Source organism: Haliotis rubra, unplaced genomic scaffold (genome assembly GCF_003918875.1).
Source record: "Haliotis rubra isolate DU_JTF1 unplaced genomic scaffold, ASM391887v1 Scf223, whole genome shotgun sequence".
Classification (NCBI taxonomy): Eukaryota; Metazoa; Mollusca; class Gastropoda; order Lepetellida; family Haliotidae; genus Haliotis; species Haliotis rubra.
The window spans coordinates 1,325,296-1,397,384 of record NW_025766259.1 but is presented as its reverse complement, the minus strand read 5'-3'; the positions used below and the strand labels follow the sequence as shown (position 1 = coordinate 1,397,384).

Genomic DNA, 72,089 nt, shown 5'->3' with positions numbered 1-72,089 from the left:
TTATGTAAATTCATATATACAGACTTATTAAACTCTTAATTGTTTACATCATGAATATATTTTGTTACATTTGTATATGGGCCGGTGGCCTTCATGCATAATAAATATCTTTGACTTTGACTTACTGGATTGAATTTTAAAGAATATTTTATTTGGTTTATTCTTATTCTGAGTTTTAGTAGGTGAGGTGAAATGGGGTTTAACGTTGTATTTAAGAATACTTCGCTCATATGACGACGCGTGTGTACGGGTGTGTACAAGCCCAGACTTAAGCTGGTTTTATAATGCTAGCTCGATCACTGAGATATCATTCCGCACTTAAGCATGAATAAACTAGTCAGACACATCATACTGATTCCGAGCCGGTGTCGTCCCACGAGGCCTAAAATTATTCAGTTACGTAGGTACAGTTCATTAGGCTATGTGGGACTTCATGACTCACTGGTTTTATGGGATTACGGTGGATTATTACTTGTGGGATTTATTAGGTGTGAATTTTAGGCCTCGCGGACTGTAACCTCCGAGCCGACCAGTCCTTGTTGTACCTATAACATCTAAAAACTATTTTGATCCATTACATGTTTTAAATTGAATTATGATTTTTTTATTTTCTATCGAAATCGTGGCAGTCTTAATACTTTGCCATGGATACAATTTAAACATGCATGTATTTAGTTCCATAACTTATACGCGGATTGGATTGGCAAACAAGTCTTGTGACTAGACTGACTGACTGAGTTTGGTTTTACGCCGCTTTTAGCAATATTCCAGCAACATCACGGCGGGGAACACCAGAAATGGGCTTCGAACATTGTACCAATGTGGGGATTCGAACCCGGGTCTTCGGCGTGACGAGCCAACGCTTTAACCACTAGGCTACCCCACCGCCCCCTTGTGACTAGATGTCTCCTTGCATGTGTATATGACTGACTAGTGAATTACGTCAGTGAGACTTATTTCCTTACAAACAATCAAGGTAACACATGATTTGCCCTTAATGTGTCACCATACTGTGACACAGAATGTGTTACATGCTGCCATTCAATATAAAACAATATATACTGTGTCGTGGGTTATATATTATCAATGTTATGCGTAACATGTTATACAGCGTAGATTCCATTGGTTGTGGTTTATGCACCACGTGTTACACCATCTAACAGTACATGTTTAAAAATATGATGTATCGTATTGCCAGTGACACATATTCCAGCTCCACGCCGAGGGCTGCAAATGTGGAACCCTGGGCCACATCCACGTGGTTAGCATAATGATCATTGAACATTGATCATTGAAGTCACCCACTATTCCCATATCCACATTAGCTTGTTCTTGTGATAAACGGGACGGAGGGGTAGCCTAGTGGTTAAAGCGTTCGCTTGTCACGCCGAAGACCCGGGTTCGAGTCCTTACATGTGTACAACGCGTGAAACCCATTTCTGGTGTCCCCCGCAGTGATATTGCTAAAAGCGGCGTATAAATAAACTCACTCACTCTAGTGATAAACATGTACGGTTATATGGGCCACTTCACTGGACCGAAGATCCTTTACCAATAACATGGGGCGGTGAGGAAGCCTGGTAAAAGCGTTCGCTTGTCATGCTGAAGGCCAGGGTTCGATTTCCCAGATGGGTACAATGTGTGAAGCCCATTTCTGGTGTCCCCCACCTTGATATTGCTGGACTATGAGAGAGAGAGATTGCTGGACTATGAGAGAGAGAGAGAGAGAGAGAGAGAGAGAGAGAGAGAGAGAGAGAGAGAGAGAGAGAGAGAGATATAGAGAGAGAGAGAGAGAGAGAGAGAGAGAGAGAGAGAGAGAGAGAGAGAGATTTTGTTCTGTACACTGAATGAAAACCCATTCAATATTTAACAGTTTGTTTTTCATTATTTAAACTTAATTAGATGTGTGCTCTTCGTCCCAGTCTGCTGCCACCAGGCTGATGCAATCGGAAACAGCCGTACAGGACAAACTCATACAATGACTGCTCCCTGAATGCTGATGCAATATGCACCTGTTTCCACTTTCAATGACCAGGATGTCAATAGCAGGGGTTCCGACTCGGTTCGCAAACAAAGTACCCCTTAAATTGAACAAGGAAAATGCTGCGCTATTTCCTTCAGATTCTAATAAATGTAACTTTGCTTGTATCTTATATATACAACATATATAAGCTCATCAGTTATAGAAAGCACTGGGTGGAATTTGAAATACTTGACACTTTAAACGTACTTAATGCACCTACTATACCACGCTAAGCAACACGTGTTTTGTGAGGAAGTATGCATTGTTCATTGGCAGTTGGTTTGTTTTTATAACTATTTTTTTACTGATTATTCAAATACATTACCCATTTGAAATAAGTTTTAAATATTTACTTTTTAAAATTAAAATGATTTATTCATAAAAAACCCCGTGTAATTGAATTCACCAAGTGTATGACGTTCACACAAATCACAACGTAACTATACATGTTGTACATTTATCCATTACGAACAATCAATTAAATATATTTAAGGAGACTTCCTATCTCTACCTGTATCCGAAAAGTGCACACCATTAATCATTAATTGAAAGGTCAATAAACGAACCCAGTCAAGCGGCGGGTTATGTGTACATAAATGTTCACCACGAGACTTGACCCACATACTCGTGTCAAATATTTTTAAATAAGTATGAACATGTTAATTCAAAACACAGTATAATTCGTGAAGCATTTTCAAAGTTAATGTTTCATAATTAATACCGTTATATACCTCACGGTGTTTCAGTTTTGAATTGTTTCCATTTTGATACATAAAATATAAACCATTCAAATCTTGACAAGAAGTAACAATGACTTAAATGTGTTTCCTTTATTTGGTACCAGTGTTATTTACTTCCTTTTATCACTACCTGTGTTATTTACTTCCTTTTATCACTACCTGTGTTATTTACTTCCTTTTATCACTACCTGTGTTATTTACATTCTTTCCTCACTACCTGTGTTATTTACTTCCTTTTATTACTACCTGTGTTATTTACTTCCTTTTATCACTACTTGTGTTATTTACTTCCTTTTATCACTACCTGTGTTATTTACATTCTTTCCTCACTACCTGTGTTATTTACATTCTTTCCTCACTACCTGTGTATCTAAATGCTACTTCATAGACACCGATATACCAGAAAATATCTCACGGCACTGCAGTTCCCAGTTCCAGTATATAACACTTGAACCCTTGGTAGTCCGGATGTTATTAATTCATATAATTAGAAAACACGTTTATAAATGACCTTCACAGCTTTTCCTGCTAGTACATCCGTTAAGTGACAAAGGTCACAATGTCAGGCCGATGCATGATCCTTCTGCGTGGACATTTCGTTTGTCTAGTAAACATTTCACAGGTTGACGAGTCCATGTTTGAATAAAACACCGAAAACTCAATTGTATACTGAATAGTTGGAGAAACTGAAAACGTTAAGGCTTAACCATTATCGTCAACACTGCATTTTTCAGATTTTCCCTCAGCTACATTACCATTACGAAGGGATCAGAAACGCTTGTGATGATATGACTGACTGACTGAGTTTAGTTTTACGCCGCTTTTAGCAATATTCCAGCAATATCACGGCGGGGGATACAAGAAGTGATGATATGAAGCTTACAGGAGTTGACAACGTGAGTACGGGCCACATAACCCTATCCTCGTAACTGAGTGTGTTATAAACCTGTTGCACCAAGCATCCAATCACGTTTTGCTCCACACGGTAACCCTAGGTTAGGTAGCCTAGTGGTTAAAGCGTTCGCTCGTCACGCCGAAGACCCGGGTTCGTTTCCCCATATGGGTGCGATGTGTGAAGCCCATATCTGGTGTCCCCCGCTGTGATATTGCTGGAATATTGCTAAAAGCGGCGTAAAACTTTACTCACTATTCCTGAAAAATCGCAAAAAAACAAAGAGAAAGGCAACTGGGTATGATTCACACATTCTCCAACCAAACCCCGGTAAGCACAAGCCTACCGATATCCCCGGAGGATACCATGAAATATTTGAAGAAGTTTGGTATCACGTTTTTATATCACACTATTGTGCACAGCTGTTTCATAACAGGAGACGAAGAGCAAGATCGCCCAACAATATACCCCCTGGGAATCGAACCCTACTCTCCCACCGCATAGTGACTGCTTTTGAGGACACTAGACGACGCTAGCTACAAGACTCGGGGTGCAAAATTCCATTACCTGTACTATCGAAGTACGTGACATAATTGTGTCCTGAAAGATGGGAATTTGAGAACACGACTATCCTAATAATGTGAAGTTAATCCATTAGAGGAAGTGTACTCGAAACGGAAACTACAAGTATGACATATGTGAACTCTCTGGCACATCTCCGTGACGTGACGTCATACTATAAAGGCTCAAGGGACTGGTTACTCGTCCATTGTTTGTTTGTTTGGTGCTCAGCTCATATCAGGAATAGTCCAACCGCATGACGGAAATCCGCGAATAATCGAGTCTTAACCAGACAATCAATGGATTGACATCACGAGCACCGATCTACGCAATTGGGATACGATGACATGTGTCAACCATGCCAGCGAGCCTGACCACCCGATCCCGTTAGTCGCCTCTTACGACAAGCATGGGTTGCTAACAAGATTAATTCCGGATCTTCACGCTGTATTTGAAATTCGACACTACGGTGGTCATTTATTGAAGGGTGGGGTGTAAGATTGGTTTACCGACGGTATTCAGCTGACATTCTCATTTTAAAACATTTTTTCATCGCCCTTCCTCCCTTTATAATAAATCACCAGTCTCTAAATAAAGTCAAAATTTAATATATTATGTCAGAACAGAATTATAATTTTGTCAGGTCCCCGCCTATATGGTTGCGATATATTATAGCGACCGCTGTCTCATTACGACATGACGCCACAATTAATTACTAGTCTCGTACACGAGTCAATCATCTCCCATGCAGTGGCACATGTTGGCTCCCTATTGATTCAACAATGATGGTTCGTGATAGTAGCGTTCGTCATTTCAAACCGACAGGTGTTGTTGTCAATTAAGTAAGTGATATGCACATGAATATATTGCTGCTTTGACTTGGTTTAATCGTCATCTGTGCTAGAGCGGAAAGCCGTGATTGTGAATGTGAGCTGTTTGCGCTCGGGCGATACACAAGGAGGTGGTGGTTGTTTACCTGAAACGTGTTCTACCCAGCTGTTTTAGACACAGCTGGCAGAGGTTAAAATGTGAGTTTAGGCAATACGTTTCCAGATTTGTTGTGTGAAATAATGGGTTTGTTAGTTCGTTTGGCACACTCAGCAATATGCCAGCTATATGATGGCGGTCTGTAAATAATCGAGTATGGACCACACAATCCAGTGATCAACAGCATCGATTTACCAAAATGGGATGCGATGACATGTGTCAACCAAGTCATCGAGTCTGACCACCCGATCCTATTAGTCGATTCTTACGACAAGCATGGGTTACTGAAGATCAATTCTAACCCGGATCTTCACAGGTCACCTGGTGAAGTGAATTCTGAAGGAACGTCGAACACCTAAGTGATTCTGGACAATGCATGGTTTCTTACTGATGACCAATCCTAACCCGGATCTTCATGGGTTCTCTGAACCAGGGACTAGGATCCTGAACAATTGTAATTTGATTAACTTATAAACAATGTTGTCATTTATTATCTACTTATTTGTAAGAATCCAGTCTTCTGTGGTTTCTTTTACTAAGCGGCAAATATACCAAGACGGCTTATCCGATGACGTCAGCTGCCAGCGGGGCTGACCGAATTGTCCAAGGTTAAGCCTGTTTACGTTGCGCCAGCGGGCACTAAGCCAGATCCACAGCATTCCGGACCAAGGCAGTGCTACTCTTCTAATCTCGAAGGGCATCATTCCCAACAATATCACTCAAGGCGTGACTTTTCATCCTCTGTAATTTTCGAATAAATGTGGAATATATTGTTGACAGGTTTGTAAGAATATGAATAATCAACCGCGCGTCAACTATTTGTGTTAATAGTGAAAACGAACACATTGTGTGGTGGTGTTGAATAAATAAACGAGTGAGTGAGTGAGTTTAGTTTCACCCGACACTCAACAATATTCCAGCTATATGGCGGCGGTCTGTAAATAATCGAGTCTGGACCACACAATCCAGTGATTAACAGCATGAGCATCGATCTGCGCAATTGGGAACCGATGACATGTGTCAACCAAGTCAGCAAGCCTGACCACCCGATCCCGTTAGTTCCCTTATACGACAAGCATGGGCTACTGAGATCAATATTCTAACCCGGACCTTCACGGGTCGAATGAATGAATGAATGAATGAATGAATTTATGCATATTTGACGCGTGCGGTTAAACGCCGATATAAAAACAAATATTCAGTTGTCACTTCATCAGCTTATTGTTGAAAATAAGACCAAAGTCAAAATCTCTAATGAGGGTAAGGTGCTTACAGACTAAGGATTATAATCTAGATTCGAACCCAGGTTCAGCGGATCCTGGATACATGAGGAAACTCGGCATATGTTTTTATCTGTTGTGGCCTCCATGTTTTCCTGTGAGATCTCGGTCATAGCGTGTCCACACCGAAGAAAAACGTTCATGAATATTTGAGGAATGCTCTCATAGGCGCGCAATCTACTATTCATAGTAACTAACTCCATTGTTAGCATATATCACACTCGATTCACAACAAAGGCAGTCAAACATGGCCTATCTTGATCGTCTGTATGAAGGCAACTTGTAATACAACGCCACGTCTGTCTACCTGTAATCAACAATCTACAGGTAGAATATATACTAGCCACATAAAGAAACTGTGCATTGTCAAAATATTATCCCAGTTGATAAGTACGATAACAATGTCAAAGGTACATATAAACGTTAATGGAGGGATCATGAGACCATAACAAGTCGGGAGAATTTCAATTGAAAAGTCAATCACAATGACGTCACGAGTCCACAAGCGGGACAGGGGTCAAACGACCATGTCACAAGCTCAATAACGGGTATGTCCACCATCGGCATTGAGAACAGCAGTGCATCGACGACGCATAGAGCCTATCACCCGTGCAAGGAAGGCTTGTGAGATGTCACGCCAGATTCTCTCAAGTTCTGTTGCAAGGTCAAGGACGTTATCTGGCGGATGAGGAAGACGGCGTAGACGTCGAACCATCTCGTCCCAAACATGCTCTATCGGGGAGAGATCCGGTGAATTTGCAGGCAAAGGCAGTAAGTCAACGTTGTGGTGTTGCAAGAAATCCATAGCAACCCTTGCCGTTTGAGGGCGGGCATTGTCCTGTTGGAATGTTAACCCAGGGCCATGACGTTGCAGAAAAGGAATTGCCACAGGTCGAAGAATCTGATCCCTGTAGCCAACACCAGTTAAGTTGCCCTGAACAATCACCAAAGGAGTTCTTTGGTGTGCTGTTATTCCACCCCAAATCATCACGGAACCACCACCAAAGCGATTCCTCTCCAAGACACAGGCCTCTGCATAACGTTCTCTCACGCGTCTATAGGCACGTTGACGTCCATCACTATGGGAAATGTTAAACCTGGACTCATCTGTAAAAATAACATTTCTCCACCAAAACAAGGGTCTGCGGACATGATTTCGGCACCACATTCGGCGAGCTTGTCGATGACGTTGTGTCAGGATAGGCCGTATGGCGGGACGTCGTGGTCTGATCCCGTGATGACGTAAACGTTGTCGAACAGTGTTGGGGTGGATACGGCGAAGTCCTGGGATGGTTCGGGCAGTCATCACTGCAGTCTGAAACCTGTGGCGAAGATGGGTCACCCTTATCCATCTGTCCTGTCTTGGCGTTGTTACACGTGGACATCCAGAACGGGGCCGATCGATGACGTCATTTGTGTTCTGGTAGCGTCTCACCAATGCAGAAATGGTGTTCCGGTGGCAGTGGAAATGTGCAACCACTTGTCGTTGAGACATTCTCCCACGGACCATCCCAATGGCCTCATGACGTTGTGCAGACGTGAGCCTTGGCATGCTATGCGTTTCAATAGCCGTTTAATTTTTTGAACGATCGCAAGGGCAGGGATTGAGCTTTCTAAAGTGACAGTATTGTGTGGCATTCATTTGCTCTGTTTCTCTTTCCCGGAATGCACGTGCAGCAACGTATTGCACGTCTCAAGGACGAACCCACTGACGTCACGGAACGTGGCACGTGCATGCATGTTGGATACATGTCACTAATCTCTGAGTTTAAATCCTTATGTGTCTATACAGGTTTGATAAATTTAGATTTTGTATGCACAGTTTCTTTATGTGCCTAGTATATCTGTCTAGACGCTGTCAGAGGTCGGCGGATCCGCATTGAGTCTTATCATTAGTCGAAGTATGTTTATCACATGTTGCAGTGGGATTATATAGGTAATGATGCGTTATGAAATACAGTACGTTAATCACGAAACGTCGCCTGGTGTCGAATGTTCTAAGGCACAAATAACCCGTGAAGATCCGGGTTAGAACTGATCTTCAGCAAACTATGCTTGTCGTAAGAGGCGATTAACAGGATCGGGTGGTCAGGCTCCTTGACCTGATTGACACATGTCATCGTATCCTAACTGCGTAGATTGATGCTCTTGATGTTGATCACTGGATTGTCTGGTCCAGACTCGATTATTTACAGACCGTATAGCTGGAATATTGCTGAGTGCGGCGTAAACAACAAACACACACACATCTAATACACAAACGACGAACGGACTTTGTTTACCGTATACTAATTAAATAACTGCAACTAGAATAAACCAAGAGGGGCATATCTTTTCTGCGTGTAGTGCCTTATGTACGATGAACAATGACCATGATCTTTTGGATTCTGTAGAAAATCACCTGTATTTTTTAAAATTACCTTAGACGAAATAGAATTACTGAATATCCGTATGTTATGTATCCATATATCCGATGACGTCATTGGAATTGTCCCAATTGTCCAAGACCTGTCAGTAAGACTTTAGTTTTGCAGTGAGATAATGACAGGCAATCATGCACTACGTAAAACAGTACGTCAATCACACTGCACCGCATGGTGCCAACACAGACGACGAAGAGAAGTTGTTTATTCTACAATAAACACAAAACTGTAGCAGAAAATACACCAAGGGGATTTATCCGATGACGTCATTGAGCTGACCGAATTGTCAAAGGTTAAGCCTGTTTACGTGGCGCCAGCAGGGACTAAGCCAGATTCACAGCAGACCAAGGTAGCGTACATCTTCTTATCTTGGAGGGCACCAGCCACAACAATATCGCCAAAGGCGAGGCTCTTCATCCTCTGTAGTTTTTGTCAAAGCAAACGTATTAAAAAACGTACTCTAAATATTAGAGACAAACCAATTGTTTGTTTGATTGCAGGTTGTGGTTGTCAAGATGTTGTAGTGAAATCGTAAATAAATGAAGGAAGGACGGAAGGAAGGAATGATGGATGGATGGATGGATGGATGGATGGATGGATGGATGGATGGATGGATGGATGGATAAATAAATAAATAAATAAATAAATCTTGGGGAAAATGGATTAGGTCTTATAACCTGCTCACAAACTTATGAAATGAATGCTCCCCTAGCACTCTTGGCTGCACGACATGCGTGGTTCCAGTGTTGAATCGAAGAGGTAAGAAGAGATATGTCAGGGGTTCAATCTCTACAATCTGGTCTTCAGCTCACGGGATATGTATGCACTGACGTCGGCTGCCAGATGAGCTGACCGAATTGTCCAAGGTTAAGCCTGTTTACGTCTCTCCATCGGGCACTAAGCCAGATCCACAGCATTCCGGACCAAGGCAGTGCTACTACTCATTCTATGCTTGGAAGGCACACTGTGCGGAAATAGCACAGAAATCGTGGCTGTGGGTGTTATTTTCACACAAAAGGTGATGGTTTCACCCACGTGTTTGGGATCAGAATGGCTGTTTATGTTCTGTGAGAACATCTTGCTGCACATGTGGAATGCATGTTTGGTACGGGCACTCAGTATTCACAGAATAACTAAAACGTTGAAGCCACATTTATGAAGTCGTCTGCAGGCGAAACTGCAGATAAAACGATCTTATTTCTATTTTGTTCTTCAGATAAACCTTCCACGGTGAGACGCGCGCACGTCTGCGTTAAGAGGTCACGTAAGAAGCATCATGTATTTAATAGAAAACGCATTCAATGTTTGTTTCACACGGCCGTTCCATCGCGCATATGCATTAGCTTAGTAAATACAGGACAGCACGTCTATTTAAATCGCACTACATGATAAAAGTAGGTATAAAATATGGACTTTGTCAGGTTACTCCATTCTTGACGAAAGGACTTGACTGCAACTTCTCCTGAGCCCATGGCATCAATTTGGATGTGGACCTCACACGTCCCATGACGTCACTGAAAAGTGTTGACGGAGAGAGAGAGAGAGAGAGAGAGAGAGAGAGAGAGAGAGAGAGAGAGAGAGAGAGAGAGAGAGAGAGAGAGAGAGAGAGAGAGAGAGAGCAAACATTCGGAATACCGGACTGTCTAAATGACACATATATAGTTAAATACTGCAATGGACTGATGGAGAGACAACAATGGACAGGTAAAGAGACATTGCGTTGGACTTATTGATTTGACAACAGGCACGGGCAATTTCAGCTAGATTACAAGAAAAACTGAAATTTCCCATTTCCTGGACGAACCATCACCTGCAAACTGTCCATCATTAATATTTAGAAATAGATCCTCGTAGTCAGTGACCATGACATTGGATTTATGACACTACCATTTCCAATCACATACAAGCCAGACACACTTTGACCATAACTTCAGTGGTTCTTTTGGCATCCAATCTAATCTAGACATCTAATTCACAGTTTCCAAGTTCTATCCTGCAATTTCCTTTCGAGATCACAAATTGCACAAAGCCATTAAGAAGTCTTCAGAGAAAACAGCTTTTTGTGTTCTCATTTTCTACACGAACATCCAAGTCCATAAGTATGAATCCTGACTGGATTTGATTAAGAAGCTCATATCGATCAAGGTGATAATTCAGGTGATTAGTTAATATCCTCTTCCCCAGCTAACACAAAACGTTTCTAAAACGTTTTATAGTGGTTTCTCAGGGAAATGTTTCATGAAAACGTTTTTTAAACGTTATTTTGAAACGGTATGAAAACGTTTCGAGTAACGTTATTAAAACGTTGTGAAGAAACAAAATCCAAACTTCTACACACCAACGTTTTAGAAACGTTATTGAAACATTGGCGAAGGTTTTCCTAATGTTTGATTAAAACCAAATCACAACGTTATAAAATCGTTAGTGAAACATTTTGAAGTTACATTTTCCTGATAAGAATGTCTCCGTGCATTGCAGGAATGTACATTAACTTGAAAATAATGGTTATGAAATTACACCTGTACAAAAATATTTGTGAGAAAACTTAAAAACTGTTGTGAATATTTTGTCAAGTGGAATAGTATGTCATGTGTTTCATTACCTAGTCTATCAATTATTTTTGTACTATACTATTTACTATACATCCAACATTGCATTGTAAATATAATCCCCGTTAAGTTCAGCCTTCTCTGCGTGGACGACTTGCTATGCCTTGTATCGGTGTCAACTCTCAGGAATGTTCCCAGATACTTTATCAGGTCAGAGCAGGAACCCGTGCATTCAAAGTCGGACTACATAGCAGGCGGGAAGTTCTATCACATTGTTGGATGTAGAAGATTGTACATTTTACTCTTGTGACAAGACGACAGTTTTCTAAAAGGAGGTATGTATAATTCACATTATTGTTCTTCAGTCAAATTCTATATCTTGCTTTGCGAACGTTCATTCTTTATTTGTAACTGTACGTATTCCTATGTTGTTTTCGCAACATATGTGTGATAGAAATTACTTGTGGCAAAAACTCTTTGTGACGTAGTATTAGAATGTGTGTTTACTACATGGGCATCAATGTTCACAAGATCAAAAATCAATAGTACAAGCAAAATGAGATAGCCTGTTTAGATAGGTTTGCAGTGGTAAATTAATAAATGCACATTCATATCCAAACTATGTCACAGTGTATTTGAGTTTGCAAAAAATGCAATGTACAGTGCACGGTGTTATCAATTAAATTACAAAGAAACGTCGACTATTAACGTAACTATAATATTACCATTTATTAAATGACCAAAGTGTAGACATGTTTTCAAATATAGGAATTTTGTCTGTTTTTTCCGACACAGATTTGGTCACGTAGACACTCTTGCTTATCAGCGATGTACAGGAAATGGGGTGATAATATTACATTCGAGTCGGTGACTCCAGTTCGTTATTTTATAGCATAAACAATACGTCACTTCCCTAACAACCAGACCATGATTCTTTACAACATATGTCACCCCCTCATAAGTAAATCATACTATGCGACTTGATGAAGAGATGAAGATGCGTCACTAATAATAACGGATGACATGATTAACAAATTTACTTACGTGTATGTATTTATTGGACGTGATTCAAAACACTTAGAGTTGGTAAACTAGCTTTGCGACGATATCAGAAGATGATATCGTTTCTGATATCTCTACAATCGCAAGAAGGTTCAACCCAAAGGTTTCTGAAACGTTTTGGAAACCCCATTGAAAAACGTTTGCAAAACGTTTTTAGAAGGTTTCTAATGTTTCTCGCCAATGTTTCGTCAAAACGTTTTTAAAACGTAAAAAAAACTCCTCAAAATTAGGTTTTAAAAATGTTTTTTTGAACGTTTTTAAAACCATGCGGAAACGTTTTTGAAACGTTTCTGTGTTAGCTGGGTCATTACTCTCCATAAATAGTGAGTGAGTATGGTTTTACGCTGCTTTTAGCGATATTCCAGCAATATCATGGCGGGGGACACCAGAAATGGGCTTCACATATTGTGTCATGCAGGGAATCGAACCCAGGTCTTCAGCGCGACGAGCAGACGCTTCAACCATTAGACTAGCCCATCGCCCCATGATCTCATGACTACCCCTGAAATAGGATGGGTACTGAATAACAGCTAGAGCGGCAAAAAGCTTTCTGTGTTTTCATTTTCCAGACGAACATCCAAGTCCATATCTCTAAGTATCCTCGCTGAATTTGATTAAAAAGCTGATTTCGATCACGGTGGTAGTTCAGGGCCCCGATTCACAAAGCTATCGTAGCGCTACGACTGTCGTACCCCCTATACCGTAACATAGACCTGCGACAGTCATAGTGCTACGATAGCTTTGTGAAACGGGTCCCAGGCGATTAGTTAATATTATCTCCATTACTAATACTTTACATGAATAGGATCGGTATTGAATAACAGCTAGAGCGGCAAATATCGGTCCGTGATATCAGTGTCTTGACAAACATCCAATTTTATCAAATGTTATTTCAGGTCAACATAAGTAACTATGACAACAAAGTTATTGGTTACGCAAACGTGACGTCATTCAGACCTGGCTGCAAACGTTTGGATATCATCGACTTGTTACGAAATCAGGCTAACTCTCTGCAAATTCAGGATATGTAATGGATTTCTTAAAGAAAATATAATGCATAGCGTCATCTATCTTTTTATTCCATACCCAAATGTTTGAATTAACAAAATTGAAATGCAAATGACCACTGGGCACAATGCGCGAAAATGGAGGCAATGTGGTGCGAGAGGTCCCACAAAAGACTGAAATGATCAAATATGGTAAAACAAGCCAATATTTGACTCTATGTATTCTACAGAATAATGAGGACAGTTTTATGGATATACAACTTCTTTATTCTGTACAGGCGACGTTTCGACAAAGATTCTAATGTCGTTGTCAAGCAAGTGGTGACAACGTTGTTGACAGCGGCATAGGAATCTATGTCGAAACGTCGCCTCTACAGAATAAAGAAGTTGTATATAAATAAAATTATCCTTATTCTTCATCTCCTCAACTTCTAAAATGCCAATCAAAGAAGTATGTATTCTACAGTCTGTTCCCTTATTAATAACACAGTCGACATAAACCCAAACTATAGATAAATATGGAACCCTTAACTAAACAATACCCTACCTGCAGAGCGAGTGAACCACACATCTCGTTTTGCGAACAGCAAGCGGTCAGTCGCTTAAACACTAGCTAGGCTCGTCAGAGTTAAGTCCCTTATTTGAGACAAAAAGATGCGTCCGTCAAATCTTCAATGTATGTCGCCTTAACCACTCAACAGAGGTTGAATAAGGTCTGCATTAATGTTATAGATTGTTTTGTTTGTTTGTTATTTAAAGCCACACTCTGCAATATTCCAGCTATATGGCGGCGGTCTGTAACTATTCAAAGCTAGAGCAGAAAATCCAGAGACCAACATCATGAGCATTGAGCTGGGATACGACTGACTGACTGAGTTTGGTTTTACGCCGCTTTTAGCAATATTCCAGGAACATCACGGCGGGGGACACCAGAAATGGGCTTCACACATTGTACCCATGTGGGGAATCGAACCCGGGTCTCCGGCGTGACGAGCCAACGCTTTAACCACTAGGCTACCCCACCGCCCTCGGGATACGATGACACTGACCAAGCTAGTCATCAATGTCATAGAAGTCGTATTCGATTAGTGGTATGTTACGAGCATGTATACTGTGAAGACATAGCGGGGTGTTTGTAGAGCGCATATAGAATTCTGCAGTTTCTACAACCAGGAAGCATATGGTTGTAGTTTGTCAATTTCTTTTTTCATTTTTGTAACGTGATCGAGACGACAAATATGCTAATATGACGTTCGAGTTTAATATGTGAAGGGAGCATTCAGCAATATAGCAGAATAATTTCAACCCCTCAATATTTTCATAATCATGTTTATAACACGTAAAATCTTAGCATAAACAACGAGTGAGGAACGGATCTTCAGCAACCCATGCTTGTCTGAAGAGGCGACTAACGGGATCGGGTGGTCAGGCTCGCTGACTTGGTTGACACATGCCATCATATCCAAACCTTTTAAATATATAGAGGATATTTTGTTAATGTTGTCAAATAACATGTATATTTCATCGAGTGGTCTGACAAAGTTGAAATGTTCACGAGTGGCTATTTATTATATGTTGATCATTGTGTATAAATGATCGAGACATCGAGTAAGTCTGCATTTTATTACGCAACCCAACTACAGTTTAACCCTTGAGTTCCAGGCAAAAGTGATATTCTACTCAGTGAAATAACATGTTATTCTACTCAGTGAAAATACCAGTTTTATTTTCACCAATATTTACAGTATTTCACACTGAAATATATAATAAATTGTCTGGTTTCGACTTGAATATTTACAGACCGACGTCATATAGCTAAAATATTGCCAAGTACCGTGTTAATCAATAAACAAACAAACAAAATCGTAGCCTTACGACGTCTCCGTAAAATCTCCGGAAAACATTCCTTTCGCCTGTTTAATGCAATTTGATTTCAGATGACCAAAGTAGTTTAAATTGTCATATATCCCGATTCTTCTTCAAGGTAAATGTTTAAAGATCACTTAATATGTATCAACACAGGACACATCCATGAACAACCTGGTGACCAGTCATTGTATTGGCTGAAGCCGATTGGCTGACCAACTAACGTCAGAGCCCCCGTCAACAACAAAACACGTGTATATTTAATAACAGAAGAAAAATATACCGAGATGTTCAGAAAACATATCTCTCAATTGATTTTATCACGTCTTTGAAACTCTGTTAAAGATCCCGTACGCTATCGATGGGTGGTTGGTTGGTTGTTTAACGCCGCACTCAGCAATATTCCAGCTATATTATGGTGGTGATCTGTAAATAATCCAGTCTGGACCAGACAGTTCAATGATCATCATTATGAGCACCGTCCTACGAAATTGGGATACGATGGCATGTGTCAACCAAGTCAGCGAGCCTGACCACCCGATCCCGTCAGTCACCTTTTACGACAAACATGGGTTACTGAAGATCAGTTCTAACCCAGATCTTCACGGATCTGTCTTCAACGATATATCGAAAGTATTAACTGTACCGAGGCAAAAAATACGTATGTATGGCTATATCTTTTTAAGATTTTGTTTCAAACCGTAGTCACTAATACTGGCGACGGGGTAGCCTAGTGGTTAAAGCGTTCGCTCGTCTCGCCGAAGACTCTTGTTCGATGCCCCACATGGGTGCAATTCGTGAAACCCCTTTCAGGTGTCCCCCGCCGAGATATTGCGTAAAACTCAACTCACCCACTCATTATTACAGATATTACAGGAGGGCCTCGATAATAGAATATCGACCAAATATCGGTAATTTATAAAAGCGCGAGGACCGCCTCCGTGGTGTAGTGGTGAGAGCGTCCACCCGGAGAGCGGAAGGTCGCAGGTACGATCCCCGGCCGCGTCATACCAAAGGGCGTTAAGATATGGTACTTGTTGGTCCCTGCCTGGCGCTGGCATTAATAGGTACAACAAGGACTGGTCGGCTCAGAGTCAGTATAATGTGTCTGAGTGGGGTATTCATGCTTAACTACGGCATGGTATCTCAGTGGGCAAGCACTATAAAACCAGCTAAGTCTTGGCTAGTAAAAGCAGCCACACATACACACGCATGCACAACGTCATATGAGCGAAATATTGTTAAGTGCGACCTTAAATTTTTGTTATGCGGTAAAAAACAGTAAATTTCTCCGCTTTTTATCGCGCACCGATAAAAGCACTGTGCTACGAATTTTTACGGAAAGTGTGAGCGAAGAAAATACAGCCTGATATCTGAACGACATTAGTGTATATGAATTGGGTTTATGTGCTTATGCATAACGTTATACGCTCAACATAAAAATGACTCGCAATAAATGTCAAAAATGGATTTTCTTCTATGACGTCAAACAACGACAGAGAGGTCATACACGTATAAATGATAAGGGGGCATAACTCTGTTATGCTTAACACTAGGTCAATGTAACTCAGATTCCATGGAGAGAATTTGTTGTGGATACGGACGCTATATTTTCGTTATTTTTTGTTTATGGTGAACCAAACTATTCCAATTCAAAGTTCCCCAATGTGAGCGTACATACACTTTGGTAGTTTCACAATTTATAAGAAAAGATGACAACGTACTATATGTGAAAGCAAGTAATAGCGATTTGGATGGCCCTTTCCGATATGTAAGTTTTTTTTAGTTCTTAGATTCCTATATTCTCCTGTTTGTGAAGATGTATTTTGACTAATTTTGCATCGTTATTACCAGAGTACTAGCCATATCTTCAAATGTAATGAAATTGCTGAAAATAATACATTTTAGTTAACGTCATTGCTTGTTTTATGCATTTTGCGACGTCGGAAAAAGACGACATTGGTATGCTGATTAGGATATATCTCACCTAATTTCCATTAATTGTATAAAAGGTCTCGACTTCTATGTCAGAATTTAACACTCTTCAGATAAAACATAAAATGACTGATTTTTCCATTTAAATAGTGTCCTGAATATATCAACAATTAGACGGTTTGACTGTGTATCTTATTGTGAGCAACACGCGCACCTGTTTGGCATCAATTCAACGTAAATGAAAAGTAATATTTCACAACACCCGAATATTTTGTTTAGGATAAGACTTTTCTTTGTTTATGATGACGTAGCTATTTCTCTTCATAAGTATGCAATTAAGATGCACAAAGATAGCTTTTTATATATGGAACTATATATTAGAATATGGATGTAAGATTTGTCCAAATTAAGACATGACATGGTTTATATATTTTTAAACAATTTTCTTAATATAAATATAGTTAGAGTTTGATATCCTGTCGTCACAATATGTTTTAATCGAATATGAATTGATTACATTATCGAAAACAACGAAAGTGAATCAAAACGTTTCCGACAAACGCGCACCTTGCCAATCAATATACATCATTGTTTTGTCTATAAGAAGACACAAAAATATGCAATGAACAAGACAATTCCTTTAAATATATGTGCATATACATTTCATAACATATATAAATCATTTTCATTAATAGTATTATCAGTTTTACTTATAAGGTTGAATTAAATCGCTGTTGATTAACCTGTTCATATTAAACTGCAATAGTTAGTCCCAATGCATTGAATATTGTACATCATAGGAACTAAAGTAGTTGCAGTTATGGTTACGTTTGATCTTCTTACACTTGTGTATTGGTTTAGAATATGGTGTACTGCACTAAATGTGTCAATTTCTTATGTAAATAGTATTCAAAAATCAAACACTTTCAAAGAATAAAACACCGTAAATCCTATATGCACGTATGATTTGATACTGAACAAGGTTAAATCTAGATACTGAAGTCAGTTTCATGAAAAAAGTATCTGAACTATACGCAAAATATACATCATAATACTGACAGTGTAATCGGAAGGATTGGGCGATTGTGTTTACTCTTGTTACTCTTACCAAATATGTACAACAATGTTGACATATGACATCACTACCGTTGACCGATTTCTTACAAAATGGCGGCTTTGCTGACAAAGGTACACAGGATTTTGCGAGGACCCTTCCATTGATTCAGGGATCATTTGTACATAAATATGAGATAAATTATAAGTAAGAGAAGAAGCCAGAAATGCAGATAATTACCGTTGTCGTTCTGCGTGATTTTGCGCGCGCGCTATTAATCTGAATCAACATACACCAGCTATACCGATACTGCTATGGGTTTCAAATTGATAATTTACACCTGGAAATATTGCTTCTCGATATTGCTTTTGTATGGGGTGATAAATTTAGAGAAACCTTGTTGGCAAAATATAGTTATAGCCGTGAGTGTGGACAGCGAATCATCACTCGGCCTCAGACGACTGCCCGCAACAAAATATCACCAATTTTACAAGCCACGACTGCACGAGATCAGACGGTCAGGCTCGCCGACTTGGTTGACACATGTAATCCATAGGTCGATCCAGAGCACGCCCCCGTCCTGAAAGTTTATTAAATGACCATTGAAACTCTGGTGAAAATGAAGTCTGCACACCTCCTTTGCTCAATAGTGTGCACCCTCCCTTTCTCAAAAGCTGTATCCGGCCCTGTTATCGTATCCCAATAGATGGATGCTCATGCTGTTGATCACTGGATTATCTGGTCCGGACTCGATTATTTACAGACCGACGTCCTATAGTTAGAATATTGCTGAGTGCGGCGTTAACAGCAAACAAAGCAAAACTGATGACAATCATCCCTACAGGTTTGTGAAACGCTAGTAAAATACCAAATATGGCTTGTAATGAAACATTGAAGCGACGGCTTCAGAGATGGTACCATTTGAATTGTAATGGCACGAGTGACTGCAGGTGCAGTTAAACTGTTATGCAAAGTTTTCACGACCTCTGGAACGTTGTTGTTTGTTATAGACTATCAGTGGCGTCGTGTCTTTGTCCTCAGACAGCGTTATATATAGTAACAGATCGTGCTTACATAAACTCCGTCGAACTTAATGCCCTACACCACAGACTTTACGTAAGAATCCTGTGCGTTTATATAACGTACACGTCGTGTCATCTTCATAAAGTCATTATGAAAACAGACCTTCAGAGTTACACGATACCCCCGTGCACGTGGATACGATGACACATCCATATAAGGTCACGTCAGGTTAATCATAATCGGTTAATCAAAGCTTCTGAATTTTCGTTATGAGTGAGTTAGCCTTTCTATGTAAATGTGATTGTGAAGGCATGCACAAACGAAGTAAAACGGAAAATTCACAATGTAGATAAATAAGGCTGCACACACACACACACACACATATGCACTCGCGTACGCACGCACGCACGCACGCACGCACGCATACGCACACACACACATGCAGTATCTCGAAAACAAGCTGAAACAACAAATTCCGAAAATAGATACATAAGACGCACAACGCGCCCCCAAACGCGTCCGAAAAAAAAAACCATCCCCCGGAATATCATCTGTTTCAAGACTGACACTTTTGTTTGCAAGTGACATAGCCGTGATCAACAAACTGAAACACCATTTACTGACTCAGGTGGTTTCAAAATTGTATAGCCCACCTATGCAGCAGATGTTCTAAATAGCTCATTGGCCTAAACGTGACTGACGAAGACAAAAGATGGTTTGCATTCGGATCATGCTGCGCGCCGGGCCGATATATCGCACAAGGTGTTAAACTGTTGTCGACTATCCTCTCCTGCAGTTTAGTGAGTTACAGGTGCTTGATGTTTACCATTTTGGTGAAACCAACGTGCATGCTGAGAAAAACAGCTTAATATTCTAGGCGGAAGGGCATTCGAACCCAAAAGGTTTCTCGTACCGCTCCCTTATTTAAAACGATGCATGGACATGTGTGCTTTCATTTGAATACTGATTACTTACCACTTTGAAATGAAAATGCACTAAATTAACATTGCTAAGAAGTGAAGAGTCATTGAATAATCTCTAGAAAACTTCAAAACAATGACCAAATATCACCAATAATGGCAATTAATTATCCACGTCTGAGTCAGCGGACCTATCGACCAGCGTGCCTTGACAACAATATAGAATGAGCTCCGAGCAAAAATGGACGCTGTTTGACCTTGAACTCTCCATGTAACCCGGGGTCGTGAACTCCGGCTGACCCTGTTTACCCAGAGAGTCGGTGACACCCTCGTAATATGCCGCTAGATCTTATATAAATAATATAAACAAATCCGTTTTGTATATTTTTTTTAAAATCCTGCAGGTAAATGTAAACATCTTTGTGACAAGGCAACAACAGATAACACATTCATTGAAAATGGAAAAACTCACTGTCGTGCCGTACGGATTATATACTGGGTGTAATTAATGAAGGGTCAAACTATTGGTAACACTATTTCTTAAAAGTTGCAAAATCTTCGTTTTTGTTTGAAATATATACAACTGAATGTTTTACATTCTGTTGCAAATGGCACAATTTTTATTCAAATTGTCAATATGGAAATCCGCCTACTACTTAACGTCAATGATTTGCACGTGCAAGTCGCTCTGTCCATCGAAAGTGGAGGACAATACACATGCATTGATGCTTTTTCGCTGTCGTTCACTGTTCAGATACCTGTTTGAAATCGCAGCTTAAAATGAGTTTTTGACACTTGCTGAAAGGGGTCAGGCTATAGACCTTTTGGAATCTGGTGAAACTCAGCGGCACGCTGCTGTACGCTTTATTGTGAGTCAGAGTGCTATTGGTAGACTGCGGCAGAGATTTCAGGCCAATGGGTCCATGGAATACTATTATACACGTCGACCAGGTCGCCCCAGAGTCACAACAGACCGAGATGATAGGTACATTATTAACACTGCGTTACTTAACAGATTCCTTAACGTAGCAGATATTCAGACAGAACACTTCATTGTCAACAATGTAAGGACATCCAGGAAGTACCGTTCGTCGACGTTTAAGGGCAGCCGGACTCCGCTGAAGGCGACCTGCAGTTCGTCCACCAGGCGCGTTTGAGATGGAGTAGACATCATGGTCGCTAGAATCAACGTCAATGGTCTCGTATGCTCGTCACAGATGAAAGCAAATTCAATTTTTCCGTCCATGATAGTCGGCAGAGGATTTATCTTGGCAATGGAGAGCGAATCACAGATGCAACTGTGGCCACGCATAACCGATTTGGCGGGGGTCGGTCAGGGTTTGGGCAGGGATAACTGGACGTACTCCACTGCACGTGGTCGACGGTAATCTTGCCGGACAGCGTTATCGGGACGAGATTCTGGCTCCTATAGCAGTACCATTCCAGCATAGCTTTTATGGTCGTCCCTCCTCACTGCACGACGACAACGCTAGGCTTCATAGGGCCAGGATTGTCACAAATTCTTTAGGCAGCAGGGTGTAGAGCGGGCGGAGTGGCCAGCATGCTCGCCAGACCTCAACCCAATTGAGCATGCCTGGGATGAACTCGGCCGACATGTGTACACACCCAGCACAAGTGGATCTCACAGGACTCCGCAGAGCTCTAGTAGAGGAATGGAATGCGATTCCGCAAGCTTTCTTTATGAACTTGATAAGGAGCATGGGATCAATATTCGAGTGTCTTGGGCGCGAGGAGGGTACACAAGATATTAAATGAGCGAGTGCTTCATGTTTGTCATTTTCATTTTGGTAGGTTGGTCTATACAACTGATGTTTGCTAGTGCTGTTTGAACGTTTTGTCTGTATGTCACGATGGGCCACGTTTGTCAACACATTTAACATTATGATGGCACTCTTAGTTCTATTATTTCTGAGAAACTTTATATGTGCTAAATATCATTTGACCCTTTATTTATGACGCCTAGTATAATTACGGTTTTGGAAGATCTTGAATATGGAATGCAATTTAGAAAATTGTCAAATGCTGGCGATTAGGTGCCTGACTCTGAGAGCTGTGGTTCGAATCTCAGACATTTCCCAGCCCCCCAAAGTACTATAAACTTTCAGAGTGAGTGAGTTCAGTTTTACGACTTTTTTCGCAATATTCCAGCAATATCACGGAGGGACATCAGAAATGGTCTTCACACATTTCACCCATCCAGAGAATCGAACCCATGTCCTTCGGTGTGATGGGCGAACGCTTTAACGACTAGACCACCCAACCACCCCCTAATAAACTTTCAGAAATGTCCATAGCACTGTGCTTGACGTTCATACATCTACGTTGCCACTACATCGAAGTCTCACGTTTTACAACGTCACCTGAATCACAGGAGGGAATAACATTACGATTTACCAGGCAAAATCCGAAAACTTATTGTATTCATAAATACATTTTTTAGAATCATTGAGTCATATTACCAAGTTATTGACATGTTCATAGTCGACCATGGAACGTAGCCAGACCCGGAGCCGGAGCCGGGGCCGGATTAGAACCTTGAACCCAATAATCCCAGAAGCCATGCACAATAAGTTAAACCGTCGGTGCTCTCCTGACTTACCCATCTGGGATGTCTCATGCACGGTATGGACGTGGGTACCCGTTTCTAAAAGAAGTTGTGAAAGCCGTATAGTGGTTCAAAGACAAAGATGGCAATGTAATTGCCTCCCTTAGATGGACCAGGATCCTCCGTACCGGCATGCCCCGACATAAACATGCGACATAGTGCGTTAAAACCCGAATAATTCACACACTTTTGTTGAATGAACACATACTGAACCACCTCAACGAACGAGAGGCTCTCATCTAGGCTTTTGCTGGAACATATTCAGTCCGGAATTTTTCTGAAGTTACATGGTGATGATAGTGGGTGATAGAAATTGTTTTTCGGCGCCTTTTCCACGGGGACAACTATACACATTGAAAAATGTATAGCAACGCCCCATATTGTTCTAGTATTAATGGGGGGGTGGGGTAGCCTAATGGTTAAAGCGTTGGCTCGTCACGCCGAAGACCCGGGTTCGAATGCCCACATGGGCACAATGCGTGAAGCCCATTTCTGGTGTCCCCGTCGTAATGTTGCTGAAATATTGCTAAAAGCGGCGTAAAACCAAACTCAGTCAGGGAGTCAGTCTAGTATTAATGTGTTAGCATTAAGCACAACAAAGGAACTTATCTAAAACTCAATTTAAATAGCTATCTGGATAAGTGGACCTTCAAGGAATAATGATACTGTAGAAGCAGACGTGGCAAGAAACTGGCGGTAACAAGTGCGGGCATTTTCAAGATTCTAGCAATCCATAACAACTGACGGAATCACAATTGTGATGGGGCGCAGTGGGCGATCCAAGGCGCCAGGAAAGTACCTGGGTACTTCGTAAGGATGGGAAAGCCACATTAACTTGATGCGCCTAAATGGCTGCAAGGGTTGTATGATCCCCTCGGAGTTGAGATCGAAAATACGATGTGCCGTTGAGATTGACATCCAACGGTCGATGGGAAAACAAAGCGCCTTTGAGCAGCTGAGCTGGGTATTGGCGCCATACAAATATTAGTATGTTTGATGTAACAACCGAGTCAATATTTGCTGCAATCTCCGCCAGATGCAAAAACATTCCTGACCCAACACCACAATGAAGCCCCGCCAAACGGTACTTGCTCCAACATATTCCGGTGTGCATATGCAGTGTTTCTGCGGCCCCAAAAATGAGTTCGGCCCTCAGTCACGAACAAAGGAATTGACTTTAGTCAGACCACATTCGTAACTACTCGCCTCTTTCCGTGACCTACAAGAAGACTCGTACCTGTATAGTACGCCGTTATTGCCAAAAATCGTTGCAAGCCAGTCAAATAAAATGTGAAATAAATCAAATAGTTTCTTTGCGATTATCGATTTTCTTTATTATTTCCGTGATTATAAATTTATCTTGTTACTGATATTTGTTAACGACATAAGACTTTCGTGTTGTATTATAAATTAATTGGCGTTTTCTGTGAGTAGCCATGTTTGGAAATTCAGAGTTATATTTCCTTGGAAATAATCCTTGACTATTGTTATCTCCGTGCCCGATTGCGCTTAGACAAGGCCCAGTCGTGAACATGGCCACGAGAGGGGTACAAGTCGCCATCCGGCTTGCGGGAATGACACGAGTAGTTACGAAAGGCCGGAGCAGTGGGCCCTTCCCAATGACCTCAGATTCCAGTGACACCAACCTATTCGTGCTGCTTTGTGCTCTTTGAACAATAACTGCCTCCATACCCAGCCGATTTTAGACAATTTCGGACTGTTCGTTTTCGTTCTGTTGGACAACATCACTTGTTGCTTTAATAGCGCTCAGTGGTATGTCAGTACGTTTCTCCATACAATAAAACAGAACTAATATGATATGAATGGCTATATGGGGTTTAAAAATCACAAGTGTTGCGATACTTTTTTCCATGTGTATATATTGACTCACTCATATGGTAAACTGAACTCGATACGACAGCTGGACTGAATGCCAAGCCTCGAGGCTGAACCACACCCTGCATGCTGTGATCTGCTATTTGCGACAATACTTGTTACGTAAACTAAGTTAACAAGAATACTATTGTGAAACACAACATCGTGAAAATAGATACGTGAGTTATTTTTATGCGGAAACGAATCTATGGTGGCTCATTCGGACCATCGCTTTATCGCCCTGAAGAAATCTAGGCGATATCGCGACAGAGCGATAGTACGACACGATATTGCGATATGGCGACACGATATAGCGATATTGCGATATAACCAAAAACGAAATAGCGATATCACTACACGAAATGACGATAACAAGATACGATATAGCGATAACGCAACTTGAAATGGCATATACGCGTAAGTGTAAAGGTGTTAATTCGGCCTTATAATTCGGATAAATAAGCGATTAGTGAACGGAATGAGATGAACCAGATGGGCACTTGATGCCTGGCATAGATATATATAAAGGATATGTAGGAATCATATCACCAGAACGACACGTTACGTAACGGACTTTTTCATCGCCATAATAGCAATGCGTCGCGAACGATTTCACCGGGCTACGAAATCAGCCAGTTCATTCGCGTGAAATGGCGATAACACACAGCGAAAATGAAAGCGAGCCGGTTCCCAATCACCGCGTTGACAAGCGTGACCATTAATCTTTGATGTTACGTAATAGTTGGCGATATTGCGATATGATGGTCCTTGGTTCGCCACGATCTTAACGTACATTACCAAAAATACAGGCCTATCGCAAAATGCCTGACAACGTCCAAAACGCAATTATAGCGATAACGCAACTTGAAATGGCAACAACTCGACACGACATTGCCATAATAGGACACGAAATGGCGATAATACGACACGAAATGGCGATAATACGACACGAAATGGCGATAAAAAGACGCGACATTGCGATATGGCGATAACGCGAAAAGGCGATATTGCGATATGGCGACGCGAAATGGCGATACAGCGACATTGCGATATGGCGATATGTAGAAAAGCGGGTAAGTTAATTCATTCTTAGCATTCGACAATAAGATGGCGGGAAGTATGTGAGATAAAGATGCACTTGATGCCTGGCATAGATATATAAAGGGATATGTAGTGAATCATATCACTATAAACGAAATTGTTATGCAACCTCTCTTTTTTTCAGGGCGATAAAGCAATGGCCCGAATGAGCCACCGTACGAATCAGTTGAAATGAGTCATATGTAGATGATCGATACAAACAAAGTGACAGTCGAAAGGTAGTTTGCTCCCACCCCACCTGGGTGGTTGTATTTGTACAAGTGTTGTGACCTAGACACCTTGATGTTACGTAATCGTTACATTTCATAATGGTCCTGTTTCACATTGATCTAAGAGTTATGTAAGGACATTAAATATGTGATAATATGGTAATACAGTTGCTTCCCTTTTGCGACATACCATGTTATTCGTGCAACAGCGTGCTTGACATTAAACATCTGATGATGTTGTTGATTGATTGCTTGTCGTTTCTGTTTGATATTGGAGGCACATATAACGATATCAAATATTTGATGACACTTTTGTATGTATGGTGGCTCATTCGGGCCATCGCTTTATCGCCCTGAAGAAATCTAAGCGATATCGCGACAAAGCGATAGTACGACACGATATTGCGATATGGCGACACGATATAGCGATATTGCGATACAGCCAAAAACGAAATAGCGATATCACTACACGACATGGCGAAAACAAGACACGATATAGCGATAACGCAACACGAAATGGCAACAACTCGAAACAACATTGCGATAACACGAGACGACATGGCGATAATACGACACGAAATGGCGATAACACGACACGAAATGGCGATAAAACCACGCGACATTGCGATATGGCGATAACGCGAACAGGCGATATTGCGATATGGTGACGCGATATGGCGATATGGCGATACAGCGACATTGCGATATGGCGATATGTAGAAAAGCGGGTAAGTTCATTCATTCTTAGGATTTAGTAATAAGATAGCGGAAAGTATGTGAGATAAAGATGCACTTGATGCCTGGCATAGATATATAAAGGGATATGTAGTGAATCATATCAACATAAACGAAATTCTTATGCAACCTCTCTGGTTAAATCACCAGTTTCGCAACCCATATTTGATAATCAATAACTGGATCAAACAAGGAATTGTTCATATTAAAGACATTTTCATTGACCAAGAATTACTCTCATTTGCAGAACTTAAAACAAAAATTGATATTAAGGGCACAGTGCTTGACCTAAATCGTGTCATCATCAGTATTCCCCCAAAATGGAAAAAAGTCGTTCAAACTGCTGGACACCCAAACATAACAAAGGTATCGATAAGTTCCCCTTGGAATGATCTTATTAAACCTACTAAAGGATCTAGATCATTGAACGATAGTCCCATATCTAAATCCAATTTTTCAAACGTATGCGACCATATTTGTGCAATATAGACTTACCATTAAAGACACAAAGCTTTTGTATTTTTTTTATATGCAAATTTATTCATAGAGTTATTTATACAAAACGAGAGTTATTTAAAATGAAACTAGTTGATAATGACATATGTGCATCATATGGCGTAAGTGAGAATATTTATCATGTATACATGTATATTGAATGTCCAACCATTAAATTATTCTGGAAAGAATTCACCAATTGTGTCCTGCACAGAACATTTGTACTCAAGATAGCTCAAGATATACTATTTTGTGCCAATAGCGACCCCTTGCTCAACCACATGATCATACTAGCCAAGCGCCACATTTGTGTCATGAATATCAAGGGTGTGAAACCAAGTTTCACCACATATAAAGGGTTATATGTATATGACATTGAGAAATATATTGCTAGAAATAATTTCAATATGAATTTATTTGAGAGAAAATGGCTTATACTCCAAGATGTTCTGTGATTATGACAATGAAATAGTTCTACTCAAGTGTATCTGCGTTTGTTCCAGTTTTACACATTTATTTCCAAGTGAAATTGAAACAAAGTGACATGCCATTTCTTATATTATATCATTACAAAACTATGTCCACGGATTGTTTCATACAAAGTGTATCCAAGTGAAGTGAATAGAAAACATGTGAAAAAATGTATGTGAGATAAACGCATTCGTAAAACCGTCCATTCTACTGAAATAGCTCATCCAAAAGCACAATGAGAGATGAAATATTCCAAACTGTGATACTTGTCCATGTCAAGATAATGATAATTCTGTAGGCTATAAGAGAAAGGAAAATATCATTATAAACGAAAACTTGTAGAATATGTTTCTTCTTCTATCTATAAATAAGTAAATAATACATTGCACACCAAAATAATTTCAGTAGGTACAGTGGAAGCTGTATAATACGACACTCACTGGGACCGGGGAAATGTCGGATTGTACAGCGTGTCGGACAATTCGATGCCTCCTTGCTTGAATACTTTCAAACAGTACCATACATTGTAACTGGCTTCATGAAATTAATGCTTAATAGCTATTTTCTTTGTAAATAAAGGGGGAAAAAACAAATTTTGTATTTACATACACATGTATGCCATTGGTATGTATTCTCTTCAGTACAATGTACATACATGTACATACCATGCTGACTACCCAATCACGATCATATTCATATTTTCATGAAAAAGTCCTCCATTGTAGCCATTGACAGGTTGATTGGCTATTTTAGTCTAATATGGGGAGAGGATGTCGGATTGTACAGCATGATAGTGTCATTGTGACCAGAAAATGGTGTCGGAATTCGGAATGTACAGATGTCAGATAATTCAATATTAAAATGATGATAATATAGAAGAACGCTGCCGGGACCCAAAAATATGTCGGAATACACAGATTGCCGGATAGTTCAGATGTCGGATTATACAGAGACCACTGTATAGTAAATCAATCTCAGAGTTTTTGACAATTATCGTTGGCAATTTGGCGGGATGTAGGTTTTAAAGGGGAGTATAGATACGTTTTATATTCCTGAGTTAAGTTACCCGTGAAGGACCGGGATAGAATTGATCTTCAGTAACCCAATCTTGTCTTAAGAGGCGACTAACGGGATCGGGTGGTCAGACTCGCTGGCTTGGGTGACACATGTCATCGGTTCCCAATTGCGCAGATCGATGCTCATGCTGTTGATCACTGGATTGTCTGGTCCAGACTCGATTATTTACAGACCGCCGCCATGTAGCTGGAATAGTGCTGAGTGCAGCGTAAAACAAAACTCACTCACTAAGTTAAGTAACAGTAGTATATCTAAATCTTTACAGTGCAGTTTGACCATTATTATCATGGCCATCAGCAAAGCCATGTGTTGTGGACGAGGTGCTGGATACTGCGGACTGACCATACATGTACTGTACACACGATACAAGGATGCCTGCAAGTGAGAATATATGTAGAATTCTGGTTTTCAACGGGACCGGACCCTCATACAACGGCAAGGCAGGTGGACTGATGATCCCCTCTGATATGCTATCTGTGCGTTGCTGTACTATCATGTAATTGTATATTTGACTCCGAATAAAGTGTTGTGGACCCGCTGAGGAACTTCTGTGTTTAAGGAGACTGATAGCCCAACAAAACAGCCCGGGATACAATATTACACATGATTGGATTAAAGTATTTGATTTCAAAGTAGGTCCAATTCATTTATTTTCATCAGCTTTATGGAGGCAAGAGCATTATGATTTTACTTGAAAGATACATGTACTGTCATCTATTATATCAGTTCAGACTGCACTTACTGCAATTTTGAAATATATACCCCTGAAGTATTAGGCGCGTTCGCAGCACATGAACCTGCGACCCACTGCGTTTTATATGTGCATTCTAGTATGATCGCCTGTTTGAACTAAAAGTTGTAAATTTGCCTTTAGTTTCAGGTGGTGCTTAATTAACGCTCCTATGTATATTAAGTTACAACACGTATACGCGCTACAGATGTTGATAAGCCGTTTGTCATGGGCCTTAAAAGACATGTACATCCCAAGACGGCAAGGCAGTTTACCCAATTCTAGAAAAAGCTGAATAGTACACTTTATATTAAAAAAGCAGAACCTTATCTTTTACATGTAAAGAATAACACTTTCTCGATTTGGTTGTAGCTCATACGATGGTTTTAAAGATAAGACAATGATAAATTTGTACAATAACAAACTTTTACTTCGTGTTGTATGTATTAAGATTGAATAAAATCAGCCAAATGATATGCTAGTAATGACCATTTAAAGAAAACCGGTAAATAAGTCAAACATTTTTACATTTAGTGTAATTTTTTCTACACTTATGGATGGAACAATGATTCCATTCGCCGATGTTGTTCCATTGTGCTTTAATTCGTGGTGATATGACGCCGAAGTTGAACAGCTGCTTTAAGAGATCCAGTCTTAAATAATAATAACCACTCCACCTTTTGGTGCTTCGTCGATCATGTTTGTTTCTTTCTGTATGTATTATTCGGTTGTTGCTGCATTTTGATGATTCTGACGATGAGTTACACAATAGCACCATATTCATGATATGCATGCATAGAAGATTACTATTGCATAAAATCCATTTGCATACACCGAATATTATCATTACGTGAAATCCCTAGAAAGTGTTTGCTTTCTCACTTAAACTAATACGATACTAATTCAAATACAACATGGACGCATCACACACACATACACATACGCACATACCACATACACACAAACTCATATAAAGATGAATATATCGCTTTATCGCCATATCGCAGTATCGCTGTTTCGCCATGTCGCGTAACCATTTCGCATTATCGCAATTTCGCTTTATCGCAGTATCGCTATATCGTCATATCGTTATGTCGCACTATCGCCTTGTCGCCTGTTTATATCGCATTATCGCCGTATCGCTATGTCGCAATATCGCCGTTTCGCCATTTCGTGTCGTATTATCGCCATTTCGTGTCGTGTTATCGCCATTTCGTGTCGTGTTATCGCAATGTCGTGTCGAGTTATCGCCATGTCGTGTCTTGCTATCGCCATATCGTGTCTTGCTATCGCCATGTCGTATCGTGTTATCGCTATTTCGTTTTTGGGCTGTATCGCAATATCGCTATATCGTGTCGCCATATCGCAATGTCGTGTCCTACTATCGCTTTGTCTCTATATCGCCTAGATTTTTCAGGGCGATAAAGCGATGGCCCGAATGAGCCACCATATGTATGATATGACATGGCACATCTTTTGTTTTGAATGCAGCAGCTTTCCAGCTGAGGGCGAGCAAGTAACGATGGTTTTACAAAGCCATTACGTGAAATATATACATAATTCATAGCTATATTCAAAGGCAACACCCCCTATTGTCCCGAGATGCTACAACTAGGTGTCTAAACCTATAAATACAAATATATTTTTAATTCAATCAGTAATCGACCAAATATATTTGTTTCTTAAGGCCTGGAGTGAAATGTATATTTTTCGGTTCACATTAAACATTGCAGTTTATTTAAAGTGCGACTCGACATCTTAACCGTTATCTGTATCAATAGAATTATCCACTCGTGTTTAAAGAATTTATAAGGTATGGCTGTTACGTTTTAAATGTGTGACGTGCTTTCTTGTTATATATATTTTGTAAATGATAACTCACGTTCTTCCTTACTCCCACTGACTGAAGGTTATAACGACTCCATATTGTACGGAAGGGACAAGCTGTTTTAGCGAGTTGGGTTTAATGCCACTTTTAACAGTATTCCAGTCATACGTCACCTCCATATGGAAGGGGGGCGGTGGGGTAGCCTAGTGGTTAAAGCGTTGGCTCGTCACGCCGAAGACCCGGGTTCGATTCCCACATGGGTACAATGTGTGAAGCCCATTTCTGGTGTCCCCCGCCGTGATGTTGCCGGAATATTGCTAAAAGCGGCGCAAAACCAAACCAGTCAGTCAGTCAGTCCATATGGAAGGAAAGCCTAAAGTGACGTAGGTCTCACACGTTTACCTCTCTGGTGAAACATACATGTTGGTTGGTTGGTTGGTTGGTTGGTTAACGCTGCCGGTTTTTGCACGCAGCAGTTTTCCAGTTATATGGCGGCGGTCTGTTTATAATCGAGTCTGGACCACACAATCCAGAGATCAACATCAAGAGCATCGATTTAGGCAGTTGTGATACGATGACATGTGTCTACCATGTCAGAGAGCCTGGCCACCCGATCCATTAGTCACCTCATACAGTGATCCCATTGTTGTTTACTTTGCATATTGAACCTATTTCACAATGTAATTTATAATTGAAAGGAAGTTGTTTAGTCAGCTGAGTAACTATTAAACGCCAGTTGCTTACGGAATGGTGTTCAATGATAACAGCAACGGCATTGTTTGAAAGGGCTGCGCAATATAACCGGTTTACCGGTATTTACCGGTTCAGACATGAAAACGATACGTATTGCGATACGCTGATCGAAAACCGGTATTTTGACTTGCATTCGGAAAACTTCGTAACACTCGGAAATCTTCGGATATTTCCTTTTTTCATTTGTGCCAAATATTATTCACATTTTTATTTTTAATAATGAATAAAAGTTGTTATTAAAGCTTAATCAAGCATAGAGATTTTGCTGTGTATTTGCTCTATAAATCAAGCATTACCTCGATTATAAGTAGGTTTTACTTCACGCAATATATTGCAATACATATCGCAATACATGCTTTTGCATCGCAATATATCGCAATATGAAAGTTCTCTGCAATACCGACCCCTATTGTTTGAAGCAAAGCTATTCTACTTTAAGGCCTCATATTAATGAACACATCACGCCAACATTACATTACACTGCATAAGCTGCCAATCAGACAAAGAATCGTATTCAAGGTGTTGGTCTTTGTGCACAAGGCTCTTCACAACCAAGCTCCAGAATACCTGACTGAACTAGTGTCATGGTATCAGCCATCACCAACTCTGAGATCAGCGTCTGCAAACCACGCAGCACTGTCCTGTACACGCAGAACGAGTTATGGCGAATGAGCCTTTGCCAAAGCAGGTCCTCTGTTATGGAGCCAACTACCTGAAAATTTTTCCATTCAACAAAGAACTAAAAACAGTTCTCTTCAACAGAACATTTGACCAACCGCCTTAGAGCAAACCTTGGATTCAGGCGCTGTACAAATTTTAACAATATTATTATTATAATGTATGCCCAGTCTGCCATAATGCAGTCAGATGGGATTTCTATCGATGTAACGACAAAATACCACGAGGCAATCAAAATGTTTTCAGTTCAGGAAAACAATACTCAACGAAGGTATGAGCTAATTGATCCCGACATTGTCCTCGCTGAAACATTCCTCGATATATATCTCCAAAGTTGCCTCGTTTAACGCCCATATAATACTATCCACATCGTCAGTCAGAAAAGAGTACGTTCCTGATTTCCCTGCCTTTCCTGGTGTTTGACAGTTATCCCAGTAACTGTCGCAGACACCCGGTGGTCAATACTGGCGCGTTTTCCGTGCGACAAGGACTGACAATGCAATGTTTTTCTGAAAGCTCTGAAAATAGTACATAACGGACCTTATATATTAGAACAGAACAGAACAGAACAGAATAGAATAATACTTTAATGCCTTTTCAGGAATATGTGTTACATCAGCAGAGCTACTGACACATCAGAGACATACAATTTATACATAACATATTTAAATAAATTCATTGATTTAAATATATCTTCACATTTGTTTAAAAGAGATATGGTACTTGGAATAAAGGATGTACGGGCTCTCTTAGTTTTCACAATTGGAACTTTGTAGCGACGGCCTGAAGGGAGGAGGTTGTATTCCGAATTTAAGTAGTGAGTTGGGTCAGATATAATTTTGACAGCTTGGATCACGATTTGCCGCTCATATATTGATGGTAAACATTCAAATATGATTTTACTTACAGTGTTAACAATTCTGTCTATCTTAGATCTGAGATCAACTGAGAGAGACCCGTACCATCAATGCAAGGAAAATGTTAAAATACTCTGAATAAATGCTGCATAAAATGATGACATCACAGATGGGTTAACATTAAAAGATCTCAGTTTACGCATGAGATGAAGACAAAGCTGACAATTGTTGTATAGGGCTTCAACGTTAGAGTTCAAGTTCAGCTTAGAGTCAATGAAGGTTCCCAGATACTTATACTCCGACACTGTCTCAACACATTCACCGTTGATTATCACTGGAAGCATTCCCGTGGACTTACTCCGAAAGTCAATTATCAGTTCCTTTGTTTTTGTGACATTTAAGAGTAAGTGGTTTTCTGCACACCAAGTCGTGAAATGATTAATGTCCTCCTGAGACAGTTCTTCAGAATCAGTGTCGTTCAGTTTGCCGACAATTGCTGCATCATCTGCGAACATTACAGTTGAACAGGTTGAATTAGAACTTGCACAATCATTAGTGTAGAGGGTGAAAAGAACAGGAGATATTACACAGCCTTGTGGTGCACCAGTGTTGGTGGTCCGTTTACTCGATACAGCAACGTTAACTTTCACGTACTGCTGTCTGTCCACCAAAAATGTTTTCGATCCACTTGATGAGGAATGAGCTATCGCCCATGTCTAACAGTTTCTTTATCATGATATGTGGCTGGATGGTGTTGAACGCAGATAAAAAGTCAACGAAGAGGATCCTGATGTATGACTTAGGTGTCTCTAGATGTTTATAGACATTATTAAGGAGTAACAGTGTGGCCTCAACAATTCCTCTCCTTGACCTGTAGGCGAACTGAAGAGGGTCCAGTATGTCGGCAACTTCCTGTCGGAGATGTCCAAGCGAGATGTGTTCCGGCGACTTCATTGCTATAGATGTGAGAGCAACTGGCCTGTAGTCGTTGAGTTCTTTAGGTTGTGTCTTTTTAGGAACTGGTACAATCGCTGATGTTTTCCAGACCGAAGGAATAACATGTGTATCCACTGAGAATTGAAACAATCTAGTGAAAACTGTACACAGTTGAATTCTGCACTATTACATATCTATATATCAATGAGCCCAACGGATACGTTTTGTATGCGTTGGCTATATCCTGCCGAGAAACCTACCCGTCATATGATAACTTAGTCTTATGTAAATATCGGATGTTTTTCACTTCTTTTGAGTCAGAGGAGTGACAGATTATCTTTAGTCTTATGTAAATATCGGATGTTCTTTCACTTCTTTTGAGGCAGAGGAGTGACAGATTATCTTTAGTTTTATGTAGGCGACCCGGTGGGGGGTAGCCTAGTGGTTAAAGCGTTGGCTCGTCACGCCGAAGACCCGGATTCGATTCCCCACATGGGTACAATGTGTTAAGCCCATTTCTGGTGTCCCCTGCCGTGATATTGCTGGAATATTGCTAAAAGCGGCGTAAAACTAAACTCAGTCAGTCAGTCCAGATCTCGGGGCATTTACATATATGAAAACACCAAGGACTAATAAATTCTAAACAATGTATTAATATAGAAAACAGCTTCTTTATTAAACACGCACAACATTTCAGGTCTATAATTACCGTTATACAATCAGCGAATATGTAAATGAAATTAAAACCAGCATCTATTCTCTATTTCATAGTTTGATTCCGTTGGTTTCATCATGGAGCCGGGGATATTATGGGAAAACATATCCCAGAGATTGCTAACTATTCCAGCTATATGATCCAATGACAGTCATGAGCATCTTTCTACACGTTTGGGACCAGCGTGATCACCCGAAGTCCGTTTTTATATTGTATTGTCTTCGTAAATAAAATAGTTTTACATGTTCATGCTAGTTTTAGACGCCATCTGTGATACTCTACTTATTTTACAGTCCTTCGATGACTGATTATTTAGCAACTTTAATTTATTGTTTATGTAAAACATTTCTCGTCACTATATGGCTGAAATATTGCCGAGGTGACGTTAAATTCTAACTCACTCACTCACTCACTCACCCGAAGTCTTTAGTCGCCGCTTCCGACGATCGTGACTGCTAAAGACTAATTTTAACCCTTGTCTTAACGGGTCTCTAACGCAGACACTACCCCATATTTAAACGTTATTGGGACAGAGTATATACAGACATCTGTTCAAGATGAAGAAGTTGTAAAGGAACGGCTATGAATATGAACGTAATCTCACTAAACGTTTAGTATAGGACATGACTTGTTGGTTTGTTGTTTAACACCGCACTCAGCAATATTCAAGCTATATGACGGCGGTCTGTACACAATCGAGTCTGGACCAGACTATCCAGTGATCAATAGCATGATCATCGTTCTACGCAATTGGGATCGATGACGTGTGTGAACCAAGTCAGCGAGCCTGACCACTCGACCCTGTTAGTCGCCTCTGACGGACAAGCATAATGTTGAGTGTATTAATGCAAGTCCCACAGACACTGGGAGTGGCACTGATTTGTTTCTCGAAGATATATATTTCCACAGATTTTATATTGTATCTTTCCAGTGACATTTGCCATCCACACTGAGAGGCCAGGATATCAGTTTGGCGAGCACCTGTATATTTTGTGTTGTGTAAACGAACTACATTCAGACATCATTTTGTATGACTCGATTTTTATTTCATCGACATGTAAACTTAATGTATGCTTTCTTTCGTTCGTCAGTATATGTCCAGTATATCACACTGACACTATGACACAAGCGAAAGCTATGTCATAGAGTCTTTGAACGGCATTTAGAAGTGATGCACACAAAGGCGAGAATTTATGGATGTCAACTTCTTCATTTGAGGAACACGGCGTGGATTGTCTGGTCCAGACTCGGATTATTTACAGACCGCCCCTTTTTTGAAAGTTCTAATATTGCTGAGTGCGGCGTTAAACTACAAACCAACCAACCAAGCAGCCAACCAACCAACAACCAACCAACCAACATGTATGTTTCCCCAATGAGGTAAACGTGTGAGACCGACATCACTTTAGGCTTTCCCTCCATATGGACGTGATTTGACTGGAATACTGTTAAAAGTGGCATAAAACCCAACAAGCTTAAACATCGTGTACAATATGGAGTCGTTATAACCATCAGTTAGTGGGAGTAAAGAAGAACGTGAGTTATTATTTACAATATATATAACAAGAAAGCACATCACAAATTTAAAACGTAACAGCCATACCTAATAAATTCTTTAGTGAGTGAGTGAGTTTTACACCGCACTCAGCAATATTCCAGCCATTATGCGGTCTGTAAATAATTAAGTCTGGACCAGACAATCCAGGGATCAACAGCATGAACATCGATTTTCGCAATTGGGAACCGATGACATGTGTCAACCAAGTCAGCGAGCCTGACCACCCGATCCCGTTAGTCGCCTCTTACGACAAGCATGGGTAACTGAAGATCAATTCTAACCCTGATCTTCACGGGTTTATAAATTCTTTAAAAACGAGTGGATAATTCGATTGATACAGATAAGGGTTAAAATGTCAAGTCGCACTTTAAAGCTTGTCTCCAAATAAAACTGCAATGTTAAATGTCAACAGAAAAATAAACATTTCACTCCATGCCTTAAGAAACAAATATATTTGGTTAAATACTAACTGAAATTAAAATATATTTGTATTTATAAGTTTAGATAATAAAAGGAAAACTTTAGAAAGCCTAGTTGTGCTATCTCGGGACAATAGGGGTTGTTGCCTTAGAATATAGTTTTAACTGTGTCTATAAAATTTAGTTCACCTAATTGCTTTGTAAAACCACGTTTCGAGCACGCCGTTCAAGGTGAACGCACAGTGCATGACCCAACTATCTGCGTCCTTTACTTAATTCAGCGGTACATAAACTACTCTTTGAATAAGGTTTCCATGTCTTTGGGCGTGATAAATGAATGTTAAGATGAATCAACTTGAGACGTGTTCAGATCATGGCAACCAGTGCTACGAGTATATGCTGATACAGAGGGAGCGTATATATTTAACACCAACCCTTGCTTATGTAACGCGGCTGTCGATGTAGGTCGTCGCCACCAGGTCAGTTATGTAACTTCAAAACAACACGTGCATACCATTTCACGTGATGCCTACTAAGAACCTTATTGCATGGCAATTGAGTATATGGTGCAGTGTTATCCTTTGCTTAAGAGTTGTGATGATCATTAAATGAAGTATAAATCATTAGTATATGTATCCACATACCGCGTGGCCTATACACGTGACCAGGTAGAGTTGACGAACGGCTGGTCTGCGAATACGGGACACGCTTACTCTCGTTACTGCCGGTAGTTATCACATTTAAGTAAATTCTTCAAGGTCACATGCAACCCAAAAATCAAGCATAATTAAAACACAATTATCACTTATTCATGACATATAATATACATTGCTGATTATGAAAATACATATAAACAAAATTATAAACGTACAATCGCAAATCAAAAGTGCAATATTGTGTACTTGGGTTTACTTCCCTCGAAACGAAGCACCCGGGATACCGAACCCAGTCAGAGCGGGGTTGTGTGCGCTCAAGTGTAACGGCTGGTTCATTTACCGATGCCCTCACGGCTCATTGTTAGTGTGTATATAGAGATATGGAACACGTTTTTATGGATAACAACTTCTTTATTTCGTGAGTGCGACGTTTCGATACAGATTCTTGTATCGTTGTCAAACAAGAGTGATACATGAAGTGGAGGAGCTGCATATATATACTGTATATAACAATGAAACAACATACATTGTAATTAACAAGGGAAACAACATGATTGCCATAATTGGTTAAGCAGTAAGCTGATGAAGCCAGTGAGTACACAAAGGATAGTGAATGGAAGCCAGAGACCAACTCCAGACCTCCGTGTACAGAAAACCTACCCATACGGATCAAGACACGGTACAGTGACTGAAGAAATCATTGAGTGAGTGAGTTTAGTTTTACGCCGCACTCAGCAATATAGTTATATGGCGGCTGTCTGTAAATAATCGGGTCTGGACCAGGCAATCCACAGATCAACAGCATGAACATCAATCTAGGCAATTGGGATACGATGACATGTGTCAACCAAGTCAGCGAGCCTGACCACCCGATCCCGTTAGTTGCCTCTTAAGACAAGCATGGGTTGCTGAAGATCAATTCGAACCCGGATCTTCACGGGTCGAAGAAATCATTGAAGTATGGACAGAAACAATAACTATACACTGACTAAACAATCTGAAGCAATGACTGAGTCGATCACAATGCAATGAGTTACACAATGACTAAAGTGATCACAAGTCAATCAATGAAGCAATGATGGAACCGATGTCAAGTCAATGAAGTGACCCCAATGACTGGACAAATCGTAAAAAATAGTGACTGTGGGTGGACTTGACTTCATCAATAGCTGAATATAGACTGAATCGATCCCAAAGGAATGACTGAAGCTAGGTGCAATCAATGATTGAAACAATGACTGGGGAAGGACTGAAGCAATAACTGAATCGATGACATAGGAATGACTGATTCGATGACAAAACAATGACTGAATCAATTACAAGGAATGACTGAATCAATGACAAAGCAATTACTGAAGCTGGGTGCAATCAATGATTGAAACAATGACTGGAGAAGGACTGAAGCAATAACTGAATCGACGACCAGGAATGACTGAATCAATGACAAGGAATGACTGAATCGATAACAAAGCAATGACTGAATCGATGACAAGGCAATGACTGAATCAAAGACAAGGAATGACTGAATCGATAACAAAGCAATGACTGAATCGATGACAAGGACTGAATGACTGAATCGATGACTGAATCGATGACAAGGAATGACTGAATCAATGACAAGGAATGACTGAATCGATAACAAAGCAATGACTGAATCGATGACAAGGCAATGACTGAATCAAAGACAAGGAATGACTGAATCGATAACAAAGCAATGACTGAATCGATGACAAGGCAATGACTGAATCAAAGACAAGGAATGACTGAATCGATAACAAAGCAATGACTGAATCGATGACAAGGCAATGACTGAGTCGATGACAAAACACCTCTTACCAAAAGAAATGTAACCGATAACAAAGCAATGACTGAATCGACAGTAAAGCATGACCGAAGCAATATCAAAGCCATGCCAGAATATGGACCGTAGCAGGAACCGAAGCAAAGACTGGAGCAACTGCCGTAACAACGACTGGAGCAATGGCAGATAAGGATGATTTCCATTTAAAAGCAGTTTAAGGCTGGGTATCTCTTAGTCAGTAACATCTAAATTCGAATGGAAACTCTCGCCCTCGCGTGACCTTAAATATCACTATAAAAATATATATCTGTCATCCTGGTGACAATAAGTGAGATGCAGAAATAAAAATCTATTACCTCTTATGGACGCGTGGACACGACAGCGGCACAATATAGAAAACAATTCAAACCGGTAATTACAAAAGGTATATGCGTCTATGTTCAATTTAAGGCTGGGTTGGGCGAGCTAGTGTCTCTTAGTCAATAACATTTAAATTCAAACACGAAAACACTCGCCAAGACTGCATGTTCTAAAATTACACTGTAAAGTATATACTACCCATCAAAAGTTTAGACTCATTTAAAACACTCATTATATGTTATGTATATATATATGGTCACATCGAAGATTAATTTCTCCACTAACTGGGGGGGAACCAACTCCAAACTTTATGCAGATGAATTGCACGTGGATCATGCATCAAATTGCTAAAAAGCATGTGCAAATATCGTGCATGTGAACAGCTGCGTTTTGGTGTAAAGTTTTGTTAAGAATTCGCCAATTTTCACTGATTTTTATCATTTATTAATCTCATGACAATAATCTTTACAGTATGGAATATTTAGCAAAATTAAGTTTAGAACAGTTGCCCGAAGTAAGTGGCTATATTTACTCTAGTGAGTCTAAACTTTTGATGGGAAGTATATATACAACACCCTGTATATATTTAAGATCCTGGCGACAATAAGTGTGATGAAGAAATAGAAATCTACCATTTCTTATAGACGTGTGAACAACGGCACAATATAAAAAGAATTCGAAGAGGTAAATAGAAAAGTTCAATGCGTGTATGTTCAAAAGCTGCTTTCGCACTTTCACACCGAGAATGAGAAAGAATTGACGCAGATGTCTTCAGCTGCAGTGATCTGCACCACGACCTTAAGTACCTGCATATAGTTAAACTGTAGGCATATCTCGCTACCATGTTATATGTAATACTGAATTGAATTGTAACATTGAATTGTACTGAGTGAGTGAGTGTAGTTTTACGCCGCTGTTAGCAATATTGTAGCATCATTATATCCAGATACACGAGAACGGGCTAAACACTCTGTACCCATATGAGGAATCGAACCCGGGACGCCAGTGCGGACCAGACAATCAAGTCTGGACCAGACTGATTGACTGACTGAGTTTGGTTTTACGCCGCTTTTAGCAATATTCCAGCAACATCACGGCGGAGGACACCAGAAATGGGCTTCACACATTGTGTCCATGTGGGGATTCGACCCATGTGGGGAGTCTTCGGCGTGACGAACCAACGCTTTAACCATTAGGCTACCCCAGCGCCCACCAGACAATCCAGTGGTCGACAGTATGAGTATCGACAAGCATGGGTTGCTGAAGACCAATTCTAACCCGGCTTTTCACTTGTCAGTCTAACGTTCGCGCGTCTTCCAAAAGTTACAGCTATGTAGCTTAATTCTGATGTACCTCTTGGAATAACAAATTGCAACAATTTCACGCAATATCCACATGTCTAAATCCTAACAACATAAACGCCACTGCCAGACATTGACCAGTCTCGATCATCCTCCAATACAAACACACTGGTCGTGATGGTGAATGTTATATCATTGTATCGCTGACGGTGACACCAGGTGTTCGCGGGTACTCAAGTCCTGCTTGGACACGTGGGGAACACGTGGGCACCAACCCTCGTATATCTGTTACGAATGCTTGATTCACGAGTCAGTTGTCACAACACAGCAAATTTTATCGTATATATGAAGTTGACAGCTTAACATTCCTGGATGAGTATTTAAAACCTACATGAATATTTCATTGTACATGCGTGAATCATGCTGTAATGACGTGCAGGTAAAGTTAGCTGAAACGGAGCTTAATGTTGGGTTCACGTGTTTGTGTGCGTGAGTGTGTTTTGTCTCATCGATCGATGCGTGCGTGCGTGTGTACGTGCGTGTGTGCGTATCATTCCTTGTATTAGTCCGGACTTATGCCGGTTTTATAGTGCCTGCTCACTGAGACACCATTGCACTTTTCAGCATGGCAGTGTTAGCCCTTCAGAATTGGCTTATATATTTTTGACAATTTTAAGCAATTTTCAGGGATGTACTCCCGGTGGAGATCACGGGCACTCTGCTGATCTGCGCCAAGAGGTCAGGAGGTACCAAACCAAGGGTACCGGGAACAATGAGGAGCCTGACGACAGTGTACTTGGGATGCAAGCGAGACCTTTCAAAGGCGAGGTCCGCATATTTAGCATGTTTTTCCTGAATCTTGCCAGTCGCGTTGCTGTCAAAAGGGACAGAAAATTCAATGATGTAAATACATTCATTGGCTTTATCAAAAAGGACAAGATCAGGTTTGTTGGCTGGAATTCTTCTTCGGCTGCATATGGGCCTATGTCAAAGAGGTTTAATATCATTATTTTCCATGACGCCCTGGCCATGTTCAGGGTCGTACCATGGATGGACCTCGGAGTCATAGCCACAAGCATGGCGGAGACGGTAGTAGAAACAACGAGCCATGCCATCATGTCGTTCAAGATATGCAGTTTAGCCCGAGGAAGGGCATCCACTGACAAGGTGTTGGACAGTCTCTGTAAATTCATTGCAAAGTCGACATTTCATATTGATATTTTGTTTAAGAATCACATTTTGGCGATTTTGAGTGGAGCATGACTGGTCCTGGGCAGCATAAAGCAAGCCCTCAGTTTCACATTTAAAGACCAGCCGACTTAAGCCCAGTCTAAGTAAGCTTAGGCTCAGTATTATTCGTTACACTGCTATACTGAATAATACTGAACCTACCTGTACTTAGACTGACTTCATCCAGGCGAAGGAGTCGGTTGGATTACTGCTCTGTTCCACATACTGCATGTACACACAATGCAATGGCTTCTCAGAATTTGTATCCTTAATGACTGACTCTGGGAGGACTTGTTGAATAACTTCACCTAGTTTACTCCCATCACTACCGTCCAGCAGTACATTGCAATAAAACAAAATCAACCGCAAATTTCAGATTCTGTCCAACAACCTTGGCACGCTTAAAATAGCTGTGAAATTCCTTGCTTTCATCTTGAGTCTTGACATGCATTCCCAGAGGACAATCCGATTAATATATATGTGCAAAAGTACACACTAAAATTCCATCATGAAGAGCCTCCTCGTTAATCAAACCCCGACCTCCAGAATTGATTGGCATATATAACCGATTAAGAGAGGAGCGAGGGTGGTGGGCTCTGTTAAAACAATACAAATATACTATTTTTCTTTCAAAAACGTCATCTTTGTGTGATTGTAAACAGCTTCAGCGCCAAAACGCGGCAATTTTAACTTTTTCCCTTGTTTTAGAAGCGTTTGAAGAAATATTCGCCAAAACGTCACCAAGAAAACATGCAAAGCAAAATGCACGTGCAAGTAAGCGGAAAAGCATGCGGTATCGATCACTATAAAAGGCAAACGTTGTGTTGAATTTTGTCATTCATTTTTGCCTGGAAAGAGGAAATCATCATGCCACGACTGAGTGCCGCCAATCGAAACATCGCCATAGGCCGCCTTGAAACTGGGGAGTCCCGACATTTCAACGTTCATCAGAACACCATATCTCTCCTTTGGGATCGTTTCCTGCAGACCAATTCCGCCCAACATCGCCCGAAAAGCGGCTGTCCAAGAGTTACCATCCAAGCCGAGGACCGCTACATCTGGGCTGCTCACTTGCGTCACCGTCTTGCCACAGCCGCCGAGACTGCACAACGCATCCCTGGTTTGAGAAGAATATCCTACCAAACTGTCAGGAATTGATTGCGTGAAGTGGGGATTCGACCAAGAAGGCCAGTTGTCGCCCCTGTTTTGAGAGACTTCCATCGGCGCAATCGCTTGCGGTGGTGTCGTAGAGTCCGGAACTTAGAAACTGGAGGCGAGTCTGGCTCAGTGATGAATCACGATTTCTTCTTCACCGGCGAGATGGAAGACAGCGTGTTTACCGTCGGAGAAATGAACGTTTTGCCCCTAATTGCATTCGACAGGTCGACAGATTCGGTGGAGACAGTGTCATGGTGTGGGGTGCGATATCCAGCACACAAAGATCTGAATTAGTGGTGGTTCAGGGGAATTGGACAGCAAATCGGTACATCAACGACGTCCTTGCACGTCACATGCTTCCGATTATGGACCGACAGAGGGAGTTGTTCCAGCATGACAACGCTACTTCACATACAGCACGCGTCACGGTCCGCTACCTTGCCAATTCTAACGTCAATGTCTTGCCATGGCCTTCCCGATCACCAGATCTAAACCCGATAGAACACCTATGGGATGAACTCGATCGACGTGTACGTCAACGTCAAAACACGCATCAGACACTTCCTGGCCATCAACTGGCCATCCTTCCTACAAGACTGACTTCGTCGACTTATCCAGTCTGTGCCGAGACGGTGCCGAGCAGTAATTGCTGCCAATGGTGGCCATACAAAGTACTGACTTTGACGCCATCTTGTGGACTCAAGTAAACAGAAACACAACGATAAAGGCTGCTGTGTTGGCGAACTCTTTGTCTGTAGACGTGTGAATTTTCACCTTTTTACCACTGAAATTACATGAACTAATTGCTCTTGAACTAAAGCAAAAATTCTTCTAAAAATGGCTTATGCGTTTCTTGTTCATGATTGTTACTAAAAGGTTGGACAAGCCCTCAATACATTATACAGCTTTGCAACTTTTTCGGACTTACACGTAAAAAATTGGCTTGCTACGCGTCTGGATACTCGGAGCAGATGAATGAATTGCATTTAATAAATAGAAGTGAGTGGGTATGGTTCACGCAGCCTTTAGCAATATTCCATCAATAGAACGATGGGGACACGAGAAATGGGCTTCACACATTTTACCCATGAGGGGAATCGAACCGGATCTTTTGCTTGGAGAGCGAACGCTTAAAACATTCCAGGCTACCCCACCGCCCAATTTAATAAAAAAGATTTCTTTTACAGTGACCTTATGGGATTGCATTATGACAGAGTAAATGACTGAGGTGAGTGAGTGAGTGAGTGAGTGAGGTGAGTGGAGGAGTGAGTGAGTGGAGTGAGTGAGTGAGTGAGTGAGTGAGTGGTGAGTATACTGTATAGTACAACATCGGAGCAGTCTGTATAGTACAAATGATCCAGTCTGGACCAAATAAATCAGTCACTAAATATACGCATGAATATAGAACATATACAACTAAGAATGTGAATAGAAAACACGTACAAAGAACCTGGGTATACTCAACACGTGAATATATACTGTGCATGCAAAAAAGGAGAACACATATAGAAAACCTGGGGATGGTGAGGAGATGAATACGTAACTAATACATAGACATGAGAGTGAGTGAGTGAGTGAGTGGGTGGATGGGTGTTTGAGTGTGTGAGTGAGTGATTGAGTTTAGTTTTACGCCGCACTCAGCAATATTCCAGCTTTATGGCGGCGGTCTGTAAATAATGGAGCCTGGACCACACAATCCAGTGATCAACAGCATGAGCATCGATCTGCGCAATTGGGAACCGATGACATGTGTCAACCAAGGCAGTGAGCCTGACCACCCGATACCGTTAGTCGCCTCTTACGAAAGAATGGGTTACTGAACTTCACGGGTCATAGACATGAGAATACAAAATACTGAGACACAACACGTGAATAAAGAACACATACAAACAAGCACACGATAAACGCGAAACGTATGTTGAGACACGAAAATAAAGAACGCATAAACACAGAAAATGGGGTTATGGATGAACCAGTCGTCTCAGGGCGCCGCAAGCAGATCTGAGTTGCCTCCCTTGCCTCCCAACACCACGACGAGTCCCCCTTCCATATAAGACTAACACGTCCTGATATAACAGGACTACATTTCACAGTTGTTAAACCCACTCTCTCTCTTAGGACACTAAGACACAAATTCAACACAAATACCATCACAGTAATACAAGACCAGTGATAAGATATAGATACCCCGAATGAGCGTAACGATTACTGAAACATACAAGTTGTACCGCCGTCATACAAATAGTCACCTATATTTCACTAAGCCCGCGGCCGCTATTATATAAATGGTTATTTTGATCACGTAAGCATAATGTACTCCAGCCCTAAGGTCGATTATTGTTGAGATAGGCGGCAGTTAGTGTACTCGCGTATGTACCGGATCAGGTTATATGTTTTCTTAGTTCTAGGGCAGATAGGTTATGGAGGTACAGGGGTGAGAAAGTGTAACTGGAGCAAACATGTGCAGTACAGTCTCGGTTTGTCAATAAGATATGTCCAAGTGAGTTGACAATAAAGAGATTACAAGCAGTAAGTTTATTTTCAAACACTTAGTAATAAGATTAATGAAAATTATTCTTCTAATCAGGAAATGCAAGTTAATTAATTAACTAAATACATGGAGAGGCTAGTTGGAGTATAGATGAACATAAATAGAAATTCGAGTGTAGAGTACTTGTTTGCAATATGAGAGATGTTTAGACAATTCCTAACAGACTACGTTCAGGAAGGATCAAGCCAGTGAGGAACTACTGCAAAACATCCCCCACTTCGTCTTTGTTTTTATTTTGTGGTAACACCCCTGTTATGTTTGAAATGAATTGGTCCACATGCCTACTTCGTCTAACGAGCAAAGTCACTCAAGCCTGACTATGCCTGGGTCGTCTTATTGCTAGTGTTTACCTGTTTTAAAATTAGACAAACAGGTTGATACCTAAACGACAGCTGGCGTCTCTGACATAATACTATCCCCAGGCTGTTCAACATTGATCCACACTGAATGAAATATAATCAAGTTGAAAAAAATATTGATAAATTCAGCTACATACTGTGATGTTTACATGTTAGTGTGCAATGTGATGTGGTTGGTTGGTTTGTTGTTTAAAGCAGCACTTACTAATATTCCAGCTATATGGCGGCGGTCTGTCAGTGGTGGAGTCTGGACCTGACAAGCCAGTGATCAACAGCACGACTATCAATCTATCGATGTGATGTGGAGTTAAATTGGCGAGTTGTTTAACTGTTGTCCGTCGTGGCATACTGGTATAAGCTGGTTAATCCTGTTATTGACATTATAGCTTATTCAGGAGAATGGTATAAAATGGGAACACGCCCATGACAGTTACACAGACAGCAGATACTTGTGTCAAGGCGTCCAGGGAGACGTAATTGTTCCTTTAAGCCGACACTCCAAGCTATATAGTTGGAAAACTGTTAAAAACGGTGCTCAACTCATTTCACTCATACAAGAAAGTTTTCAGAATTATTATTACCATTACTTCTAAAATTATTATTATTATTATTACTTCTAAAATGCCCCTCAAAGAATTAATTTTTACCATTACTTCTAATATTATTATTACTTCTAAAATGGCTCTCAAAGAAAGTTTTCAGAATTAGTATTACCATTACTTCTAAAATTATTATTATTATCATTTCTAAAATGGCTCTCAAAGAAAGTTTTCAGAATTAATTTTTACCTTTACTATAAAATTATTATTATTATTACTTCTAAAATGGCTCTCAAAGAAAGTTTACAGAAGTTCTTAAGTCTGGTCTGCGCATCGTAAGTACACTGTCTCCCAAACGAATGCTTACACCTATATATAATTGTGACAAGAAATGACACACAAAAAAACGGATTGTGGATTGTTATGTATCAATCTTTTGGACCTTAGTTTCTGCGTATATTGTGTTTTAAAGGCCGGTGTTCAAACCTATACACAGATGGGGTGTTGCCCTCTTGCCTTGTCAAAGCTGTCTTTTGATGCAAAGCAATACAGTATTCAAGTACATTCCATGAAATATCACAAAATAGACTTACCTGTTAATGATGAAATTAAGCCATAGTGTAAAGAAGTATGTTATGAAGACCCACGGTAAAATGTATGGATGCAGACAGCCTACAAAACATACATTTTGAAAATATATTTCTCTTTTTTAAATCAAGATTTGAATTTCCCACTGTATCAGTCAGGTGGCCAGAGGAGGTGCGTTTCCATAGAAACAAGCCTGTGAGTGGGTTAAAAGTTTCATTCAGGGTTTCATATTTCAGGCAGGCTGGGAAAATGACTCCCTCCCCACACCCCTGACCCCATGCTGTGCAGGGTTAGGGCTGTACACTTATGTGATGTTGACATCACCATGTTGAAGACTTTATTTTCAGAAAATAGGTTGTCGGACATATACTGTAAGGCTTTAATTTATTCTAGTAGTAAATTCCAAGGTTAACCTTTGACATCGCCAGGCTCCTGCTAGGCACCCATAGCCGTTACAGTTCGTCACTCATGGGCAGGTAACATCTTAACATCTAAACTGCTGAGGAGTAGCCAATGGGAGACTAACTGGTAACCCAAGGGGTTTTTTTTAAGTTTGCATCCCGGCCTTTAAGTGTGTGTGTGTTTTTAAAAATATATGTAGTCATATATTGTTGGTAACGCTAAAGTGTGTACATTGCACGGCAGTAAATAATTTTTTCTGAGATGCTAACACTATTAGCCATTCCCTTTGTTGTTTTCTTTTGTGAAACCTTAGGAGAATTTTTTGCAACTTATGGGCAACCTAAATGGTTTGTTTATTTTTTAACATATTTTATTCCGTGTGACAAGTTGGGGGTAAATTATATGCAAGGAAAACTATGAAAGCGTATTAGTGTCACAATCGTAAACAAAAAATCTTCTATGTAGAAGATACTTACTTGTATTTAAAAGATACGTACATATACGTAAAAGATACTTATACCTAATACTTATGATTACATATAGGTATAAGATACATGTACTTACTTGTACGTTGAGATACTAACATCTACGTAAAGGATACTTACATCTAATACTTATAATTATATATAGATATAAGATACATGTACTTACTTGTACGTTGAGATACTTACATCTACGTAGAAGATACTTACATCTACGTAGAAGATACTTACATCTAATACTTATAATTACATATAGGTAAAGGATACATGTACTTACTTGTACGTTGAGATACTTACATCTACGTAGAAGATACTTACATCTACGTAGAAGATACTTACATCTAATACTTATAATTACATATAGGTAAAGGATACATGTACTTACTTGTACGTTGAGATACTTACATCTACGTAGAAGATACTTACATCTACGTAGAAGATACTTACATCTAATGCTTATAATTACATATAGGTATAAGATACATGTAGTTACATGTACGTTGAGATACTTACATCTACGTAGAAGATACTTACATCTACGGAGAAGACACTTACTTCTAATACTTATTCGTATATATAAGATACTTACATCTAAGTGGATTATACGTTCATGTTCAAATATATAATCGTAAACCAGACTGTGAAAGTAGCATCTGTAAGTATCATGTATGTAGTTGTGAGTACATAATGGCAATAGTCGGATCCAGTGGTGTCCTGTCACTTAACCAGATTCTGTCAAAACAGGTCTCTCACATAGCCAGAGTGGGATCTGGCTGGCCAGGGTTAGTGTTTTGATAACGTATGTCCAGATGAGCCATATAGTCTGTATCAACAAAATGCTCAATTAGCGAGATTGTTACACAATGGCATATTCTACACACCTTCCATAACATGTACAAACTGCCAATTATATTTGTATTTACGAAAGGAACTGAGGACTTGTTTATGAGAAAGTAAACGCATGAGACGCCATGGCTGCCACTTATATCTTCGGTTCCTTTCTCTTCTCTTGAGGTGGAGTGACATTGCTGGCTGAAAATAGTCGTTGAGACAACACAGCCAGCCTTTGGCGGTCATCGTCAAGATCAAACTGAATCTACGTCAACAGTAGGTAGCACGAGGCCTCCACGTGCGAGAGCTATTTCATAATCATACTTTTGTCGAAATCTGTGTTACTTGGTTGCTTCAATCATTTAAGTGTGTTTAGACTGCAGTGTAATTGTGACCTAATGGTGGCAGCAGAACAGCGTGATGATTACGGTATGTGAAGTAAGAATAGCAATAACATCAGTTTAACGACAACGCCTTGTCTTTGAAATGTCTCATAGAATAGCCGGTCTCACAGTCCCTGAACCACATTATTTTCCCTACTGCCCAGCCCTCTCTGCAATGCGAATGACCGAAATGAAGCAAATCTAAATTTTCTTAGGTTCCTCTGAATCCCCCATCTCATTGGGGCTAGTTTTCAATTTAAATGGGTTTATTTGTTACTATCAAAAAAATATATCCTTTTACATAGTGTTAAGACCCCGTCAGTGACAGCATATACATCGATGCCCCTTGAGCTCCCCATCGATCATCGGGCTCCCAATTGATCTCGGTGCCCTCGGTTTGGTACTTCCAGACCGCTTAATGCAAGTCAGGCGTGTGCCTGGGTTCTCCGCCGGTAGCCCTTCTTGGCGTGTTCAACTGGGCAGTGCTTCCTGGCAGATATGGGAGATGTCTAGGGCTGCGTGTGAAGAGGTCAAAGGCGATGAACGCATTACACTCTTCAAAAAAGAAAAGCATAAGCCAAGACTTTACAGCGTTAGTTTAAGAGCAATTATTTCATGTAATTTCAACGGAAAAGGTGAAAATTCACACGTGTATAGACAAAGAGTTCGCCAACACAACAGCGGCCTTTATGTGTGTTTCTGTTTACTCGAGTCCACAAGATGGCGTCAAAGTCAGTACTTTGTATAGCTGCCACTGGCAGCACTTTCTGCTCGGCACCGTCTCGGCACAGACTGGATAATTCGACGAAGTCGCTCTTGCGGAATTCTTCCCCACTCTTCCTGCAATGCGATGGCCCGTTGTGGAAGTTTTGACGTTGACGTACACGTCGATCGAGTTCTTCCCATAGGTGTTCTATCGAGTTTAGATATGGTGGTCGGGAAAGTTATGGCAAAACATTGACGTTAGAATTGGCAAGGTAGCGAATCGTGACGCGTACTGTATGTGCAGTAGCGTTGTCATGCAGGAGCAACTCCCTCTGTCGGTCCATAACCGGAAGTATGTGACGTGGAAGGACTTCGTTGACGTACCGATTTGCTATCACATTTCCCTGCACCATCACTAAATCCGATCTTTGTTTGCTATATATCTCACCCCACACCAGGACACCACCTCCACCAAATCTGTCGACCTGCCGAATGCTATTAGGGGCAAAACGTTAATTTCTCCGACGGTAAATACGCTGTCTTCACCACTGAACCAGACTCGCCTCCAATGTCCAAGCGGGTGCCGCTCTACGACACCACCGCACGAGATTGCGCCAATGGAAGTCTCTCAAAACAGGGTTGACAACTGGTCTTCTTGGTCGAATCCCCACTTCACGCAATCGATTCCTGACAGTTTGGTCGGAAATTCTTCTCAAACCAGGGATGCGTTGTGCAGTCTCCACGGCTGTGGCAAGACGATAACTCAAGTGAGGAGCCCGGATGTAGCGGTCCTGGGCTTGGGTGGTAGCTCTTGGACGGCCGCTTCTCTGGCGATCTAAGGCGGAATTGGTCTGCAGGAAACGATAATAAAGGCGAGATATGGTTCTCTGATATTCGTTGAAATGTCGGGCAACTGCAGACTGCGACTCCCCAGCTTCAATGGCGATGTTTCGATTGGCGGCACTCAGTCGTGGCATGATGATTTCCTCTTCTCAGGCAAAAACAAATGACAAAATTAAACACAATGTTGGCCTTTTCATAATGATCGATACCGCATGCTTTCGCTTACTTGCGCGTGCATTTTACTTTGCATGATTTGTTGGTGACGTTTTGGTTAACGTTTCTAAAACGCTTCTAAAACAACGGAAAAAGTTAAAATTGCCGTGTTATGGCGCTGAAGCTGTTTACAATCACACCAAGATGACGTTTTGGAAATAAATATTATATTTGTATTATATTGGCTTCAGCTACATGAGCCCAATATTCTCAAAATCACCTGTGCGTTTTTTCTTTGAAGAGTATACATGCTTAACAAGCCTGATCACCCGAACCCCCTTTGCTGTATTCATCTATTTAAATCTGTACAGCAAAACACACCTATGAGGATAATAATAGGAATAATGATGATGCTGACAATCACAACGCTAATAGCGTCCGTATCTTTGTATAGCATTTCTAATTATCCGCATTACCGTTTGCACTTTCCGATGTCAGGGCTATGCATGAATGTCGTTGTGTAACGTGTACGGAGGGTCTAATCGATTTATGCCTACGTCAGTAGGAGTATAGTGAACTTGACATTGACCGTTGTGACAAGAATACTCTTGATCTACGTTCATAACGCAAGGGGAGTTTCGCAATGATTCTGAAAGGATTCTCGCCTGCAGGTGTCTTGAAGGTTGCCACGGGGCGGACAGTCATTGACGTGCCTATTAGTCGCATGAGTAGTAGAAACGTGGGCATCAACGTTAACACTGACATTTTGTTAGATAGAAGTCGCGGGTTTCAAGAAGTGGAGAACTACCATGAGGTGAGGGGTGGCTTTTGTGATAGGGAGGATGGGAAGAGGAAATGGGAGAGGAAGAGAGGAAGGAGGAAGAGGATGGGGGAGAGGGGAGAGGGAGGGGGTAGGAAAGAGGAAGGAGAGAAATAGGGAGAGGAAAGGAAGAGGAGAGGAAGGAGGGAAGAGGGAAGGGGAGAGAGAGGGAAGGGAGAGAGGGGAGGGAGGGAAGGGGAAGAGAGGAAAGGGGAGAGAGAGGGGAAGGGAGAGATGGTAAGGGAAGAGGAGAGAGAGGGAAGGGAGAGGAGGATGGGAGAGAGGGAAGGAGAGATGGTAAGGGATGAGAGAGAGAGGAAAGGGAGAGATGGTAGGGATGGGAGAGAGGGAAGGGGAGAGATGGTAGGGATGAGAGAGAGGGGAAGGGGAGGAGGGAAAGGGATGAGAGAGGAGAGAAGGGAGAGGTAAGGGATGAGGGAGAGGGAAGGAGAGATGGTAAGGGAGAGAGAGGGAAGGGAAGAGATGGTAGAGGGAAGGAGAGAGAGGGGAAGGGAGAGATGGGAAGGGATGAAGGAGAGAGGGAAGGGGAGATGGTAGGGAGAGAGAGAGGGAAGGGAGAGATGGTAAGGGAGAGAGAGAGGGAGGGGAGAGGGAAGGGAGAGAGGGAAGGGAGGAGAGAAGGGGAGAGGAGACAGAGGAGGAGATGGAGAGATGGTAAGGGAAGGGAGAGATGGTAAGGGAGAGGGAGGAGGGAGATAGAGGAAAGGGAGAGAGAGGGAAGGGGAGAGATTGTAAGGGAAGAGGGACAGAAGGAAATGGAGAGATGGTAAGGGAAGGGGAGAGATGGTAAGGGAAGAGGGAGAGAGGGAAGGTAGAGATGGTAAGGGAAGAGGGAGAGAGGGAAGGGAGAGAGAGAGGGAAAGGGAGAGAGTGAAGGGGAGAGATGGTAAGGGAAGAGGGAGAGAGAAAGGGAGAGAGGAAAAGACAGAGATAGGGAGAGAATAGAGGAGTGAGGGGGAGGGGAGTGAGGGAAGGGTACAGTGAGAGAGGGGAGGGAGAGGGAGGGGGAAAGACAGAGATAGGGAGAGAATAGAGGAGGAGGGGAAGGGAGTGAGAGAAGGGTACAGTGAGAGAGGGAGGGGGAAGAGGGAGGGAAAGACAGACATAGGGAGAGAATAGAGGAGTGAGGGGGAAGGGGAGAGAGAGGGGCTCTGAAAGCCAGAGCGGTGGGGGAGGGGAGAGGGAAGGAGAGACGGGAAAAGGTTGAGTGAGGGAAAGTGAAAGGGAGAGAGGGATAGGGAAAGAGGAAAGGGAAGGGGTTATTGTATCTCCCAGTCTTCATTTTCACTACATCTTCTAAATACCACCTGCCCATACAATCAGTATACATAGTCGGTTTTCAAACATGTTTTCAAAGCCTAACACGTATTCCAAATCATTCTGACCTGATATCTACCAGATAAAAGACGCCTACAATCTTTAAAAGAACTGCAGGCAATAAATGATCCCCGAACTACTTTAAACACGCCATGACATTAAGAACGTAGATCGAGAGTATTTCTGCCACAACGGTCAATGTCAAGTTCACTGTACTCCTACTGATGTGGGCATAAATCGATGACACCCTCTGTACATGTTACACAACGACAGTCATGCTTAACCCTTACATCGGTAAGAGCGACTTGTTCTAAATCCAAGGTGACACTTCCCCTACCATGTAAATCTCCATCCCTTCACAGCGTGCTATCCACCACAAGAAATATTTGCTTCCCTATGCTCAGGTGTTTTTTTTTATTGTCGCAGTATGAATCATGATAAGAATTTCGTCGTTTTCAAAATTACGGGGGCGCGGTTAACTCAGTCTTCTACATTGCGGTACAGAGTTGCGTCCCTTGTGTACACCAGAAACCTACGAATCCGTTCGTAGCTACTCGCCTGTTTCCGTGACCTACAAGACTCGTACATGTATAGTACGCCATGATTGCCAGGAATCGTGCCAAACCAATCAAATCGCGTGTAGTAAAGCGTGAAATGAGGTCAAATAGTTTCTTTGCGATTATCGATTTTTATTATTATATCCGGGGTTATAAAATTATCTTCTGACTGATATTTGTTAACGACAAAGAAAACTTACTTAAAGTGACTTTCGTGTTATATTATAAATCAATTGGCGTTTTCTCGGGGTAGCTATGTTTGGAAATTCAGAGTTATCTTTCCTTGGAAATAGTCCTCGACTGTATTTATCTCCGTGCCCGTTTGTGCTTAGACAAGGCCCAGTCGTGAACATGGTCACGAGAGGGGTACGAGTCGCCATCCGGCTTGCGGGAATGACACGAGTAGTTACGAATGCTACGAATCTAGGTTCACATGTGGATACGGTTTCACCAAAGGGATAAAACATTTAATATCTGCATCACTTCGGACATACCTCGTGACGTAACTGGAACACTGTACCACGTGACTTTGACGCCAACTCACTCACTCACTCACTCCCAACACATCATTCGAGTATTTCTTTGTATTAATATTTCAGATTATGAATAACCTCGCAAGACAGTCTTTCCCAGATAGCATTCGGACGTTGGCCCAACATTGGCAATGTTGGCAAAACCATTGTTACCTTCGGCCAACGTCTGAATGCTATCTGGGTTTAACCCAACCCACGCAATAACTCGGAATTACCGCTCTGGCAAAATTCGAACACTGGAATTTGGTCAAGCCAATTTAAACTTCAGGTATATCAATGCTCTGATATTGTCAGACAGCCGATTCTCCTCAAGTAATTCACCCACCTGATCTATGAATCAAATGTAAGGCTTCTGCTACACGTGTTCCTGTATAAGCCTTACATTGGAGATGTGTCATAAGGTTTCGTTCAGTCGTAAATCATAGATCGTAAAGGTCACAAAATAACTCAAAGGCATTTGTACGGGTTCACTAACTCTAACCCAGATGTTTGCAAAGGCATGTGATCTCAGCGCTAGCAGATGTCGATCACTTTTACTTCACTTAACTGCACCGTTGGGTTAGCAAATTACAGCGCCATGTGATTGATTACACAATAGCTGAGGTTGTTGGTGGTTGGGTGGTTGGGATCCTCCCATCCAAGCGTGATAATCCCCTAAAACAACAGATGTTGAGTCAAACTAGACACCCATGCACTTGAGACTAGTGTTGGGAATTGGTTAAAATCTCACAATTGATAATTGGTTCATTACAACCGATCAATCATCAGATGATTTGTTCTTTCAAATTTGTGGGGGCCAGGGGGATTTGTCATCGTCTGATGACTTGTTTTGAAAACCCATTGCCTGAGAACCAATTCATTTATTTTATTTTATTTTTTCGCCTAATGACATCTAAAATGAACTGTGCATTAGCTCAGTTGCTGAACCTAAATGACCACTCTATGTTTGTAGGCATGAATCTGGGGAGGTTGTGTTTGAAATATCTGTTATTCTTTGGAGTCAAAATGCATATATAGCCTACGAATAGGCACCCGGGACTGACCAATTGGTGTCCACCCATGACATGTCTGCTTAAAGGACATATACTTTGGCTAATATGCATGGTATCTTTGTATTAGACTTGCACAAGTCTCTAAGGTAATAATAAATAGTTTAAATGATAATTTCTATAACAATATAAATGTTCCTCTAAGAGACGGAACCTTAGTGTACTGTCCGCCAATCTAGACTTGCTTCTTTAAAGGTTAGAATTACAATACACCAACGGGCCTAGCATTCAGTACAGCCTTGGAGCAAGGCTATCTTTGTATCTATTACTATATATGTGTTTGAAGCTAACCTCGCCTTTTGGGTTTGATCTTTCAGGAAGACAAAGAATTGGACAACCCAGAATCAACACTGCAGCTGTTGAAGTTATTGGAGACAAAAATTAAGATCGTGTCAAAATCGAAGAAAGCATTGCCAGATTTAATTACACGAATGGATGTAAGTTAACTATCTGCAACAAGCTTTTGTCATTGCCTGAAGAATTGTTGTAGTGTATATATTCAGTCAAAGATTATTTGTAAAAGTTATTTCAGAGAACTGAATGTGTTCATTTAATGTATTTATATCTGCCATGTGGTATTTCTACTCATACATTCAACTTTCCTTCATTTGAATTTCAGGTGAAGGATGCTGACTTGTCCTCAGGAAGGAACGAAGCACCCAGACTGGTGCTAATAAATGGCACTAACACAAGCATCGCCAGCGCCTACATTGTAGGAGACAACATACAGATGAAGGTCAGCAACAATGTACAGGAGGCAATGCTGACACTCATGTTTTCCTACTACGCTTGGGATCTAAGTTATCCAAAACGTTTTCAACTACTTGGACTACTCCAAACTTATGTTCTTGGAGACGGTACACCTTTATTCAAGGGATCAAACTACCAGAAGTTTGTGAAAGAACTGGAGGATAGTTTAAGTCAGTAAACACTTTCCAGTGACAATTACCAGTACCAACTGGCACCAGACATGAACAATAAGTCCAGTTTTTATTGTGTTTACAGTATTTTGCTAATATTTTACAACTTGAAATGATTAAAAAAATTCAGTTTACAGTGATCTTCATTTTATTTCAGTGCATTATGTTTGCAAAGAAAATTTCCTGCACAGAACCGATACATAATGGGTTAAGTTAATGTCTTGCTAAAGACCATAGGGAGGGGGGTTCTGCATCATTGTTTGGGTAGATCTCATAATTTTGTAAATATGTTTTCTTAAAACTATTTAAAGAAAGATTGATTTCCATTTCTGACTTTGATGCGGGTTGGACCTAATCTCAGTATGCTGATTTTATTGTTTGAATTAGAATTTTGGGACCAACTCCATTTGGATTGTTTCTGCATTCTCCAAACAAAGTTTAGCTTTTCCCTATTCATTGGTATTTGTGTTTTATAGTAATTGGTGACAGAATTCTGACCTTTTTAAAATTAACACTACAGCAAGAGATTTGGAAAGTTTGTGCTTGTATTTTGAACATCCATCATTGTTTTCTAGGAAGGCTTCTTTGAGTTTTTTATTTGATAATTTTATCAAAGGGGTTAACCAGACCAAATTAATTATTTGTACTGTATACACTCAGTGAATTCTTTTAACACTGGGTATGCATATACAGCCTCTAAACATTTCACTGTTTTCCATAGCCTATATATCAAGTTTTGTAAAACTAGAAATAAAATTGGTCTTCATGAACTTAATGCTCTCGCATTTTCAGGTGATAATCAGGATTGTTGGGAAGTATATGTTTATTTGGGTACAACTACGTACTGATATGCTAAACACAATGCTAAACACAATCCTAAACGCGTATCTTGTCCGTTTTTTTTTACATGTTTAGGTAGCTAAACATGTTCAGATCCTAAACACCATTTTTACAGTGTTGAGCATGATTTTTTACAAATAGTATATCAAATGATGATATCCAATACGAACTAGCCAAAAGTCTGCAAAGTATGTTCCACAAAAAATCCTTTCAAGAAAACAGTAAATAATTTTAATGCATTAATTTTAACTAACTAGTTTTATTTTTCTATGTACTATCTCTCCATGCATGTGATGTGATGTGATATGTATGTGTGTATGTATGTGTGTATGTATGTGTGTATGTATGTGTGTATGTATGTGTGTGTGTGTGTATGGATGGATGGATGGATGGATGGATGTATGTGTGTGTGTGTGTGTGTGTGTGTGTGTGTGTGTGTGTGTGTTGTTTGTGTTTATGTATGTATGTAAGTGTCTATGTATGCATATGTCTATGTATGTATTTAGGTATGTATACGTCTATGTATGGTATATTAATATTTAAGTGATAGGTCTAATTTGTTTAAGTATTCGACAACACACTATATGTATTCAAATAGATGTAACTGATGTTAATGGCATTTGTAAGTTGATTTTCAGTGTACAATTTTTTATTGTGTATCCCAGATGAAGACGTTGTTGTGTTCAATTTTTAACATCCTCATGGTAGGGGTTAAAATTTTATGGATATAATTTCACAGGTAACTTACTGCCCCAACACCGTGGCTGGCCCAGCTAATCCTAATCCTTAATAGATAAGATTAATGAAGGGGAATAAACGGGAATAACCCGTTTGTTGTTTAACGCCGATTTCCTGGCTTAGAATACCCCGACCTACATTTCAGCCTATTGTGTTATTAGAAACGTGGTATGTTTGTCAAAGGTGGTGTTTCGGAGGGTGTGTGTGTGTGTTTGATTTGTATCATCAAGTAGTAGATTCAGGTGTTTATTACAACCGTTGTAAGATTTCGGTGACGTCAGTTTGTCCCACATATGCCGCTGTTACAGTTTCTGATCAAGGTCAGTTGTGAAGTACGTATAAGTCAACAGTCTCGTCATCACTTTCAGCGGTGACAGGCCGGGAAAGCCACATTTAAAAAATGACTATTGCCGGGAAGGCCACATTTCAATTACATGGCTGTAGCCGGTAAAGCCACATTTCCAATAGGTTAATTAATTAATGGATTACCGTAACCGGTAAAAGAGTGCCCCCATGTATTGTATTGTTACAACCAGACACGAATAATCTTTCCTACTCACAAGCGTGGTGTTTAGAAGAAGAAGATAATAATTTATTTTTGGACTTGAACAAATGTGTTCCTCGTCCCCAAAACACATGGTGTACAGGCCTGTAAAGGGCATATGATATATTTACACCCAATTTATGGTCGTTTAGTCGTTCATGTGATTAGAAAGATGACAGCCAATGTTTCTTAAGTATCAGAAAACCCATAAAAAGAGGGATATATAACATCGTCTGACATAATGTGGTGTTATACTATATATCACAACAAACATATATAAAATACGCGGAACAAAATATAGTGTAATGTGTATTTTCCAAAACACAAAATACACAGAACTTTAATGTAAATTAAACCTATATTCACTTTTTGTGTACAAAATAATCAATACCCTGAAACATAAAAAAGAATCACAAGTCAACATAAAATCGAACTAAACTAAACACAATAAAATCAACAAAGATATAACATGATACTATAATCCTATAAATTTGAATGCATAACATAGGGTATAATTCACATTTAGTTCTATAACAAAATAATTATTTAAAAAACAACGACACTTTATTGATAGTTTGAGTCATATATGATGATATACGTGTAAATACCCGAGTCAAGTTTGGCGTAAGTCATGTATACGATCCGCATCAATGCCCACAGGTATTTCACATCCTTGCTCCTTTCCGCCTCAGTGAACGCTTAGAGATTTGGCTGTCCTCGATGGACTCACCGATATATACAGTTTTTTTATCACAGATCCTCGTGCTAAAACGTGTACTTTCGAAAAATGAATTTTCGTACGTGTCTGCGTCTCTATGGAACAATGTGTTAGAAAATCTTAAATCTGCTCTCACTATTTCCTCTGTAAAGATCCGGGTCAGAATTGATCTTCAGTAACCCATGCTTTGTCGTAAGAGCTGACGAACGGGATCAGGTGGTCAGGCTCGCTGACTTGGTTAACACATGTCTCCGTATCCCCGTTGCGTAGATCGATGCTCATGATGTTGATCACTGGCTTGTCTGGTTCAGACTCGATTTTTTACAGACCGTCGCCATATAACTGAAATATTGCTGAGTGCGGCGTAAAACTAAACTCACTTACTCCGCTGTAAAGTCTCAGCCTAACACACTTGTTACAACATGGATGCTGAAGTGCACAAAACACACACATATATATTTTCTGCGCTATTATCATTATTTATAGATTATAATAAATGAAGGCAGCAAAGAGGGTTCGGGTGATCCTGTCACGGTCTGGCTGGTTAGACCCAGGACTCTTGCCCCTTTTACACCCAGCCCAGACACGATTGGGATTTCTCCCAGAAAGCGCTGCTAATAACATTTCGGAGAATATGGAGATTGACCAGTATGACAGCCTTCGGAATTGCCGAAGAGTGTCAGAAGGTGCTGTAGATCACTGGTTTGTCTGGTCCAGACTCAATTATTTACAGACCACCTCCATATAGCTGGAATATTGCTGAGTGCGGCGTTAAACAACAAACCAACCAGAAGGGGTTCTCCAGCGGTAAGAGATCAGGAGGTAACAAACCATGGACACCGAGAACAATGGGGAGCCTGACGACAATGTAATTGGGATACAAGTGAGACTTTTACTTGTGTTGTTGTCATACAGATGTTATACAGGTTAAATATAGTATGCAGCAGAGAGGGTTCGGGTGATCCTGGCACAGTCAGGCTGGTAAAGCTCATTATCAGCTCAACGCCCTCGCCCCCTCTACACGCAGCCCAGACAGCGAATGGGACTTCTCCCATGGAATGCTGCCAAGTCGAACCCACCAAGAACTTTCCGGAGAATATGTAGACTCCCCAACACTGCAGCCTTCTGCATTACCCAGAGTATCAGAAGGGCTGTGCTCCCGATGGAGAACCCGGGCACTCTCCTGATCTGCGCCAAGAGATCAGGAGGTACCAAGCCAAGAGCACCGAGAACAATGGGGAGCTTGACGACAATGTACTTGGGATGTAGAGGTGTGACGATACAGAAATTTCAGGATACGATACGATTTGCGATATCTTGGAACGATACGATTAGATTCGAGGCATATCACGATATGCTATCTTTAGTTATTGTCTTTCAAACTGTATATTTTGGTAGCAAGTAACTGTGTAAATTTTGACCTAACCGCCAATTTCTGGTGAAAATTAATAATTTTCAGGTCAACGATACATATCACGATACGAAAAAAGTATCGATATATTTATCGTCGGATAAAGTATCACGATTATAGATACTACGATGTATCGTCACAGCTTTTGGGATGCAAGCGAAACATCTCAAAGGCGAGGTCCGCATATTTAGAATGCTTTTCCTGAATCTTGCCAATCACGTTGCTTTCAAAAGGGACAGAAAATGCAATGATATAAATAATTTCATTGGCTTTATCAAAAAGAACAAGATCAGGTTTGTTGGCTGGAATTCTTCTGAGGCTGTATAGAGGCCTATTCCAAAGAAGCTTAACAGCATCATTTTCCATGACGCCCTAGACATGTTCAGGGTCGTACCATGGATGGACCTCAGAGTCAAACCACAGGCATGGCGAAGACGATAGTAGAAGCAACGAGCCATGCGATCATGTCGTTTATAATATGCTGTTTGTGCCAAAGAAGGGCATCCACTGACAAGGTGTTGGACAGTCTCTGTAAATTCATAGCGCAATCGACATTTTATGTGAATATTTTCTTTTAGAATCACATTTAGGCGATTGCGAGTGGGAAGTGCCTGGTCTTGGGCAGCAAAATGAAAGCTCTCAGTTTCACATTTAAGACCAGCCGACTTCATCCAGACGAAGGAGTCGATTGGATTACTGTTCTGTTCCACACACTGCATGTACACACGATGCAATGGCTTCTCAGAAATATTCTCCATAAATGACCGACTCTGGCCAGACTTGGTGAAAGACTTCACCAGGTTTACTCCCATGGCTGTACCGTCCAGTAGTACATTGCCATCAACAAAATCAACCTCAAATTTCAGGTTCTGTCCAACAACTTTGGCACGCTTAAAATAGCTATAGAATTCCTTGCTTTCATCATGAGTCTTGACATGCATCACCAGAGGATCGTCCGATAAATACAAGTAAATGTGTGCAAAAGTACACAATAATATTCTATCATGAAGAGCCTCCAAGATAAATCAAATCCCGACCTCCAGAATTGATTGGCATATATAAACGATATCAAGAGAGAAACGAGGGTGGTGGGCTCTGTTATCAGACGTGATCCTTCTGGTCAGGTGGTCAAGACACTGGATGTCTTGTTTCGTAGAATCAACAACTCCAAAGGAATAGGAGAGGACTGGCACATCAAAAGTATCGGTGGCTTTGACCTTGTTTCGAGCATTTAGCTCTGAGCTCCAAATGTTCTTTAAGCGAGCTTTATACTCAACCCGAAGTTTGTTTATAATTATTACTTCACATACCGTAATCATCAAGCAGTTCTGCAACACGATGCTTCCACCATTAGGTCACAATTATACTGCAGTCTAAACACACTTAAATGTTTCAAGTAAACAAGTAATACAGATTTTTCAACAAAAGTATGATTATGAAATAGTTCTCGCACGTGGAGGCCTCGTGCTACCTAATGTTGACGTTGCTTCAGTTTGATCTTGACGTTGACCGCCAAAGGTAGTGTTGTCTCAACGACTACTGATTGATATAATTAATGAGTGAGTGAGTTGAGTTTTACGCCGCTTTTAGCAATATTCCAGTAATATCACGGCGGTGGACACCAGAAATGGGCTTCATACATTGTACCCATGTGGGGCATCGAACACGGGTCTTTAGCATGACGAGCGAACGCTTTAACCACTAGGCCACCCCACCGTCCGATATAATCAATGTTCATAGCGTTATTTCAAGTCATGTCAACATAAAATGTGTCCTTACAACTGTACCATAGATAAGCCATGGCACTGACAGCTGGGACCATCATATGACGCATTGGTGCCTGTGTAAAAGTATACCCTATCGCTGAAACAAATCGAACGCGCAATTTGCAATTACTGAATATTCCATTTACTGTGTACAGTATGGCGTTCGTCCCAGCGATCTCTCTCACGGGTTCGCTGTCCTAGGTCTGTGTATATCGAGAGTGTCAACTGTGCCTCGAGGTCATGTCCTTGTTATAGGACACTGGCAAGTGGGAAAATAGGCGTTCGATCAGCGTTCGATACTATTGTTTGTGCTAGTTTCTTTGTCTGTATACAGACACAACGTATTACAGAATCGAATCTATAACATAGTATACCCCCAACCCCCCTCTCTTTTTCTTGTATTCAACCCAACAATGAAGTACTGTGATGTCATAACTAACCAATCAATATTTAACTGCAAACAACGGTTAAATTATAATTTTGAAACAAGAAGACTTAAGAGGGTAGGGTAATATATACTTGAGTGGTATTTAGTAAATATATATTTATTTGAGTAATATATATTTATTAAAATAGTATTTATTTCATTTTTTACTTGGGTGAAGATTAAAGGACTAATACTCGTAACAGTCGCTAACTTCAATATTGACGACACCCAGTTCAGTATTGAACTAACGGGACGTGCCTGTATGTTTCGGTTCGGTCTGGATCCAGACCGGAGTAATCATGAACAACTGGTAATTGAGGTTACCTCATTCCGGCTGTCGCCCAGATCTAGTGTAGATAACACACGCTTTATATAACTAAGCTATATCTGTAGTGATGTCGGGTGAACTAGTCTGTCATCCAGACCCTGAAGCAAATATATCCAAGAAATCCCACGCAATATAGAAAATGTGGCAAGTCTAGATTTCCACAGCTTCTGAAAATGAAGAAAGTCTCAGGGCTCCATTTTATTATATTTTGAGTTTTTTTCACTATGAGCCATTTTTCTGTAAAATTTCAGAGACTAGTAAGGGCTGCATGCCAAAACAACCTGAGTCACTTTTCGCAACTTTACAGGAGAGACGAAAAACGGTATTTTCATTTTTACCAGAGATAACGCGGCGGAAATAGGCTCAAATCATGACATGAAACATACAATGAAGGATTATGAGTCGTTACACGGGTTTTCAGTAATATTATAAAATTTATTGAAAACATATCATTTGTGACTACTTCATTACCCGCCAAAACAACCTAAGTCAGCACAGGTTTCCATGCCAAAACAACCTAAGTCAGCACAAGTTTCCATGCCAAAACAACCTAAGTCAGCACAGGTTTCCATGCCAAAACAACCTAAGTCAGCACAAGTTTCCATGCCAAAACAACCTAAGTCAGCACAAGTTACATGCCAAAACAACCTTAGTCAGCACAAGTTTCCATGCCAAAACAACCTAAGTCACAAAAGTTACATGCCAAAATAAACTTAGTCACTAAAGTACTTACCTATTTTGATCATTTCAGTGTAAATTACCCTGATTATGATTGTAAGTATATTTATTAATTTATTTCAATGCTAAGTGATAACAATGACAATAGAATAGGTCCTGATATCGGCATGTAAGCCTAATGGAATATGCAGTTCCCGATTCAATAATTATTGCCACTTAAACACGATGCCGTTGTCACTGCATGAGCCTCACACTGTGACAAGCAAGCTCATGGAGTGTGGAACTAAACGTTTCCGTAAAAACATAGGATGGTGTTGAACAAGATATCCTGAATCTTGCATTTGACTAGCAGCTGCTGTAAATGGGTACCCATGAGACGGAATCTTTTAGTACTCAGTCACTTCTGTGTCCGTGTATTTTAGTTCTGTAACCACATTATGGTCAATGACAATAAAGAATAGACTTAACAATAATGTAAACTTTTAATTTCCAGTTAGAAATATAAACAACAGCTCATCAAATGTCATAAAACAACAGGATTTCAGCAGTGTCTATCATAAAGGGTTTAAAGAAGTGTCTTGATTCAAAATTAGAGCAATTTAATTGAACACATTGAAAAGAAAATGCAGTATGTTTTCTTTTGTTGTTTAGGTAACATCAACAAACCATAATGTTATACTAATTTTTGTCTGTTTGTCAAACCATAATTCAATCTCGTAGAAAAATCCATTTCACATGACCTAGCCGCGATAGGGATCGCGATCGGGCTCTTAGACTGAGGTGCCCTTCACGATTTGATTCTGCAGGTAAGAACTGGAACTTACATTATTGAGGATGAAAATATAAACTAATTTTAAAACTTCAAACTTTAAATTTCAAGAACTTTAAGAGAGAGAGTTTATTTCGTACAGGGGCAGCGCCATACATAACAGAAGCTGTGTGCTAACATGTACAATGTTTTATTTCATTTTATACTCTATATTCAGAAACTTCGCTCTCTTTTTCAATGCAAGAAATATAAACTTCGCAAGATTGTTAACAGTTGTAGAATTGCAAGACAATAAGCTGATAAATTTAGTGTCACATGGATTATCTATGTAGTATTGTGGGAGCAGGCTGTTTCTCGGATCACAGAAAATGCACATTCAATACAGAAGTGGTACTCTGATTCAATGGCAAGTACAATACACAGAGGGCAGAATTGCTCATGTTGTTTTATATTTACTTTTCTCCCATATTCCAACAATAAAGGATGGTCTGAACAACGAAACTTACTCAAAGCAAAACGAAGAACATGAACCTTAACCAGTTACAAACACTCTTCAAATTTAACCCTCAACTTGATAGTCTATAAAACTTTAGCTTAGAATAAACTTTCTTGAGTATCAATATCAATGCATCTCTGTTTAAACTGTCTTATAAAATACTCAATTAAACCCCTGATCAAGCCAATGTGACCAAATCCATACTTGAATAATAAATTCTTTACATCTAGAGCCCAACAGTTGATTTCTTTGGAAGCCAACTTGCGTTGATAATTATAAACATGTTTCAATATAAGATTTTTCTCTTGAGACAAACGCCTTAACCAATATTTCATGATTTTTACAAACTGATTAACTTTTACAGAGTAACGTCCAAGTTCACCCCTTGCAGCAACATTGGGAGTGTTCCTTGATAAATGTAAAACTGACTTACAAAACTTATCATAAACATTAATTATGTTAGGTGATGGATAAATGCCCCAGACTTCACAACCATACAACATGATAGTTAAAATCTTAACATCAAATATATGTAGGGTAACTGATAGGGAAGATTATGAAAATGTTTCAATGACATACATCCTCAGTGTTGTCATGTAACCAGCCGGAAAAAGGTGAACTCTTTCAGCTTTTTTAGCACATGCAATGACTGCAATGGGCATAAATGTTCGCTACTAAGCAGAAGCTTCTCCACATTGGTGCATAATGGTATATACATGTAGTTGGAAAACTCATTATGCTCATCTGATTTTGAAAGGCAGACACAACTTTGAAGATTGGGGTAGATGTATTTCGACCAAAGTGGTGGGCTTCTAGAAATCTCGGCCCAGCGTCCACAGACGGACGCTACATCCCTGAATAAGATGGTCGGTTCAGAGTACTGAAAGGTCTCTATCAAAACCTCAGTAGGAAGACTATTCATCACGACTTCAGAAACATGAAAGAAACAGAAGTTTTCATTGCACTTAAGAATGAGTGAAAAACAATATATACCGGTATATATCAACTAATAACGAGATTTTACTACCCTTTAACAAAAGATTTGAAAGGTGAAATATGTAATAGTGCTTAAGCTTTTAATCCTCCGCTCCAAAACATGTTAATTATTCTTTGAAACCCATTTAGTAGGAAAGAAACATCCCATCAACCTGTTTGATCCATTCCTTGCCAAAAGAACCTAAGTCACGAGAGTGGAAAAATGGAGTTTACAGGCCTAAATTAATAGTTTCAACGTTCAATCACATATTTTGTTTAATTTTGGTAACAGTGTTCATCATAAATTATCATTTCATATAATTTATACTTACCTTTAAGCTGTTTTAATTCCAGAATTGTCCTCATTTTGAGTTGCTAGTTTGGTTGGTAACTATGCGGTCGGAAGACTTTTCTACCTCCTTCCGGAAGAGTTTACGGCAGTTCCATGCCAAAACAACCATCACTGTTGTCAGCCAAAAGAACCTAAGTCTAACTTAGGTCATTTGGCACTGAGTATCATATTTTAAAAGCTATTTTCTCGAAAGCTGTAAAACATACCCCAACAACCTTATAATCACAGGAAAGAGCTTCTCAAGCTGCATACCTCTGTTATTATTCCAAAACAACCTAAGTCTGACTTAGGTTGTTTTGGCATGCAACCCTTCAGTTGTTAGTCTACGGGTGAACATACGACCCTGGTAACCTATGTTGGTCCAACGAAGTGACGATATGTGTTGAACTGACACGCCGTAATAAAACTGGTGAGTGAGTGAGTGAGTGAGTATGATTTAAGCCGCTTATCGCAATATTCCAGTAATATCACGGCGGGGGACATCAGAAATGGGCTTGGCTTCACACATTGTACCCATGTGAGGAATCGAACCCGGGTCTTCAGCGTGTCGAGCGAACGCTTTAACCACTAGGCTACCCCACCACCCCCGTAACATAACTGGAATAAAATACTGTTCAAAGCGGCTATGAACAACACTCACTCACTGCAAAGGATTATCAAAATGTTTGCTGTAATAAATGATGGTGTTACTCACGAGATCTGAACACTTTAAGGTTAGGTCTGATTTTAACGTGGTTTGTTTGTTTGTGTGTTGTTTTGTTTGTTTGTTGTTTAACGCCACACTATAATCCAGCTATATGAGGGCGGTCAGTAAATAATCGAGTCTAGAACAGACAATCCAGTGATCAACAGCATGAATATGTGTCAACCAAGTCAGCGAGCCTGACCACCTGATCCCATTAGTCGCCTCTAACGACAAACATGGGTAACTGAAGACCAATTCTAACACCTAGCTAGAAGTTGACATATCAAACATAATATGTTTATCGTGTCTTAAAAACGTGTCAGTTACAAAACCCATTTAAGATAAACGTCAACAATTATGTGTATCAACATTAAACATCTTCTAAATTGTTGTTAATTGTGATTTTATTTCATATTTTCTATCATATATTTATGTAACTCCCCCCTGAGCGGCTTATTGTTTATACTAATTTATGTTTATGTATGTACATATATCCAAATATATAAATATAAATAATACACTGTTTAGTTGCACAATTGATACAGGGTGTCAGATTCAGACAGACAGCATATTAACGTCTTACCTTATATGAAGATAAACAGAGAATAAAAAACCCCATTAACACCTGAAAGAGCCCGTGTAAGGTTACGAGGGACAATTATTTGCATTCGGTCTGGTTATTGAAACATTAAAGTGCAATTAAAGTGCCTAGTTGTGTAAGGAAATAATACATCTTTATTTGCACTTTTAAGTAAAAAAGTTCTTCATATTTCATCGGGTATTGGCTAAAACACAAATATAAGTGCTGTATAAGATTGAACATATATTAAAAGTCTCTTGCCAAAAACAGTTTATTAAACAAGAACAATGAGGGTAGGTGTGTCTAGACTCATCATTGCGCTCACAGCCTGCTGAGGCTTGCAACAACGTTCTTGCGGTGGGCGGTGAGGTAGTCCAGTGGTTAAAGCGTTCGCTCGTCACGCCGAGGACCCGGGTTCGATTCCCAACATGGGTACAATGTGTGTCCCCCGCCGTGATATTGCTGGAATATTGCTAAAAGCGGCGTAAAACCAAGCTCACTCACTCATCATGGAAAGGTAAACAGTAACATGTTTGAGAAAGCATAAACAATGTGTATATCAAATTATTAACTGAAAGTAGTAATTTCCCTTCTAAAAACACTGGTAATCATTAAGTCCGTCTTTTGAAATATTTTCAGTACTTCTTTGTCTATGCCTAGCTTGCGAAACAGCAAGTGCAAAGACAAAATGTGGGCAGCTAGCTGGCTAACTAACCGACCCTGCATTTTTCAAAGTATGTACTAATGAGCAAACAAATTGTAACACGATAACGCATAATGTTAAATATCAAAAAGACTTTTCCCTGAAACTACTAATATAAAAAACGATTTCAAAACATTTGAAAATCTGGCTACACACGTTAAAATGTAACAATGCCTGAAACCAATTTTCAAAATATTATTAGCGAAATTATTTACACTTTCTCCACTTGGGATATTACAATTGTTATTGTTGAAAAACTCACATTTGAGATCAATCTACAAACAGTACCCAAACTACAACGGCTCCTGGGTAAATATAAATATAAAAGTTTCAACATCAAATTTACCACTGACGCCTGTGAATTGTATACAAGTCTGTTGCAACTAGTTGGTTTATCGGTTTTGGGATCAGAGGGTATGCAAGATACACAGCTGTTATCTTCCCAGTAACCATATGGCTTTGTACGTGATGAAACATCCATGTGTTGTAGTAGTTCGTCCACATTCAAATACATTTACCTTAAAAAATGAGGGGCGGTGGGGTAGCCCAGTGGTTAAAGCGTTCGCTCGTCACGCCGAAGACGCGGGTTCGATTCCCCACATGGGTACAATATGTGAAGCCAATTTCTGGTGTCCCCCGCCGTGATATTGCTGGAATATTGCTAAAAGCGGCGTAAAACTAAAGTCACTCACTACAGGGCTAAATGATAAAGCCAAGTGAAGCTTTTAAAAAAGAAATATAAATATACAGGTCAAGTGAGACGGACAATGACAGGTAATGTACTTTACAAGACCTACCATCCCAGTGAGGTCTAGATGATGGACAGGCTGAGGAAAACGACATCCCCATGGCTTGTGTTTCATCGATATTATATCTTCTGTGAAGACTGGGGTTAAAATTGATCCCCAATAACCCATGCTGTCGTAACAGGATCGGCTGCTTCGGCTCGCTGACTTGGTTGACACATGCCATCGTATCCCAATTGCGTAGATCGTTGCTCATGCTGTTGATCACTGGATTGTCTGGCCCAGAGTCGATTATTTAGAGACCGCCGTCATATAGCTGGGATATTGCTGAGTGCGGCGTAAAACTGACTCACTCACTCATCGATATTAAGACTGACAGTCACCGTTGAAACAATGCTTAGAGAGCATGTCAACTTTATCCGTCAAATTTACCTAAGCTGTTATATACGCTGAAAGTATTGGTTTCCTTTATTGAAATAGTTTACGTGTATTTGTGATAACTACGGAAACATTTTAGGGCCAATCGGTTTTTCATATTTTTTCTTGAAATTTTATGATATAAAGTTGAAATTTCAAGATATTAAGTTGAAATTTCAAGATAGCGATCTTTTACATTTCAACTTCTTTCCTTGAAATGTCAAGATCTTTTTCTTGAAATTTCAAGGAGAAAAATAAAATAAAATCCGAATGGCTCCGAAAGGGTTCCGTAGATAATTGGAACTGATGTTGCCTACATGGCGCGTGGTGTGTACATGTTTCATAACAGAAAAATCAATAGCAATATGTAAATGGCGTCTCGTGCCGTGATGACTTGAAGGTGCATGAAGGCAAGTGCTTTGAAGAAACATGACACGCGCACCTTACGTGCAATACTCAAATCACTAACGTAACATTGGAAACTGATTACTTCTGATAAACTGGTGTTTTCTGATATAAAAATACATCAACGACAAAGTGTCGATAATGAGGGCATCTCGATAACTGTCAAGATGCTAAATGAGTTGTGGAAATGGTATACTTTGTAGCTCTTTACATAATAATATCATTATGCAATCCCAAAAAATGTTTTGAGGTGAAACAACAGGACTATATACGCGAATGCATGTCTGGCATTGAAGGTAATTGATTTATGTGACAAAAACATTTCCGAAGAAAACAAGCTCTCAGAAATAAAAAATGTGACAGTCGTGAAGCATGTGACCTCAGACAGTGCGTGCATGGGGTGGTATGCCATTTTCACTCTAACTCAGTTGTGAACAGGCGCATATTGCTTTCGTGAAACCAAACGCTCGAGGTTACTTAGTTTAAGCACATTTAATCATTAAGGAAGTAGACGTATTGATCATGTGACATTTGCAACGAGTTAATGGTTCACGAAAGCATGTTGCGGGTGTCCGCACGTGAGTTGTGTTTTACGCCGCTATTAGAAATATTCCAGCAATATCACAGCGGGGAACACCAGAAATGGGCTTTACACAATGTACCCATGCGGGGAATCGAACCCGGGCCTTCGGCGTGACGAGCGAACGCTTTAACAACTAGGCTACCCCACCGCCAACCGCAACAGAACATTGTTGCAAGCCTCAGCAGATTGTGAGCACATCACGTCTCCGCTCTGGACGCCCGAGTGCAACGACTCCAACAGATTAGTCACTACTATAAAAGCTGTTGCAAGCTCCGATAAGGACCAGATGCCACCGGCTGCTTGTGTAAGAGTACATAAAATATCTGTCTGTCTGTCCAGGTTGTCTGCACAGATGACATCTGCGTGCACGGCGCCCACGTCGTCACTCCACAACGTACTGCACGTCATTTAAATCAGGGAAAGTCAGCGCATACCAATGATCGACGTTATGCTAAATCTCTCGTCTTTCGTAATCGGAGGAATCGACATCGGAAACGACCCATAATGAACATGGAAACGTCCATTTGCCAATTTGATTGGCTTACCTACTGCATGGGTCAAAAGTCAGAAAGCGGGTTACTAGACCAGCCTCAGTGTTGGGTTGGCAATATCAGCATGTGCATCGTGGAGGGGGCAGTTCCATTGGGCACTGACTGACATCAACAGATGACATCAAAAGAAAGCTCTAAAAGTAATTTTGATGGAAAGGATTAATTTGATTCCATTAGAACTGGCGATAAATAATGTTTATCTATCTAAAATGTTTTAATCAGTCGCTGCCACAAGTCCAATGAGCGCGAGAAATTGTAATAGGAATTACAATAAATGAGAATCAAGAACATTATTCTGATATTTTTGTCTTTATCAATTTTTTCTTAGTTTTTTCTCCCGACCGACCGACCGATCCATGTTCAGAATTTGGTGGCTATGTAAAACACATCACAAAACGATGCCCGCACTTATTATTAGATATTTAAATATTTT

At 40.4% G+C, this 72,089-nt stretch overlaps 2 long non-coding RNA genes across 3 annotated transcripts; both read left to right on the top strand.

Annotated features, from left to right (window-relative positions):
- The first annotated feature begins 42,261 nt into the window (after window positions 1-42,261).
- Window positions 42,262-61,825, top strand: LOC124277569. The gene is made up of 2 exons (XR_006898859.1): window positions 42,262-42,331; window positions 61,373-61,825. It is a non-coding gene; the product is annotated as an uncharacterized LOC124277569 (long non-coding RNA).
- On the top strand, window positions 53,851-57,296 carry LOC124277568. 2 transcript variants are annotated; one of them, XR_006898857.1, is made up of 3 exons: window positions 53,851-54,289; window positions 56,342-56,461; window positions 56,644-57,296. It is a non-coding gene; the product is annotated as an uncharacterized LOC124277568 (long non-coding RNA). The 2 variants fall into 2 exon arrangements; XR_006898858.1 differs by having other exon boundaries at window positions 56,342-56,465.
- Window positions 61,826-72,089: the final 10,264 nt, after the last annotated feature.